The sequence below is a fragment of the Nycticebus coucang genome, chromosome 17 (genome assembly GCF_027406575.1).
Source record: "Nycticebus coucang isolate mNycCou1 chromosome 17, mNycCou1.pri, whole genome shotgun sequence".
NCBI lineage: Eukaryota > Metazoa > Chordata > Mammalia > Primates > Lorisidae > Nycticebus > Nycticebus coucang.
This window is the reverse complement of record NC_069796.1, coordinates 59,471,555-59,543,643: the sequence shown is the minus strand read 5'-3', so window position 1 is coordinate 59,543,643 and position 72,089 is coordinate 59,471,555. Positions and strand designations below refer to the sequence as shown.

General features: G+C 38.5%; 1 protein-coding gene across 2 annotated transcripts; it reads left to right on the top strand.

Annotated features, from left to right (window-relative positions):
• The first annotated feature begins 13,399 nt into the window (after window positions 1-13,399).
• On the top strand, window positions 13,400-55,390 carry SOX30 (SRY-box transcription factor 30). Of its 2 annotated transcripts, XM_053566776.1 has the most exons (5): window positions 13,400-14,703; window positions 16,390-16,629; window positions 17,993-18,172; window positions 26,112-26,604; window positions 54,852-55,390. In XM_053566776.1, exons 1-5 carry the CDS (start codon window positions 13,692-13,694, stop codon window positions 55,231-55,233), a joined length of 2,307 nt encoding a protein of 768 aa, XP_053422751.1. In that variant the 5' UTR covers window positions 13,400-13,691; the 3' UTR covers window positions 55,234-55,390. The 2 variants fall into 2 exon arrangements, with proteins under 2 accessions (XP_053422751.1, XP_053422752.1); XM_053566777.1 differs by lacking the exon at window positions 26,112-26,604 and having other exon boundaries at window positions 13,692-14,703; window positions 54,852-55,384.
• Window positions 55,391-72,089: the final 16,699 nt, after the last annotated feature.

The following is a 72,089-nucleotide window of genomic DNA, read 5'->3' as shown; positions in this document are numbered from 1 at the left end:
ACTTAGTCTTCTTAGTAAAGTATCTCAAGAATGGAAGAAAAAGTATCCAATGTACTCAGCCCTACTATGAAACTAATTTATAGCTTTCATATGAAAGCTATAACCCAATTATAACCTAAGAATATGGGGAAAGGGAGGTGAGGGGATGGGGGAGAATGGGCAGAGGGAGGGTAATTGGTGGGACCACACCTATGATGTATCTTACAAGGGTACATGTGAAACTTACTAAATGTAGAATATAAATATCTTAGCACAAAAACTTAGAAAATGCCAGGAAGGCTATGTTAACCAGTGTGATGAAAATACGTCAAATGATATATAAAGCCAGTGTATGGTGTCCCATGATTGCATTAATGTACCCATCTATAATTGAATAATAAATAAATTTTTTAAAAAAGAACTCAATGCTATTGAGAACAAAAGAACCATATAGAAGATTTTAAAGCAAAAAGTTGTTTGAAAAGATAAACAAAATGGATAAGTATTTGGCTAGATTTATCAGAAACAAAAAAGTAAGGTATCTAATAAACACAATCAAAAATTGAAAAGGTGAAATAACCACAGATACAAAATTCCATGATAATTCATGAAATACTGTAAAAATCTCTATGCCCATAAATTGAAAATCTGGAAGAAATGGACAAACTCCTGGAATCTCACTACTTCCCTACACTAACCTAGAAATAAATAGAATTCCTGAACAGTCCAATATCAAGCATTGAAATTGAAGCAACAATTAAAAAAATCCCAGAATTCACCAAAAAATTCCCAGAATTCTACCAAATTTTCAAAGAACTCAAACCTATATTCCAGAAACTATTCCACAATATTGAGAAGGAAGCCTTCCCAACTCACCAGGAAAGGAAATAACAGGAAAACAAAACAAAACAAAAGAAAAAACAAACTAAAGACCAGTTTCTGTAATGAATAGAGATGCAAAAATTCTTTTTTGTTTATTCATTCATTTGTTTGTATGTTTGTTTGTTTGTTTTGAGATGGAGTGTCACTCTGTTACCTTGGATAGAGTGCCCTTGTGCCATAGCTCATAGCAACCTCAATCTCCTAGACTCAAGAGGTCCTCTTATCTCAGTCTTCCAAGAATCTGGGACTACAGGTCCTTGCCATGATGCCCAGCTAATTTTTCTACTTTTTTTAGTAGAGACAGCATCTTGCTCTTGCTCAGTCTGATCTCAAACTCCTGAGCTCAAGAAATAGACCTTCTTCAGCTTCTCATAGAGCTAGGATTACAGGTGTGGGCCACAGTGTCCCTCCCAAAAATTCTCAATAAAATATTAGCAAACAGAATTCAGCTGCACATCAAAAAAGTAATTCATCATGACCAAGTAGGCTTCATTCCAGAGACGCAAGGTTGGCTCAACATATGCAAATCTATAAATGTAATTCACCACATAATAGAAGTAAAAACAAAGATCATATGGTCCTTTCAATAGATGCAGAAAAAGCATTTAACAGCATTCAAAACCCTTTTTGTGATAAGAACATTTATGAAAATTGGCAAAGATGGGATCTGCTTCAAAATAATATAAGCCATCTATGACAAACTTACAGCTAATATCATATTGAATGAAGAAAAACTGAAAGCATTCCCACTTAGAACTGAAACCACACAAGGATGCTCACTATCACCACTACTATTCAACATAGTACTTGAAGCCCTATCCAGAGCAGTTAGACAAGAGAAGGAAATCAAGGGTATTCAAATGGGGAAAGAAGAGGTTAAACTATTATTCTTTGTTGGCGATAAAATCTTTTACCTAGAAAACCTCAAGGACTCACCCAAGAGACTAGGGTTGATAAATAATTACAGCAATGTCTCAGGTTATGAAATCAATGTACACAAATAAGTAGCTTTCACATATGCCAACAACAGTCAAGCTGAAAATCAAATCAAAGACTCAATACCCTCCAGAGCAGTGGCAAAGAAAATGAAATGCCTTGGAATATATTTAAAAAGAGAGGTCGAGGATCTCCATGGGGAGGATGTCAAAACACTGAGAAAAGAAATTGCAGAGGAAAAAAAAAAAAAAGAAATTGCAGAGGATATAAACAGATGGAAAAATACATCAGGCTTATGGATTGGTAGAATCAACATTGTTAAAATGTCTATATTACCCAAAGTGATCTACAGATTTAATCTAATTCCCACTAAAATACAAATACTAGTGTCATATTTTGCAGATCTCAAAGAAATAGTTCTATGCTTTTAGGAAAAATAGAGATGTACAAGGCTGGATACTTTCCTGACAGCCTCCCATGTCATGTTTATAAAATAAGGAAAGAATGTTACAACTCCCCACCTTGAGAAAAAGAATAACTAAACCTATGTGCCCTGCTGGCCCACATTTGACTTCATTTCCCTTCTGAGGTAATCACTCCCTTGAATTTGGTTTTCACTCCTTGCTTTTCCTTTATGTTGTTAACAATGATATCTCTAGACTCAATATTGCTTAGTTTTTATTGGTTTTGAGCTTTGAGAAAGAAATCAGACTGTAGTGTATTCTTTGAGCTTTTTTAAGATTCATCCTTTTTTTTTTGTCTGAATAAATCATGATATAATATGCAAAAAAAAGAAATAGTTCTATGCTTCACATGAAATCAGACCCCAGACAGCTGATGCAATCCTACAAAATAAGAACAAATCTGGAGTCCTCATGTTACTTGACTTCAGGATATTACTACAAGGCTATAGTTAACCAAAACAGCACAGTATTGGCATAAAAATGAGACATAGACCTTTGGATCAAAACAGAGAATCCAGATACAAAACCATTCTTAAATTTCCATCTGATCTTTTTTCTTTTGTTTTGAAACAGAGTCTCACTCTGTTGCCCTGGGTAGAGTGTGGTGGCATCATATTAGCTCACTGCAAGCTCAAACTTCTGGACTCAAGCAATCCTCCTGCCTCAGACTCCCCAGTATCTGGGACAAGAGCCTGCCACAATGCTCAGCTAATTTTTCTGTATTTAGTAGAGACAGATAATTTTCTATTTTTAGTAGAGACGGTGTCTTACTCTTGCTCTGGTTGACCTTGAATTCCTAGCCTTAAGCAATCTTCTGCCTCACCCTTCCTGAGTGCTAGGATTACCAGCATGAGCCACTGTACCAGGCCATGCCATTTAATCTTTGACAAAGCAAATAAAAACATACACTGGGTAAAACAAACAAAGCAACAGACAACCAGCGAAGCAAATAGACAACCTACTGAATGGGAAAATATATTTCCATGCTACACATCTGATAAAGTACTGATAACCAAAATCTACAACAAATTCAAGTGAATCAACAAGAAAAGATCAAATAACCCCATTAAAAGTTGGGCAAGAAACATTAACAAAAATTCTTTTCTAACGAAGATAGTTTGATGGCCAAGAAACACACGAAAAAATGTTTAACATCTCTAATCATCAGAGAAATGCAAATCAAAACCACATTGAGACATCACCGAACCCCAATGAGAATGGCTTACATCATAAAGTCCTAAAGCAACATATGCTGCAATGGATGAGGAGCGATACGAACACTCACACACTGTTGGGTTGGTGGGACTGCAAACTAGTTCAACCTCTATAGAAAGTAGTTTGGTGATTCCTGAAGGAACTTAAAGTATACCCACCATTTGGTCCTACATTCACTGTACTAGGGATTTACCCAAGGGGAAAAAAAAGAAATTATAATTAATACACTTGATTTCAAATATTCACAGAAGCACAATTCACAATTGCAAAGATATGGAAACAAACCAAGTGCACATCAATATATGAGCAGATTAACAAAATGTGGTGTATATGCCATGGAATATTACACAACCATAAAATGACGGTAACCTAATACCTTTTGTAACAACCTGGATGGACTAGGAGACCATTCTCCTAAGTAAAGTATTGTCAGAATGGGAAAACACCACATGTACTCTGTACTAAATTGGAACTAGTTGACCAACACCTGTGTTCTCATATGGAAGCAAAACTCAACAAAATTCAAATAGAGTAGAGGGGATGTAAGGAAAGGGTAAATTCCCACCTTGTGGGTACATTGCATATTTTCCGTAACTTTGACTTAAAATCTGCAAAACCAAACTATGCAACCAAATCATATATTCTCCCATAATATACCGAAATAAACTTTCTTGAAGAAAAAAATTGTGTGATTTTAAGCCACTACATTTGTAGTAATTTGCTATGATATAAATAAGGAACTAATGCAGGCACTTGCACAGACCAAAGATAATGCTCTGTTGAAACCATGGAGTATGATTAACTCAATTCTCTAAATTGAAATCCAAATAGAAAAAAATACTCTTCCTCCATAAACAATAAGCACTGGGGAAATTACCATTTCCCCCATTAAAGATTACAATTAATTAATTCCTTTTTGTCCCAGCTACTCGGGAGGCTGAGGCAGGAGAATCGCCTAAGCCCAGGAGTTGGAGGTTGCTGTGAGCTGTGTGACGCCACGGCACTCTACCGAGGGCAATAAAGTGAAACTCTGTCTCTACAAAAAAAAAAAAAGAATTAGCATGTAGTGACAATTATAAACTAAATTTTTATAAATATAAGTTTAATTAAACTCATTTCATAATATTTTAAGGGTAAAAAGTACCCCTTTTCTACCAATTATTTTGAATATTTATTATTATTATTTTTTTTTGTAGAGACAGAGTCTCACTTTGTCCTCCTTGGTAGAGTGCTGTGGCGCCACAGCTCACAGCAACCTCCAACTCCTGGGCTTAGGCGATTCTCTTACCTCAGCCTCCCAAGTAGCTGGGACTACAGGTGCCTGCCACAATGCCCGGCTATTTTTTTGTTGCAGTTTGGCCGGGCTAGGTTTGAACCCACCACCCTCGGTATATGGGGCCGGCGCCCTGCTCACTGAGCCACAGGCACCACCCCAAATTACTCTGAATTTTTGGTTCCTATTTGTATTAATCTGCTTGAGCTGCCATGACAAAATACCACAGGCTGAGTGGCTTAAACAATATAAATTTATTTTTTCATTCTTCACTCTCAGATCAAGGTCTGGCAGGGTCATTTTGTAGTGAGGGCACCCCTCCTGGTTTGAGGATAGTTACCTTCTCACTATGTCCTCACATGTCCTTTCCTTGGTGCATAGGCAGGTGGGGAGGTATCTGGCATCTTTTCTTAGAGATGCTAATCCTATCAGATCAGGGCTTCACATTTATGACTTCATTTTAATGTTATTTATTTGAAGGTCCTATCTCCAAATATAGCCACACTGGACGTTAGGAATTCAGCATGTGAATTTTGGGAGTATACAAACATTTAGCCCATAATTGGACTAAATTTAATTGGATCACATTAAGTAACTTTCTTTGGGGACATTTTTGTGGCTTTGGACAGTTTTGGTATGCATTTAACACTTCTTTGTAAAAACGTAAATTGTATAAGGGAAAAGGACTCACTTGCCTTAGTCCCTGTTATATTCCTAAGCCTAGTACAGGGCTGGTACATTCTGGCGGTTTAATTATGGAATAAATAAATGAATCAATCAGTGAATGAAAACTCTCCTCTAGACATTAATCAATGAGATTGTAGGAATCATAGAAAAGAACTAATTCCAGAACGCTTTGCTGCTTTGCTGTTGTTGTTGTTATTGTTGTTAAGAAAAGAGAGGGGGCTGGGTATGGTGGCTCAGGCCTTAATCCTAGAACTCTGGGAGGCTGAGGTGGGTGGATTGCTTGAGCTCAGGAGTTCAAGATCAGCCTGACCTAGAGTGAGACCCTGTCTCTACTAAAAATGAAAAACCGAGGCAAGAAGATTGCTTCAGCCCAAGAGTGAGGTTGCTGTGAGCTATGAAGCCATGGCACTATACCAAGGGTGACAAAATGAGACTCTGTACCGAGAGAGAGGTGGGGTGGGGAGAGAGAGAATGGAAGGGAAGAAAGGAAAGCAAGGAAAGAAAGAAGAGAGGGAAGAAAAGGGAATAATAAATTAGTTTCCTAGGGCTGCTATAACAAAGTACTACAAACTGGGTGGCTTAAAACAACAAAAATTATTCTCCCTTAGTTCTGGAGACCAGCAGTTTGAAATCAAGGTATAGGCAGATTGTTTCTTTTTAAAGGCTCTGAGGGAAAATCAATTCAATGCTTCTTTCCTAACTTCTGGTGGTTCCTAGCAATTCTTGGGATTTCTTGGCTTATAGATGTGTCACTCCAGTCTCTGCCAGTGTCCTTAGGTTGTCTTCTCTGTATCCTCTTCTGTTATGAAAACACCAGACATTAGATTTAGGGTCCACCAAATCCAGTATGATCTCATTTGAATTCTTAACCTATTACATCTACAGGGACCCTATTTGTTCACATTCTGAGGTTCTGGTCAAGAATTTTGGAGGATACTACTCGACCCACTACAAAGAATCTGAAGAAAATAAAGCCTGAAGGTAGGTTTTCATCATTAAATAAAGAAATAAATAACACCTCCTGCTATACTTTATATCTTTAAATCATTAAGTAACAAATTACTAAAATTTACATCTTATGTTATCTGATGATTATTATTGATGTCCTTCCATTTAGGGATGAGAGAAGAGAGTGAAAATTTATCAGATCCACTGTAAAATCAAAAGATGACTTTCTGTGAATAGAAGTGTTCTGATTGGTGCTCATATGTTCATTTTAGAAGACAAAAACTTTAAGACATTACAAATATATTCAAAGAATTAAAAATAAATAGTAAATCTTAATAGAAATATGAAAAGTTAAGTCTACAGCTGAAAAGTACAATTGAAATGAAAATCCATCAAGACAGATAAACTTAGTAGCAGAATTGAGACAAGAAAAGAATCAGCAAGCTTGAAGATAAATCATTATAAATGATCCAATCTAAACAACAAAGGTAAAAAGGATAGAATAAAAGTGAACAGAGCATTAGAGAATTGCAAAGTTAAGGCAAGGACTCAAACACATGTTAATGGGAGTCCCATTAGCAGAGAAAGAAAACTGACAGAAAAAAATATTTGAGTAAATAATGGCCGTTAACTTTACAAGTTTGATCTTAAAAACACAAAGCAAACCAAGCAAGCAAAGAAAAGAACAATTTGCAAACCCAAGAACCTTAAAAAAACCCTGGTAGGATAAATGTACATAGAACCACGCCTAAACATACCATAATTAAACTGCTGAAAGACAAAAAAGAAAGGGAAAATTTGGAAGGCTGCAAGAGAAAATGATTCATCCTGGATGGGGGTAACAAAAGTACAATTACTGACTTCTCAGAAACAAATTGCATAATGAAATGACATATTCAAGGTGCTGAAAGAAGAAAGAAAAACAGGCAAACCATGAATTCTATATCCAACAAAACTAATCTTTTAAAGATGACAGTGAAATAGATATTTACAAATAACAAAAACTGAGAAAGTTTGTTACTAGTAAACATATCTTTCAAAAAATATTAAAGAACAATGCTGGACAGTGATTTGGATATGCAGGAAGGAAAAAAGAGTATGAGAAACAGTAAATATGTGGCTAAATATATATAACTTTGTAATTTTTCTCTCTTAATTGTCTAAACAATATCACATTGTTTAAATCAATGAATGTATTATTGTGTTATTTGGTTTATTTTATATATATATATATATATGTAGGCATAATATATAGATGAAAATAATAGCTTAAAGGCAGGAAGAAAATATGGAGTCTTATTGATGAAATACAGCTATAGTTGACCAGAATTAAGTCAGTATTAACCTGAAGAGGACCATGGTAATTTAAGGACATACGCACACATACAAACACACACACTAAATCTCAAAAATTTGCTTTAAAAAATCAACAGAGTAATTTAAATGGTACACTAAAAAACATTTGTATAACTAAAGAACAGTAGTATAGGAGAAACAAAGAAACAAAAAAGCATAGAAAAGACAAATTTCAAAATGACATAAATGTAACTATATCAATAATTACATTAAATTTTACTGGACTAAAAATTCCAATCAATAGTCAGATGTGATTAAAAGTATATTAGTCTATAGGAAAAATACCTTATATTTATTTATTTAATATTTATGTATGTATTTATTTACTCTTACAGAGACAGGGTCTTGCTATGTTACCTAGGCTTGTCTCGAACTCCTGGACTCAAGTGATCCTCACACCTTACGCTCTTGAGTAGTTGGGATTACAGGTGCATGCTGCTGCACCTAGATTAGCATGTTATATTAAAAATTCAAAAGACAGAAAAAAACAGAATAGGAAAATATATGTGAACTATAAGAGCAACTTATAAGAGATCTGGAGAGACTATATTAAAATATACTTTAATGCAAGAAACATCACTAGAAATTAAACAGAATAGTTCATAATGATAAAGGGATTAATTCATCAAAAAGATATGACAATAAAAAATATACTTGCACCTAACCAGAGAGAGCCCTAAAATACACAAAGGAAAAATAGAAATCAAAAGGATTATTTAGTAATTATATACAGTATTTAGATATTTCAGTATTTCTTTCTCACCAATTGGTAACATGACTAGACAGCAAATCAGAAAGGATAGAGAATACTTGATCAACACTACCAATCAGCTAGAACACTCCACCGAACAACAGTAGAATATACATTCTTTTGAAGTATACACGAAACATTCTCCAGAATAGACAAAAAGTCATAAAATAAGGCATGGTTCTCTGACCGCACTGGGATTAAATTAGAAGTCAATATCAGAAGGAAATCTGGATGATCATCAGATAGTTTGAAATGAAACAACATACTTTTAAATAACTAATAGGTCAAAAAATAAATCACAAGGGAAATTAGTATCTTTTACTGAATTAACATAAAATTTCAACATATCAAAATTAATGGAATATAGGTAAAGAAGTACATAGAGGGCAATAAATAGCTTTTATTATTATTATTATTTTTTGAGACAGAATCTTACCCTGTGCCCTGGGTAGAGTGCTGTGGCATCATAGTTCACAGAAACCTCAAACTCCTGGAGTCCAGCAATTCTCTTGCCTCAGCCTCTATAGTAGCTGGGGCTACAGGTGCCCACCACTATATGCCTGGCTAGTTTTTCTATTTTTAGCAGAGACAGGGTCTTGCTCTTGCTTAGGCTGGTCTTGAACTCCTGAGCTCAAGCAATCCTCCTGCCTCAGCCTCCCAAAGTGCTATGATTACAGGTGTGAACCACCACACTTCACCAATTAATAGCTTTAAAAAATTTTTTTTTCTGTTTTGGCCAGGGGCCAGGCTTGAACCTGCCATCCCTGGTATATGGGGCCAGTGCCCTACTCCTTGAGCCACAGGTGCCACCCGGCTTTAAAAATTTTTTAAAGAAGAAAGATTTAAAAATCAATAATCTATAAAAATAATTAACTAAGCTTCCACCTTAAGAAAGTAGAAAAAGAAGAGCCAAAGTAAGCAGAATGAAACAATAATGATCATAGCAGAAATCAATAAAAACAAATTAATAGAGAAAAATCAGTGCAAGTTATGTAGATTCCTTGACAAGATTTACGAGATTGATAAAATTTTGGCAAAATGACCAAGACAAAAGAAAGAAAACAAATTACTCAAAATTAGAAATGAAAGCAGAAACATTTAGAACCCTACAGAAATTAAAAGAAATATAAAGGAATATTATGAACAACCTTATGGCAAGAATTTGTCAACTTAGATGAGATGGGCAAATTTGTAGACAGAAATGATCAAAGTTGACTCAAGAAGAAAAATAAAACTTAATAGATCTGTATCAAGTAAAGAAATTAAATTACTAAATTAAAAAATTTTCCTAAAATTTAATTTAGAAATTAAATTACTAAAAAATCATTCTATAAACAAAAGTCTAGGACTAAATGGCTTTACCAGTGAAATAATACCAAAAATTATATAATACTAATTCAAACACAAAACATTTCAAAAACAGAAGATACCAAATCCCTAATACCAAAGCCACAAAGATAATTCAAGAAAACTATAGACCAACACTCATGAGTATAAATTCTTTTTATTTTATTTTATTTGCAATTTTTGGCCAGGGCTGAGTTTGAACCTGCCACCTCCAGTGTACAGGGCCGGCGCCCTACTCCTTTGGGTCACAGGTGCTGCCCATATAAATTCTTAAAATAATAGCAAATTATATCCACTAATGTATAAAAAGTATTATACACTTATGACCAAGTGGAATTTATTCCAGGAATGCATGTTAGCTAGACATCTGAATATGAATTAATATGATACACATATTAATAAAATAAAGCAAGAGTCAGCAAATTATGGCCCATAGGCCAAACTGGCATGCATTTTGTTTTTGTAAATAAAACTTTTTTTTGAGGGAAACATAGCCAAGCACATTCATTTACGTTTTGTCTATAATTGTTTTCATGCTGCAAAAGTAGATGTGATTAGTTACAATAGAGCTCATGTGGATCACAAAGTCAAAAATATTTACTATGTAGCCTTTTCTGGAAACTTTTTCTGACCCTTTGAATAAAGAAGAAAGCCATCTAGTCATGTCTTAGAGACAAAGAAAAAGCATTGATAAAAGTGAACTATTATTAATGATAAAATTCTCAATAAATGAGGAATAGAAAACAAACATCCTTAATTTGATAAAAGGCAACTACATAAACCTACACCTAACAAAACACTTTTTCCCTAAGACTGGGTTTAAAGGAAGGATATCTACTCTCACGACTTCTATTCAACATTGGATTGGAAGTTCTAGCCCAAGTAATAAGGCAACAAAGTAAGAATATAAAAATCACCATACAACCAACTAGAAAAGAAATTAAGAAAACAATTATATTTAAAATAGCTCCAAAAAAGAATAAAGTATTCAGGAACAAATGTAATGAAAGAAATGCAGAACTTTCTCACTGAAAATTATAAATCAATGTCCAAAAAAAGACCTAAATAAATGGATGCATGTTCTATACTCGCAAATTGGAAGAGTCAATATTGTTAAGATGACAGTTTTCCCAAAATCAATCTGCAGATTTCAATGCAAGTACTATTTAAATACCACCAGGGTTCCTTTTTTAAAAAAATTGGTAAGATAATCTTAAAATTTGTATTTTAAATCCAAAGGACCAAGACTAGTCAATATTATTTTGAAAAATAACAAAATTCAATGACTTAAATACCTAATTTCAAAATATACCATAAAGCTACAATAATTAAGACTGTGATAAAGATACATAGATTGAAAGAACAGAATAGAGTTTAGAAATAAACCCATACATATATATTGTCAATTAATTTAGGACAATTCAGATCAGAATATGAACTAAAATCTTACATAAAACCAACACCAACTTGATTTGTCTGCCTTTTTCATCAGCTTTTGCTTATGCACACATGTGGCTCTTTCATTTAAACCTTAGTTCAAGTAGTTCCCAAAATGTGATACAGGAACCGATTCTTTCAGAGAGTGTGCTAGGCTAAAACAATTTTTACAATAATTTTAAGATAATATTTGCTCTTTTTACATCATTCTCTTGTGAGTGTACAAGAAGTTTCCCAGAACCTACATGCCATGCGAATCACAAGAGAAGAGATACAGAAGCTGACATGGCAATCCAATTGTTTTTAATTAAGCCAGACGTTAGATTCATAATGCTGGTCTTGTAATTTGGGGGAACACATATTCTTCATGAAAATATGTTAACATGTAATAGGTTTATAATCGATATCTTAAATGAGTTGATAACTATTTTTTACATTTAAGTCTTTATTTTTTTTGTTTTTTTGGTTGAAATGGAGTTTGAGAACCACTGCCCTTGTCTACCTGCCAGGTGCAAGAACACCTGTTTACCACATTTAATAGAACATTAGTATTAAATTAAATTGATCTTGTTTTAGATAACTTGTCTTGGTTGCAAATATCATTTACTTCAAGATAAGTCCACAGTTTTTGATCGGGATGTCATTGAGAAATGCATCAAATTTTAATATAAGATTTTTAAAATTTTCTTGGTGATGTTTAATGGAAATAGACAACATTCCTAGTAAAAGTAGAGGTATAAACATGGGCAGAAATTTGGAGCAGTGTCTACCATAAGAGTAAGCCCTTAATATAGGTAGTGATTATTACTGTTTTATCAGACTATGGTAGTCCTTATTCATTTATTTATTCAACAAGTGAGTTATTGAATGCTTACTTTATATCAGGCTCCATGGTTGGCACTGGGGATCAATGATTAACAAAACATAAGCAGTTCTGCCTTCAAAGACTTTTTTAGTCAAGTAGGAGACCTGGTAGAATAATCATATAAATAAATACATAATTGCAAATCGTGGTAAGTACTAAATGAAGTGATAGAGGTATGAGTAAAGGAAATTTGATTTGATTCAGAGATAGAGTCTCTGAAGAAGTACAAGTTGAGCAACAGTTTTAAAAATGAACAGGAGGAAGGGGCGGCGCCTGTGGCTCAGTGGGTAGGGCGCCGGCCCCATATGCCGAGGGTGGCGGGTTCAAACCCAGCCCCGGCCAAACTGCAACAAAAAAATAGCCGGGCGTTGTGGCGGGCGCCTGTAGTCCCAGCTGCCCGGGAGGCTGAGGCAAGAGAATCGCGTAAGCCCAAGAGTTAGAGGTTGCTGTGAGCCGTGTGACGCCACGGCACTCTATCCAAGGGCGGTACAGTGAGACTCTGTCTCTACAAAAAAAAAAAAAAAAAAAAAAAAAAAAAAAAATGAACAGGAGGGCTTAAAGAGACACCAAGGAAGAAACAGCATTCTGGGCACGTTCAAAGGGTAAGACCAGTGAGGCTGCAGCCCAAAGAGCCAGGGTTAGAGTGGTAAGGAGAAGTACTAGATAGAACCCAAGGCATTCATGGATTTATATGCTTTGCCAAGGATTTCAGACTTTTGTCCTGAGATTGGTGTGGAACCATGGAGATGTAGGAAAATGGGGTATAACAATACTAGATTTGTATTTTTGAAATATCACTGGCAGCTGGAGTGTAGTAGGACAAGGGTGAAAATTAGAGAGACTATTTATAGGGCTAAGGCAATGGAGACCAAAAGAACTGGATGAATTTGGAGGTTATTACCTGGGGATTAACGGCAAGTTTAACTAGCACAGTAAAAGCAAAGAGTCAAAGACCTTTCCCAGCAAGATCAACTAACTGGGTTATCGAGATGTTACAAAAATTTCCCCGTACCCCCTCAGGAAACATTCAACGCCTCTGGTGATGCTCAGGGCTGATCGCGTATTCAGGCTGTGCAAAGAGGGAGCACAAAGTTCCCCAGACGGAGAAGGAGACTCACAACTTTGTCCCCGGGAGGTCTTTGGCATGGAACCACACCGTTTCCTGGGCAACGCCATTGTCAGGAGCTCCGGGCGGGGGAGGGGTAACTAAGGACAACGGCCGGAAGAGAACTCCGGAAGAGAGGGAGCGTCAGAGGGGTAAAATGGCCAACATGCACCACAGCCCCTGCCACCGCGAGTGATTCGAAGGCTCAGCACGAGGCGAGAGAGGTGGGCGGGCCGGAGAACACGCTTGTGATTGGCAGGCCATTCCGGGGACGATTGTGATTGGGCAAGGCCGAGACTGGAGGGCTGCCCTTTGAACCGCGTAGGGTTCTGGGTAGCAAAAGCCTTAGAAGGGTCTTAACTGAAAGGGGGAGGGGGAAGGCCGCCAACAAACGGCTGAGCTCACAATCCCGGCTGGGACACAAGCCGGGGCGTCCCCCTCCCCCCATGGAGAGAGCCAGGCCAGAGCCGCCGCCTCTGCCGCGCCAACTGCCACGGGTGACCCCGCCGCGTCCACTGCGTCCCGCTCCGCCTCCGCTGCCGGTCGAGGGCACCTCCTTTCGGGCCACGGCCGGCGAGCCACCTCCGTCGCCACCGGCCCTGTGTGCGGCCGCCATTGCGACCGTGGCCTCGGCGTGCCCGGAGGCCCCGGCGTCGGGAGTACAGCCCGTGGCTCGGCGGCTGCTGCAGGTGAAGCCAGAGCAGGTGCTGCTGCTGCCGCCAGGGCCACCACTGTCTCAGGCCAAAGACGACTTGGTCACTGCCTCACCCGCGCAGGCGCGGCTACTGTCGCTGAGGCCTGAGCTGCTGCTGCTGCCACCACCGCCCACGTCCGAGGGCGCCCCCTGCAGGGCGGAGTTGCTCCCCGTGCAACCCCGGGCACTGCACGTTAAGGCGGAAAAGCAGGAGCCTGGGCTCAGCTCCGAACTGTCAATAGGGCCTGGGAGGGCCTTCGAGGTAGGCCCCAGAGCCTCCGGGGCGGCCAAGGTGGAAGGCCCCGGGCCGGCCCTCCTCGACAGCCGCCGTGGGGACGCGAAGAAGGGAAAGCTGGAGCCGGAGGAGGTCATGAGGGACGTGGCGAAAGGCAGCGAAGGTAAAAGCCTGGCAGCCGTGCGAGAAGGAATTGTCAAAACCGAGGAGCTCGAGAGACTCCCCGAGGACTGCAGGCTCAGCACAGAATCAGCGTCCAATGGCCTGGTTCATGGTAGCAAGGAGGTCATTTTGGCACAGCCGTCCAGCGCCTTTGGGCCACACCAGCAAGACCTCAGGATCCCTTTGACTCTCCACACAGTCCCCACTGGAGCCCGGATCCAATTTCAGGGACCTCCACCTTCAGAGCTGATAAGATTGACCAAGGTCCCCCTGACACCAGTGCCTATTAAAATGCAATCCTTATTGGAGCCTTCTGTAAAAATTGAAACCAAAGATGTCCCACTCACCGTCCTTCCCTCAGACGCAGGTATTAGACAGCAGGGGAGTCTGGTTTTCAAAACGTCGTCTGTGTTGCCCCATAGCTGACATGTCAGCAGTTCAGAAGCCTAAACTAGAAAAATAAAATCATGGAACTGATTCTTTTCAGGGCAAAGTCTGCACAGGTATCACTTCTGATTGACTTGTACATACATATACCAGTAAAATACACTAACATGTTCAAAATTACCCAATATTTTTTTTTTAAGTCTGTTTTAAGGCCCAGTAAATGATGAGATTTAGGTATGACTAATTTTTATATCCCCAAATAGAAATGTTCTTGCTAGACAACACAAAGCCATCCATTTATATGCTGCAAATAATCAGGATTAAAAAAAATCAGTAGCTCATTGCTTTTATGTATATCAAAAAATAGAAGAAATAATCATGTTTAATGAAAAAAGTTAAACAGGAAAGTTTATACCAATTATAGAGGTTATCTTCTTTAAAAATAAGCAGTAAACTTTTCTAGGATAGAGTTATATGATTAAATGTAACACTGTAGTTATTCTAAAAAGCTAAGGATTCATGAAAATATTGTAGAATAAGCTAGAAAACTGTTCTTAAAGAAGTAACTTTTTTTTTAAAGAAGTAACTTTTAAAAAACAAGTAACTATGGCTATAGCAGTAACAACTACAAATAGATATTTCTATACAGTATTTCCAAATATACAGTTAGCAAATTCTTATTTTAAGATTTAGTTCAGACTGAAAACAGTTTGCCAATGAATGTCTTGGAAAGTCATATTAATCTTTGGTTTATGTATTTCATTAACTTTCATGTTTATTGTTTTTGTTTTTATTTTCTTTACTGATTCATCCTTTCACTCTATCCCCTTGCTTTTATCTTTGCTAGTGTTTGGACTCTGTTTCCATTTTATAAAAGAAAGAAAAAGGAAGCTTTCTTTATACTGCATATTTCATCCTTACATTTAAAACAATTTTACATACCAAGTAATGCTAAAAGTGAAACAATATAAGAACTTTATAGACAGTTATTTTTGATGAACCATGTAAAAGAGATGTGAATTTAGACATAACTTCCTTTATTGTAATTTCAGCTGGCTCTGTGGCTTTGAAAAAGTTACTTTTATTATTTTTCTTTTATTTTTTTCCCTGAACATGGAACTAGCATTGATGACTCACCTTGGTAGGAACTTCACCTTCACAGTGAAATACAACCAATATAGTATTCTAATATTATAAATATTTTCCCTTGAAAGAACACTATGTCAGCATGTAAATGAGTTCCTTTAAACATTTAAGGAACACCTACCTAGTGCTAGGATTATTGTCATGAGTTAGTCATAGTTTCTGTCCCCTAATGATAGAATATTTTTGGTAGGAAATAAACTAAATGTTAATTATTGTTAGAGGTAATAATAAATCTCAAAGAAGCAATAAACCAATAATTTACTGTGTCTTCAATGTTATAATTTCCATGTCTTCAACAATATTATTCTGTTTGAAGAAAAGAAGTCATTCTAAACTACAGTTTAGAATGCTGAATTGAGGGGTTATAAGGAATTCTGGAATACTGGCAGTTCTTTGGCTATAGTGAAGTGTATGTTTTCTCCAGATATTTAAAAAATAAGTATAGGTGGAGGTGCACTTCATTTTAAAACTGTGTGTGTGTGTGGCACATTAATTTAGTCTCTTAATTTTTGTCATGTAGGAATACCAGATACTCCCTTCAGTAAGGACAGAAATGGTCATGTGAAGCGACCCATGAATGCATTTATGGTTTGGGCAAGGATCCACCGGCCTGCACTAGCCAAAGCTAATCCAGCAGCCAACAATGCAGAAATCAGTGTCCAGCTCGGGTTAGAGTGGAACAAACTTAGTGAAGAACAAAAGAAACCCTATTATGATGAAGCACAAAAGATTAAAGAAAAGCACAGAGAGGAATTTCCTGGTAATCAAATAAAATGAACAAAGCTTTTTAAAATTTTTTAAAAATTAATTTATTTAGATAAAGATCAGGTTAGGTTGAGATTGAAAGACAAAAGTGTGTAAATTTTTTTTCTAATCTGATATGTACAATAAACAGAATAATGACTAATAGTAATAATTGAAATGATATTGGGCATAAGTTTCCTTAAGTAGAACCAAGTAAGGGGATATCTGGTCTCATATTTACCAATTAATACAAACTAGGGGACATACAATTTTATTGTGATTTTGTTTAAATATAGAGAGATATGAATTTAATGTAGGTAAATCTTTAGATTTCTAGGCTATAATTTTACAAATATACTAGAAATGTTAAAAACACAGCAACAGAAAAAGATATGACGTACATATGAGAATCAAACATTAACACCATGTTCCATTTTAATAGTATATGGTCTGAGGCAAGAGAATCACCTCAGCCCAGGAGCTGGAGGTTGCTGTGAGCTGTGTGATGCCACAGCACTCTACTGTGGGCAATAAAGTGAGACTCTGTCTCTAAAAAAAAAAAAAATAGTATATGGTGGTCAGAACACAGTTCTACCTTAGGATGGATAGATTTATCCCCATTGCAATATAGTATAAGTCTGTTTCCAGCAGTGAGGGCATCGAGATTAAGCTTGGGGAAATGCACAGCATTTGGCCAGTAGGATTGTGCATGGTGGAAAAAATTTTTTTTTCCTTCAACATGGGAAGAAAAGTTGTAGAAGGGAAGATCAGGAGCAGCATGTACAGGGAAACAGTGAATCTTCTAGTTATGCAGTGGGCTACCATTGCCCTAACTCCTAACTTTGGAAGGAAATGGAGTTATTTTGGACTTGACATTGCCAAGTCTAGGAGAGTGACTGTTCCTGAACTAGGCATAAAAATAGTGACTGGTCATTAGTGACTATTGCATTGTAAGATAGAAACATTTGTATCTTATAGAAAGCCAGAAAACAGGAAGAGATGAATAATGTCATAGTGGGAAATTGTTTTATAGGTAGAAGAAAGGCTTTGGAATTTAAGATTAATGACTTTGATGTTAATTTTACAACAGATTCAATTATATGTCATTGAATGTAGGGCATTTGACCTTCCTTTTCCTTTCAATGATGAGTTACAATACTGGCCACAAGTTAGGAGCCATGTGGGTTTGTATGTTAAAATAACACAGTGGACAAGTCATTCACAGAAATAGCATTATAGTCCTGGAAAAGATACTTTAGACAATAAATTATTTTCTAAAAAACTTTGAAGTGCTTTGCATTTTAAGTATGAAAAGAACTATTTAAAAGCTAAATAGGGTCTATACATTTATATTAAAAATAGTTTATCTTCTTCTATAGGTTGGGTTTATCAGCCTCGTCCAGGGAAGCGAAAACGCTTCCCTCTAAGTGTTTCCAATGTATTTGCTGGTACTACACAGAATATCATCTCTACAAATCCTACAACAATTTATCCTTACCGCTCACCTACCTATTCTGTGGTAATTCCCAGCCTTCAGAACACCATCACTCATCCAGTTGGTGAGTTGGTTTTATTGTAGATTATTATTTTTTTCTGATAGATGCATGAAATTTAACCTTTTAAGTTTAAATTTTCTTTCTGTTAGGCTTAAGAATCTGGAACAATAATATCAAGAAAAAAATCAAGATGAGAGGTAGTAAGAACATTAAATAAGAAAAGGAAGAATTTCAGTAGACATCCTTGGTTTGCCAGAGTAGCAAATAATCATGTCTGAAACTTCAGACCTTTTAAGCAAATCAGGTTGAGCCCATAGATCAGACAAATAATGCAGGAAATGACTAAGGTAATTCAATAGGAAATAGGAGTGTCTTTTCACTATCAGCATAAAAGAATGCCTGGCTAATGGGGTATGAGGCATCCTGTCCTGGAACTTAGTAATGATACCGATCTGTTAAGACCATTCTCAGACTGCTGTAGAAAAGCAATGGAAGTAATGTATTTTCTACCAAATATTTGTTTGATTTGTTATTTTGTCTTTCCCTAAATTTCTCTCCCTTTATCTGTTCATTACAACATTCCTGTTTGTCAGTTTTAAGAACCAAAAATTGAGAAACAAGTATCTTAAAAACTCGTTAAAGGGCCATCCATCATTAGTTTGTTTTACTAGAAACTATTTTAACAATCTTTCAGGAAGACTTTCAGGAAGAACTTTATACATTCACTACCTGCTATCCCTTGTCTTAAACTACTTAGGACAAAACTATTGTTTTTTCCAATTTATACTGAATCAAATCCTTGTGGTTATAAAGCCACTCCAATGAGATGAGAGGTTTAGATATTTTGGAAATTGACTTAGTAGAAGCTTATGCATTTTCAGTATTTTTTGTGTCTCATTTTAGCAATCAATAGAGATAAAGCCATATATGTTATTTATGATTTATGTTTACATAATATGTTCTTTTTTAAAATCATTTTTCCAAGACCTCATTTATATCTTCCTCTATCCGCTGTATGTTTTCTCTTCCCAGAAACAGATAAATCAATGTTCTTATTTAAAGCAGCTGACATTTTATATAATATATCAATTTTAATCCATTCTCAGAAAAGATATGTTGTGGGTAGAAACTGCAATATTTTTCTTCTAATGTTGGTAGGGTTCTTACATCCATTCTGTTGTAATAAAATATGGTGTGCAGGCCAGGAAAGGTGGCTCACATTTGTAATCCTAGCAATCTGGGAGGCCAAAGTGGGTAGATTGCTTGAGCTCAGGAGTTTGAGACCAGCCTGAGCAAGAATGGGACCTGTCTCTACTAAAATTAGAAAAATCAGCTGGGCATGGTGGTGGGCACCTGTAAGTCCCAGCTATTTGGGAGGCTGAGGCAAGAGAATTGCTCAAGCCCAAAAGTTTGAGATTATTGTGAGCTAAGATGATGCCAAGGCCCTCTACCCAGGGCAACAGAGACTCTATCTCAAATAAATAAATAATTAACAAATAAATATGACATGCAGAATTATAGGAAGCATTTCAGACTACACACAACAGTAATCAAATCTAAGATAAGGTAATGATTTTTTGTTTATTTTTAAAGTAATATCCATTATTTCTGGTGATATCTAATGTCAATAAAGATTTCTTTCTTGAATCTCAAATGATAGACAGAGAACATTATAGGCACAATTTGGAAATCATTTTCTATATATATATGTGTGTGTACATATATATATAATTTTTTTTTTTTTTTGAGACGGAGTCTTACTTTGTCATCCTCGGTAGAGTACTGTAGCATCATAGCTCATAGCAACTTCAAACTCTTGGGCTCAAGTGATCTTTTTGCCTCAGCCTCCAGAGACTATAGGTGTCCACCACAATGCCCAGCTGACTTTAGAGACAGCGGTCTTGCTGTTACTCAGGCTGGTCTTAAACTCATGACTTCAAGCCATCTGCCTGCCTTGACCTCTCAGAGTGCTAAGATTACAGATGTGAGCCACCACACCTAGCCTAGATATGTATCTTAATAATAAATGATGGAACTTAACTGCTACTATGCTGCCCTATCACACAACTTTGAAATATGTTCTTTTAGTTTGTTCTCATCAGCTTGACATTATATTACAAAGAGGAGTTAGTATCAGTTAGAAATTTCACTGTGTATTTCATATTCTCAGTCATTTAGAATATGAAAATTATTAAATAAGAATTATTTATAATAATTATTAAATAATTCCCTTGGGAAATAATGGTTTTAATGTCTTATCATCTTTAATTATTAAATAAGAATTATTTATAATAATTATTAAATAATTCCCTTGGGAAATCATGGTTTTAATCTCTTATCATCTGCAGATATTATTTTTTATAACTTACTTTGCTATTTCTCTCAACTAATTTTATATTCTAAATAAAAATTTATAGTAATTTTGTTTTTAAACATATTCACTTTATTCCCATGGAAGAAAAGTATAAAGGTAGAAAGGTATGATTTTCTCTTATTAAAAGAATTTGTTAACTTTTTTCTAAAAAGCTTTCTGCATCAATATATATGATACTGTATCTATTTTGCTATCTTTTCAGATATAGAAAATATACTCACCAAGCTAGAGTTTGCTGTAGTTGATCTAATTCTTAACCTTTGAAAATTAATTAGGGTTCAGAAATCTTAAGCTCTTCTTCAGTGCGAAGGTGTTTATTGAGTCTGTTCTTTTTAATTGCCTTTTTTACTGTAAGGACTAAATAATTCCACTGATTCACTTCTTTCTGTTGAAGTATTTAGTGTCTGTATTGGCTGTAAGGCCTCTCAGATATGGCTCTTTCAATTGTCCTTTGGACTTCCTAATTTTTATCTGTGTCTGACTTACCATACTTGGGCTAATTTATGACATTTGGGACAAATTTTAGATGGATTTTCTTTGATTTGGCCAGTTGGTGATAGCAACTTTCCAATTTTCTGATTTTAAGGTACATTTTTTTTTAAATCAAACTTAATTTCATTTTACTTTGTATTCCATTAAACCTGTTTGTTCTAATAAGCAGTCATTTGTCCTGTACCAGATCTTCTTTTTGAAATCTGGCAATGTAATTTGGTATTCTCCCATTTCAGTTGAATATTTCTATGTGAGAAACACTCCGGGGCTATATTTTCATGCCTGCCTACCTGCCGCCTCTACCACCTAATGTTTATTAAGTACATACTATGAGCCAAACTCTACTAGGAACAAAATGTAAAATTTTTTTTTATTGTTTCTGCCATCTAAAAGTTCAGAAGTTAGTTGTAGAAATGATAGTTACAAATACAGCTGTTTTTACTATTTCTTTGATAAAATCTATAGTACGTTTTTTGGCTGGTATTATTTTTATGTCCAATGCATTATATTTACTGTTTCTCTCACATTTAATAGCATATCCCAAGCTTTTCTCCTATTTCTAGTTTCTAAAAGTGCTTATCAGATGTTAGTCCACAATTCCCTTTAGATATCTTTGACCACATGTCTTTGATGCCAGTTATGCCAGTATTCCCGTTTTATATTAGTATTCAAATTCATTTAAAGGCTTTTGGACCTTTTGTAAAAGCTACATTTATTTCAAATGTCACTTTGTACATATATGAATTTTCTTCTTTTTTTTTTTTTGAGACAGTCTCACTATGTCGCCCTCTGTAAAGTGCTATACCATCACAGCTCACGCAACCTCAAACTCTTGGGCTTGAGTGATTCTCTTGCCCTCAGCCTTCCGAGTAACTGGGACTACAGGTGCCCACCATAATGCCTGGCTATTTTTTGTTGTAGTTGTCGTTGTTGTTTAGCAGGCCAGGGCTGGGTTTGAATCTGCCAGCTCCAGTGTGTGATTGGCACTGTAACCAGTATGCCACAGGTGCTGAGCCCATATATGAATTTTCTAGTTCAATTATTTTGTTCTACATTTCATCTCTCAAGCCTGACATTGGTTTTCCTTATTGTATCTTAATTCAGTTGATTTCTTTCACTCTTCTATAAATTTTTAGTTAAAAAATGTTCTCTACTATTTTTTTGGTAGAAGACATGCCATTTTATTTTACCCACCTCTTCTTACTCAAAACAAAAGAAAACAAAGACTTCCATGATTCAGATACTGTTATAATCCCCCCAAAAGCTGGTATTCTTGTTTTAGCCTTAGCATTATGTCCATAGAAACTTAAATGTGGATTAAAAATTCCTCAAGAAGGAATGTCTCTTTATTATAAATTTTCTTGAGGAGGCACGGAAGGGGCAATTACATGGTTCAACACACAGAGTAAGTCTTCTTGAGGCACCTCATTACTGTTGTTTCTTCCCAGAGCCCTACTTTTCTTAGTGATTGCCTAACCATCCTTCCCAATTCTCAGTTCCCCATGTGGCTGTTCCTTGCTCCTTTCTCTTTCCTTTCTTTCTCTGTCCCCAGCCACATACTGGGCTCCCTCTCTTTATTACCTCTGTAAAGTTTTTTCGTGTAGAAAAATTTTGTCTGTCCTCAGTTTCTGCCATTCCCCGCTCCTTCACTATTTATCCTAGTCACACAACAAAAGCCCGGTTGCACCCTTCATCCACTCAGCACATGTAATGGATTCTTCCTCTTTGGAAGTGGGTGGTGAGAGATATGCAGGAGTTTTATAAACTGTATTTTTATTTTTTATCTTGTCTTTGTTTTTTATATATGTAAATAATATATAATATATTAATATAAATATAGAGCTAAAATTCTGCTCTTCATGTAATGATTAGATAATGCTAGCTACTTTAACAAGTTCTAATCTAAAGTATAATGGTTTAAACACGATTAAAGCATATTTTTGCCCAGGTGAAGTTAATGGCTCTCTTCCAAAAGGTGATTTATGGATCCAGGCTTCTTCTACCTATAGCTTTGCTGTCTTTAATATGTGGCATCCAAGGCCGTTGTACTGGTTGCAGAAATCTGCAAAAGGGGAAAGAATATGGAGGGTCATGTGTGTCTTTCATGTATCAGTCTCAGTTCCAGAAGTGATGCATATTGCTTCTACTTAGATTTTACTGGGTGGCTCTTCCCCACGTGGTCACTCCTAACTGCAAGGAAAACTGGGAAATGCAATCTATCTATGTGCTAGAAGAAAACAAGTGTTTGGCTAGTTTTACCATACTTTATCTACGGTTGGATACATTAGAGCTCTGCTTTTTTCATAAGTCTTCCTTTATTTTTAATTTATTTATTTTTTCATAAGTCTTCCTTATTAAGTGACAGTTTATCAGAGGTAGCTGGATGTTGCAGAGTTTAACCACATGCTTAGCAACCTGAATTTTGACATTTAGGATTCAACTCAACAGTAACGAGGAGCCCCTCATTCCTTATACTTCCATATGACTCACTATGTATCTATTTTTTCTTTCTTTTTTTTTTTTTTGTAGAGACAGAGTCTCACTTTATGGCCCTTGGTAGAGTTCTGTGGCATCACACAGCTCACAGCAACGTCCAACTCCTGGGGCTTAAGCGATCCTCTTGCCTCAGCCTCCCCAGTAGCTGGGACTACAGGCGCCCGCCACAACGCCCGGCTATTTTTTGGTTGCAGTTTGGCCGGGGCCGGGTTTGAACCCGCCACCCTCGGTATATGGGGCCGGCGCCTTACCGACTGAGCCACAGGCGCCGCCCCGTATCTATTTTTTCTTGCAAGATAAATGCTGTAGATAGAAGATCCAAGATAAATGCTGTAGATAGAAGATCTATATATCTATTTTTTTTATCTCAGACAAAAACAGTGCCAGGCATATGTTAGTTGCTCAATGAATATTTGCTGAATTATATGAATGTATGCTTACCGCCATGTGCCTAATTGCCACCTCTTCCTTTATAGGAATATAGAAAAGACCATTTGGTAAAAGATGCATCCCTTCCTTCTTCAGTAACTGAAGCTTTATCAGTGGATCTGTATGGCTCTTGTAATTTGTTTTTCCTTTGCCTAGGAAAATTGTATTTCTTTACTGAGGATTAATAGTTTATTTTACTGGGTATGAGAAAAAGAAATCTGCAAAAAGAAGTAGATTTTTGCAGCAAATGCCTTCAGTATAGTGACAATCGAGTAATAAAATTTTGACAGATTTTATGAATTAGCCTGGCTTCCTAGTTGTTAAAGGAGGTTTAGATCTTATACCAGGTCAGTAGTAGAAATATTATCAGCTCTAGGCTCATTTGTTTATCCTTTCATCCATTCATACTTTTCTTAACTATTTTTATTAACCAGATTCTGTGCTGATTGTGGTGGTGATGGCTTACATGCAAATAATTAACAAAGACTTACACAATTTCATAAGTGACAGATTTAAAGGGTTTGGAGAGAACATGGAAAAGGGAAATTACCTTGTGCTTGACGAATCAGGAAAGGCCAGATGACAGCCTGTGCCTTACAGGTGGGAGGGCTTGTCCTGTAACCTTATCAACTGAGAATCAGGACAGCTTCATTTACACTCTATTTCTCTACTTTACTGGGTCCGAGGCCATTTTGAAACAGCTGGATATGGCTCTTAATTCCCTACTTCCAGCTTTAAGATGGGCATTATCTGCCTTCTCTGGAGAGATGAAAGGAAAGGGAGGTCTTACCTGGATAAGGCTGAAAAAAGATGCACATTTCTTTTATCCTCCGACAGAGACATTTGTAATCACAGATTCTGTTTGTGGACTACATGTTTTGTTTTGTTTTTTTAAGACAGGGTATTGCCCTTATCACCCAGGCTAGAGTTTAGTGGCATGAACATAACTCACTGCAACTTTGAACTCCTGGGTTCAAGTGATCCTCCCACCTCAGCCTCCCCATTAGCTGTGATTACAGGTGTGCACCATCACACCTGGCTAATTTTTCTGATTCTTTATAGAGATGGGGGTCTCACTGTGTTTGCCCAAGCTAGTCTTAAACTCCTGGCCTCAAGTGATTATCTCACCTCAGGCTCCCAGAAGTGCTGGGATTATAGGCATGAGCCACCATACCCACCTGCATCTTTTTTTATTAACAAACAGCTAACTATATCAGAGTAAACTGGATCATTACTCTATTGCTATGGCATCTATTAGTATTTCTTCAGGGAAGTTAAGTTTAGGCTAGGTGTGTCATTTGGGTAACTCAGTAATTCAATTAGCAGTCCTGTATTCCTCAGGAATGGAAAAATAAAACTCTAATTGTCTCCCTGCCTTTAAAAATTCTGCTCTGTCGTGCAGTACTATTGCTGCAATGGTTGACCTGTGACAAGTCCTAATGTCATTTGGAAATTTCCTTCTGTATTCATATTCAGCCCACTAGAGTGAAACAATTTTAATTGTTTCCTTAAGTTTTGTTTAACTAAAAATTAAATGTCTTTTATAATTTAGTTTAATGTAGAAAGGTTTACAAAATACAAGAAAAATGATCCACACTACTATTCTGGAACCCCTATTAATAATATACAGGGTTTAATAATTTACTATTTTAAATTGCACACAAACTTTATGGGCACCCTGTATATAAAATTAATATGTTTAGATAAATAGAAAATTAAAATAGTAGGTATTAAATGAAAGTCTAGCTTTTCTTACTGCCCCACTGTCCTATCTCCTCTCCTAGATGATGGCTCCTTAAAGGTAATTACTGTCAGTAGTTTCATATTATATTTTTAGAAACACATACCTGTGCATACCAGCATTCATGTATATTCCATTCTTTCAGTTTATTAATCAATAATTTTATTCATTTATTTGTCCAAAATACATTTGTTGAGAGCCTGTTACAGGCCAGGCAGAATGTTCTATTCCCTGGGGATACAGCACTTAGAGTCTAGCTGGGAAAGAGAAACAAAAAATATAAATAAATAAGGAAACAAGATGACTTCAGTTTATTCAAAATGTTGTAAAGGAAATAGAGTGGTTTGATATGATAATGATATTAGGTAACATGGTTAATGAAGCTGCTTGTACAGCTTATTAAATTTTACTAAAAGAAGAAAAACGGAGTGACTCACTTAATTCTTGACTTGTTATTTTTATTTCTAAAGGTGATGCCCCACCTGCCATCCAGCTGCCCACACCTGCAGTCCAGCGCCCAAGCCCCATCACGCTTTTCCAGCCCAGTGTCTCCAGTACCGCCCAGGTGGCCGTCCAGGCTCCAAGTCTGCCCATCCGTCCAGCACTCCCACCACAGCGTTTTGCTGGGCCTTCCCAAACGGACACTCATCGGTTGCATTCTGGAGCCAGTCACTCTGTGAAGAGACCAACCCCTGTCTCTTTGGAGAGCACCAACAGGATTCCAACTAGTGCAAGTACTGCCCATGCCAGATTTGCAACCTCAACCATCCAGCCTCCCAAGGAGTACTCCAGTGTTTCCACTTGTCCCAGAAGTGCTCCAATCCCTCAGGCCCCGCCCATTCCACACTCACATATCTACCAACCTCCTCCCCTTGGCCATCCAGCTACTCTGTTTGGAACACCACCGAGATTTTCTTTTCATCATCCTTACTTCCTACCTGGACCTCACTACTTCCCATCAAGGTAAATGAACAGTATTTTTCTTTTCACCTAATAATATAGCTAATACATTTTTACTTCCGAAGCCATCTCTTTTTTACCAAAAAGGGGACTTCCTCAATTCTGCTTGGATTTGTAATTTAGAGGCCAAATTCCTATAACTCTGTATTATCTAACCTAATAGTTGAAGGGGACCAGATGGGGAGGGTGGGAAGCTAGAAAGAGTACATGCTCTACCTAATTCAGCTCTAGGGTGACTCTTGCCTCAGGAGAATATAGGCTGTGATGTCAGATATTATTTTTCATGCAAAACAACTATAAGGGACCTAAGATCATTTAGTTGAATCCCCTTATTGTGTAGAGTTGTGCTTCTCAAACTTTAATGTGTATATAAATCATGTGATATTTTGTTAAAAATGCAGATCTTGGCCAGGCAGGTGACGCCTGCCTATAATTCTAGCACTCTGAGAGGCTGAGGTAGGAGGATTGTTTGAGCTTAGGAGTTCAAGACCAGCCTGAGCAAGAGCAAGACCTCATCTCTGCAAAAAAACTAGAACAATTAGTTGGACGTTGTGGCTGTAGTCCCAGCTACTGGGGAGGCGGAGTCAGGAAAATTGCCTGAACCCAGGGGTCTGAAGCTGCTGTGAGCTAAGCTGATGCCATGGCACTCTAGCCTGGGCAACAGAGTGAGGTTCTGCCTCAAAAGAAAAAAAAATGTGACTGGGCACAGTGGCTCACACCTGTAATCCTAACACTCTGGGAGACCGGGGAGGGAGGGTCAGGGGGGTTGCCTGAGCTCACGTGTTGTGTTCGAGACCAGCCTGAGCCAGAGCGAGACCTCGTTTCTAAAAAAAAAAACAGGGTATTGTGACAGGCATCTGTAGTCCCAGCTACTTGGGAGGCTGAGGCAAAAGAATCACTTACACCCAAGAGTTTGAGGTTGCTGTGAACTGTGACAGTACTCTACCAAGGGTGACAAGAGTTTGAGGTTGCTGTGAGCTGTCACAGTACTCTACCAAAGGTGACAAAGTGAGACTCTCAAAAAAAAAATGCAGATTCTGATTTCTTCAGTCTGGAGTATAGTAGTTTATAGTGGGGTGTAGTGTACCTGATATTCTGCATTTCTAACAAACTCTGAAATGATTGCCAGTTCTGCCGGTTTATGGACCATACTTTAAGTAGCAACAGTATGGTGGAGGACACTTGGTCTAAGAAAGGTTAAATGGGGTGGCGCCTGTTGCTCAGTGAGTAGGGCACCAGCCCCAATATACAGAGGGTGGCAGGTTCAAACCCGGCCCGGGCCAAACTGCAACAAAAAATAGCCAGTCGTTGTGGCGGGCGCCTATAGTCCCAGCTACTTAAGGAGGCTAAGGCAAGAGAATCGCCTAAGCTCAAGAGCTGGAGGTTGCTGTGAGCTGTGACACCACAGCACTCTACCGAGGGCAACGGAATAACACTCTGTCTCTAAAAAAAAAAAGAAGAGGAAGAAAGAAAGGTTAAATGACTACTTCAAAGTTACACACTCTCTTCATGCTCTTTTTACCAAACCAGAAAATTTCTCAAATTACCAAATGTCTTAGGAAAACAAATTTGTAACTTTTCATTTTTGGAATGATAGAATTAGCCTCTACTTTTCAATTACTCTTAAATGTTTAGAGAAAGATGGTTCCTATTGTGATTGAAATGTTAAGTGTCTAACACCAGTCTTCTATTGTTACATACTTCGGAAGTAAATATATTCTCCACTAGGGCATACCTACTCATTAAATGAAACAACTTTTGAGGCATGCATTTGTGTTGCTTCTTCCTTTCAAGTCCTTAGCTCTAGATTGGAATCAGGTGGAACTAGGGGATTAAATCAGGTGAAGGGAAGATTTTGCTATCTAGGGTTTATTTGTTTTGTTTTTTCCTGTTGACTTTACTCATTTTATCTTTTGCAGCTTTCAAAATTATTTTTAGTTCAAGGGATCAAACTTCAAGAGACTCCTAAACCCAGGGGTTGATAATCTCTTCTCACTGCTATCTGCCAGGATCTAGGACAGTGGTTCTCAACCTCCCTAATGCCTGGTAATGCTGCGACCCTTTAATACAGTTCCTCACGTTGTGGTGACCCCCAACCATAAAATTATTTTCGTTGCTACTTCATAACTGTAATTTTACTACTGTTATGAATTGTAATGTAAATATCTGATATGCAGTATGTATTTTCATTGTTACAAAGGGGTCGCGACCCACAGGTTAAGAACCACTGATCTAGGATTTAATAGGAGTTTTGAAGAATTTTACAAAATGTTTCCTAGCTATAAGGGGAGTATTAAGAATATAGATGATATGTAATAGATGAGTAGATTTGGGAACACTTGACCTTAGAATCTTGAGGCCTGTAACCAAATTTATAGAAATTTAACCTGTTACATAATTAATTTTATGATACAGGAATGTCTTGGGCAGTATTTTCTCAAGAAAGGACAAAAAGAGTCTAGAATGGGCTGTCTCCCACAGTCTTACTCTGTTACTGTTTTTTTGAGACAGAGTCTTATTTTGTCACTCTTGGTAGAGTGCTGTGAGACACAGTAACCTCAAACTCTTGGGCTCAAGTGATCCTTTTGCCTCAGCCTCCTGAGTAGCTGGGACTACAGGCACCTGCCACAATGTCTGGCTATTTTTAGAGACGGGGTCCACTCTTGCTCAGGTTGGTCTCAAACTCCTGAGCATAGGCAATCCACCTGCCTCAGACTGACTCCCAGGGTACTAGGATTACAGGTGAGCTACCATGCCTGCCCCTAGCTGTTACTTTTTTTTATTTGCTGTATTTTCTTCTTTTTAGCGGTTGGAGAGTTAGACATTTTTATATTTAAAATCCTTCAACAATTTTAGGACTTGGGTATATTGTTTCTTACATTTTCAGATAAATTGATCAGATGTTAAATAGCTTTGGCAAGGTTACACAATGGCAGAGCCAATATCAAATCTTTGTTTGATTTTGAATTTTGTATTTGTTTTTGTTGTTTTTTACTACATGAGTAAGACTTCTTAAAGCTCTTCTTGACTGGCAGCTATTAAGCTGTTAGTTGCTACCAGAAAATCATATTAAAAATATGTACTTTTGAATGCAAAACTCCTATAGTCAAATGGACTTTGGAGTAGGTAATACTTCCTTATATTTGAAGTAGAAAGGCTATCTTTCTTACTCATGGCAAGGCTTCTAGGACTTAGCTGTTAAAGTACAAATCATCTGACATCCTAAGGAACATTTTCAAAGGAGTATCTTAGAAGTAGGTTCTTAAAAGACAGAAATTTTACCTTTTTAATACTGCTATTGCAAATGAAGAGAGTAAGTATTATACTGAATTTTAATTCTTTTAAGAATGGCAAAGCAGTACATTAGCTATAAACACTAAGCTATTTTGTTTCCCATAATAGGAGAGCAATTTTATAAATTATAGTAAGTTTATAATTTTAAGTGTATAAGTTTGTATAAATTTAAGTGTATAATTTTAAGTGTATAAATTACGTACGTATAACTTATATGTACGTAATTTATAAGTATGTGTAAGTATACAAAATAATATAAATTATAAATTAGTCTTTCATTTGTTTTTCTGATTTTCTATGGGTCTGATAATTTTCCTAAGGAAATGGATAATATAGTTACTTATGCTCATCTAGATAGTATATTTTAGTAAAATTTGGCATAGCTAAATGACAAAATTGATTCTGAGTTTTTCTATCCTCCCTGCTGATAATCTCATATAAAGAGTATTTCTTCCCTATTTTAATCCATATATATAAGTATGTTGAATTATCTATTTCAATACCATAATGTAATGGACATTTGTGATATATATAGTGTATATGTATATATTTATGTTTATTATTTTTTTAAAGGTTTTTACAAAATAGTCCATTTTACTTTGTGTATCTAGAGTAAAAATCAAGTAGTTTAGGTGATTTAGTCAAGGTGTCCTTTTTTTTCAGTTAGTCTTTTATTTTTTAATCAAGGAGTCATTTTATAAAAAGAAGGAAATTCAAAAGTGCTGATCCTTATCTCTATATAGATTTATAGGAAAAAGGCTAACATCTTATTCCTGCCTTCAAGTCTTATCCATCTTCATAATGTATTTATTGAAACACTCTGTGTACTACAAAGAAGACTAATAATTTCTTCTTTTCTGCCCACCCCCCTTCTTTCTTCTTCTTGAAATGTATTTTTGCTTTCACATTCAAGGAAGATATGTTATGATCTTCATTTTTTTGACCATTAAGTAAAGAAAAAAGTTTTTAAAAATCTATTGCAATTAAGAATTTTGAGAGGATATGAAAAATAAATGAGGATTTATTAACTTAAAATATATAGAAAATACACTTAGATATATGTAAGGTAGGGAAAGTAAGTCCAAAGAATTCCTGGACAGAAGAGATTTGGTTATTAGTCTAGTAATAAGAGAGATTAAAAGAGAGAAAAGAACATAAATGACAATGAGAACAAATAAGTAGAAAAGAATAGATATGAACACATTTTTCTACACACTATTAAACCTGTCTCCCATTCTTGGAAATAGGTCTTCATTAATCTGATGGAGAATGTTTATCTTGTCTTTTAATAAGTACAGATTACAGTTTTTATTTGTTTTGAGTGGCAGACATTTTCATTAATAATCACACAAGCTCTTCCCTGTTGGGCTGCTAATGGCATACAGGAGGCAGCAGTTTTTAAATATAACTGAGACTGGGCTGCTGCTGACTTCTAACTGAAGCGTTCTTAATTCCTGCCTGGTGATATGGAACTTTTGTTCTATTACTATGAAGAGATTAAAAACTGTCTTCTTAATCTCTTGAGTTCAAAAATGGCAGACAAAAAGTACTGAGCATTAAAATAACTTAGAATTATTACATTTAGTATATTTGCTTGGTACAACTTTATGAACAAAAGTCCAAGTTTGTAATTTAGTTGGCATTTAAAGTATATCTGGTAATCAAAAATGTCAGATAATTAAGTCTATAACATTTTGAATATCTACATGGGAACCACTTGTATTCACTACACTTAATAAAAAGACCAGTATAATTTACACATAAGGTCACCTTTCAGTCTGGAGTTTGCTGTGTCTCTTTTCATTGGTACTTTTATATCTCCAGTGTCCATGTGTCCCTATCATTTTATGATAACAGGTTACAAAACACTCGATATTAAAGGCGTTTAGTCTAGTTCTAGAACTCATAGGGCTTCGTTTTGTCACTTAGATAAGTTGGTCTAGACTTTTTCTTCTGTCCATAGACAATTTTTAATGTCTGGCAACTTAATAAGAGGAGTATCTGAGGTATCCTAAGTTGTACAGGTCTGGCTGTGAACCAGTTACGTCTTGTGATTTGACAACCATGGGGGTTAGTGTCAGTACTATTTTAAGAGATATAAGAATGTCATCTGTGGACAAACCATAGTGTTTGCAAATAATATTACTCCAGTATGTCACTCAGAAATCATCTAGCTTCACTTCTGTTTTTAATGCAAAGGGAAAAATTTCTTTCTAGTGACTTTACCTGGGCAAAAGATAGTTTTTGAGCTTCTCAAAGGTTTTTTCTGTATCCAGTTGACTTACCAATAGAAGAAGCAGTGTGGTGTGTTTCTTCTCTGGTTGTGGACATCACATATTTCTTCTGGACCAGTTTCACCAGGCACTTACATTGGCAGAAACAAAAATGAGTTCAGTTTATTTGGTATGATTTAGATGCTAGCATAGCCAACAATTAGATTGATTAGTTAGTGTGACCAGGTTTGAAAGACTGGAATAAAGGGATGCCAGGTCTGTGTCTGATCTGCTGGAAAAAAACAATAAGGGTTAGTGAGAAAAAGGCATAGTTAGAAAAAAGAGCTATAGTGAAAGATAAACAGGAGAATGAGGTAGGTTAGGGCAGTTTCCACTCAGCTTCCAATGTGCAACTTTTAAAGGTGGAGGCTTAAAGAAGTATCCAAAAGAACCAGTTGAGGAAGTTTTAGAAGACCAAAAGGAATTTATAGACGAAAGAATGAGGTTTCTTGATCTTTGTTCTTGGGAAAAGCTGTCTATTTCAAGAAGTCGTCTGCTTCAGGGGACTGGGAACTGGTCCTAGAAATTTTTACTTTCAGTTCATTTGTAGGGGTCATCTTCTAATTGTTAGTGTAGTTTGGCATGACTCACAGAAATCTAGGATTTCTTTTTCGTTGAGTGACATATATAGGTGGTTAACAGTTCTTTATAAGGATGTCTCCAGCAAAGTGACAGCACATGTCTTCTAAGATCCTTGGTGTACATGTGATCTCTTGGTCAAACAGGATGACAAGGCCTGTCGGTTGGTGGAAGCCATGCTCTTTTCACCTGTCGATGATATTAGTTAGCATCTCTGTGTAACTAGCCATGTATATAGCATTGTTCACTTAAATCCCCATGGTGTTCAGTCAGTACAAAAATAGGTTTATAGATGCCATAGGCAAGGGATGATAGAACACTATTTCAAAGGGGTTAAACCATGTCTTCTAATTGGAGTATTCCAGATTTTATAAGGGCCAAAGGTAATTTTTCTGGCTTCTGGATATTAAAGTCCACTGTTTTGACAGACTTTACTAAAATCATTTTTATTTTTAGATGTTTACATTTTTCTTGCCCTGAGTGAGGAATGGGAATGCAATGGGATATGAATTAAAATAAGTGTCCTAGACTCTTTGTAAGCAAATGGCTTAAAATGAGTCTCCTATGGCTGGCTCACGCCTGTAATCCCAGCACTCTGGGAGGCCGAGGCAAGCAGATCACCTGAGTTCACAAGTTCGAGACCAGCCTGAGCTAGAGCGAGACCCCAGCTGGGTGTTGTGGCGCAAGGGTGCCTGTAGACCCAGCTACTTTGGGAGGCTGGGGCAAGAGAATTGGCTTGAGCACAAGAGTTTGAGGTTGCTGTGAGCTATGACGCCATGGCACTCTACCAAGGGTGACAAAGTGAGACTCTGTCTCAAAATAAATAAATAAATAAACAGACGAGTCCACTGATTTGACCCAATCTATAAAGGGAGGTTAGAACATGAGATAATCTCAGTTACTATTTTTTTTTTTTTTTTTACTGCTGTTGTAGTATCAGCATATCTAGTTAAATAACATTTACTCTATTCACTAAACAGTAAACAACAGTGAGAAAAGCTTAAATTTGGAGGTAAATCTGTAAAATCAATTTGGAGTGTCAAAAAGGGGTAGTCTGAGCTTTGGGGGGCCAGTTTCCTCCAGAGATTTAATGAGATTTACAAACAGTGCACTGGGAAATAATTTAATCAGAGATATTATAGATCCCAGGGTAATACCAACTATATGTTTTTTCTTGATTATCCCCCAAAATGCACATATCTCTATATGATGGGAGACAAGTACAAATCAAAAAGTTGAAAGAAAAGAAGACTAGGGAGTCCATTTAACCCAATATGCAATCTATTTGAATTATAGACTTACTGGCAATAGGAGTGTCAGTAGAAATTAAGAAATAAGATTTTTAAATTGTGTCAACTGTCTGGCAGACTTTAAAGGCACATTTGGAGTCTTTGTAAATAGTCTTTGTAAATAGTTTTTCCTCATGTCAATATTCATGTCAAGTTATACTAAGGGCGAAGTTCAGAAGCTTGTGCTGACTTTATAGCAGGCAGGGAGTAGTATAGCCAGTTATTATGCTACTTTTGAAATCACATTTACAAGAGCTGTCACAAAAAAAAAAGTAATTCTGTGTTGTTTAAAGGAATATCTGAGAGATTTTCTCATGGTTTTGAAATTATATCAACAGCTGTAAGGCAATCATGTGAGATGGAGTGGGGGTTCTCTATTGTCAGGGAGCGGTAGGAGTGTAGCTGGATTTAAAGTGTTGCAAGGATGTGAAATAATGGAGGGACTGGTTCATTAAGGCTTGTTCATGGAGGGGTCTATTGTCCAGTAGAGACACGCTGTGTTTTGTGGGCTTGTATGAGAGTAGACAAAGCATGGGAACATGGAAATGAATAGGGGAACCTAATGTAAGGGTGCTGGCTTTGTTAATTAGGGTAGCAGCTGCTGCCACTGCAAGTAGGTATGGGGGCATGCCTGCAGCCACAGGATCTAATTGGCATAGAAAATACATTATAGAACAGATCTGAGAGGAAAGGGGCTTGCTTTAAAATACTAGCAGAAGTTGCGTTGTTATCATGGCAATATAGATGGAAAGGTTTATTAAAATTAGGTAAGTAGACTCAGCGCCCTTAGCACTGTGGTTTTAGTATCAGCCACATACACCGAGGCTGGCGGGTTCAAACATGGCCTGGGCCAGCTAAACAACAATGACAACTGCAACAAAAAATAGCTGTGCAATGTGATAGGCGCCTGTTGTCCCAGCTACTTGGGAGGCTGAGGCAAGAGAATCTTTTAAGCCCAAGAGTTTGAGGTTGCTGTGAGCTGTGATACGATAGTACTCTACCAAGGGTGACATAGTAAGACTCTGTCTCTAAAATAAAATAAGGTTAAGTACAGAGCAGGAGGTGTGGTTAATGTTAATTTAAGAGTTTCAAAGGAGTTTAATGTTTCTCTGGGCCAGAGAATAGACTTTTGGATACCATGAGGAAGGAGGGAATATGATAATTTAGTGAAGACAACAAAATTAGAAATCCATTGTGTATAGTAACCAGTTGCTACTAGAAATTTACATAGTTGTTTTTTAGTTTGGGGAAGAGGGATGGACAAAATTGACTTAAGGGATTTTGGGGACAGTTTTTCAGTGCCTTGAGATATTTCATGTCTTAAGTAACAGTTGTCGGTACTTACTAGAGTTTAGAATTAGAGGCTTTATGGCCTTTTAAAAAGTTTTTTAAAAGAATGAGAATCTTAAGAGGGTACTTTGCTTAGTTTGATTACAGAGTAAAAGATTAATATACTGAACATAAGTGGATCTCTGGGTAAAGGTAATAGTGTTAGTTTAGATATTGAGAGAATATTGAAAGAGTTGTATTTTTTAGGTGTTCAGATATAAATTAACTAATAATTAAAGAGAAATTATGAATCAGAGTGTAACAGAATAAAAAAGAAAATTGAGTAGAAGTTAATTGTATTCTTAAAGTTATCTGAATTAAATTTATGAGTTGGGTTTTAGCTTCTTTTCTTTTTCTTTCTTTTTTTTTTTTTTTTTTTGAGACAGAGTCTCAAGCTATCACCCTGGTAGAGAGCCATGGCATCACAGCTCACAGCAACCTCCAACTCTCGGGCTTAAGCAATTCTCTTGTCTCAGCCTCCCAAGTAGCTGGGACTACAGGCGCCCACCACAACACCCAGCTATTTTTAGTTGGAATTGTCATTGTTGCTTAGCAGACCCAGGATGGGTTCGAACCCAACACCCTACGTGTATGTGGCGAGCACCCTTGCCAACTGAGTTACAGGTGCCACCACAGCTTCTTGATAAAATATATGATTTAAGTACTTATTATTTTAGGCCAACTGATTAGAGCTTTTTAAATATTAAATATTACTTGGTAGTAAAATATCATATGCAAGTGACATATATAGATATAGACATGCAGACAGAAGTAGTTTTAATAGTATTTTATTTTATTTTATTTCATTTTATTTTATTTTATTTCATTTTTGAGACAGAGTTTCATTTTGTCATCCCAGTAGAGTGCTGTGACTGTCTAGCTCACAGCAACTTCATACTCCTGAGCTCAAGTGATCCACCCAGCTTGGCTTCGGAGAGTGCTGGGATTACAGGCGTGAGCCACTGCATCCGGCAGTTTTACAAAGACTTTTTACTTGTTGGTTTTTAAATATTATTTTTAATTTAGACTATTAATCTTTGAATTACTTATTTTATTGTTTTAAGTAATTACTAACTAGGCAACAACTTTGCCTTTTTGTAAGGTCTTGTCATTTTTATGAGCATTTGTTGCTTTTAGGAATTCAATACTTACATGTGTACAGGTAGGCATTGCCAGAAAGTAGAATACTCCGTTATTTTAGAAATAAAAGATTCTGTTTTACTATAAATCTTGTCTCTAGCTTTCAGATTTTCGTGATTAATTTAAGTGATGATTTTTTTTCTTTACATAACCGTATGTAAAGGAACATATGGAGCAAATATAGAAATCTTTGCAAACTTCTGAAACTTGGAGTTTGCATCTTTCGAAGTATAGTTAACTATTGTTTATTTTTGCCTGATATAGACATTTGAGGCTTTTAACTAAATTTAAGGTAATTTAATTCTTAAATTTAGTTTTATTCTAGACTTATTTTAGTTTGTCACAATGTTTGAAGACAAGATCAAAAATTTTGCTTAAAAACTTATTTAAAAACATAAATCTGTGTTATATTAGAATCTGAGAACTTATCCAAAGTCCTCAGTTGCAGTGAGAGAGTAAACAGGTCCAGCAGGTGCCTCACTTGGACTCTCAGTGCTTGAGCTCTCTGTGTTCCTGGGAGTCTCTGGGAGTTTTGTCTCGGAATTGACGTTTGATAAAAATTAAATTTAACAGAGTTTAATTGAGCAAAGAATATTTCACAGACCGGTCAGTTGAATTAGAATTGTCTTAAAGAGATTCTAATGTTGAGAAGATTCATGGACAGAAAAGAGAAAGTGAGGTATAAAAAATAGCTATTGGTTGCAGCTCAGTATTTACTTTACTTAAATATAGTTTGCATAGCTGGCCACTGTTGATTGGCCAAAATTGAGTAGAAAGAAGTGAAGATGAATGAAGCAAACTTTACTGAGGACGAACAGCTGATTTCTTTTTTTTACTTTGTAAGTAAAATCAGTAAGCATTAACTAAGGTTATGTAATTAAAGATGCAAGAAGTATTTGAAGAGGTGGAGAACAGTGTTCACAAGATCCATAAAAGAAAGGTATTACTGGTCATGAACAAGATGTAATTTATAATTTTTTCCAGTCACATTGTCTAGGGTCCCAGCTTTTCAGCTGACTATTCATACATAAATATCTAAAAGTCTCATATATCTGTATAGAATATAGGAAAGCAAAAGTTGTGCACAGAAGGGAAAAGAACTAATGAACAGTTTAAATTATAAATATCAAACCAGAATAGATTCATTCTTTGCCCGAGAATCGAACCTAGGGCTGCTGAGATGAAAATATAGAACTTCAACCTTTAGGCTATGAAGCAAACTGGGCTGTCATTTATTCTTACAGTGGCAGTATTCAAAAGATTTTTTTTCCTTTGTTTTAAATCAGATATTTGCTTTTTAATTTTGTCAAGAGAATTTTTAGGATTAGTCATAACATTGTGTCTTTTTAAATCTAATTTTTATATTAACATAAAGTAATTATTCCACATAAGAGATCTCTGAAAGCTTTTTGTTTGTTTGCTTGTTTGTTTATTGTTGGGGATTTGTTGAGGGTACAATAAGGCAGATTACACTGATTGCATTTGTTAGGTAAAGTCCCTCTTGCAATCATGTCTTGCCCCAAGAAGGTGTGGCACGCACCAAGGCCCCACCCCCTCCCTCCTTCCCTCTCTCTGCTTTTCCTCCCCCCCCATGACCTTAACTGTCATTAGTTGTCCTCATATCAAAATTGAGTACATAGGATTCATGCTTCTCCATTCTTGTGATGCTTTATTAAGAATAATGTCTTCCACTTCCATCCAGGTTAATAGGAAGGATGTAAAGTCTCCATTTTTTTTAATAGCTGAATAGTATTCCATTGTATACATATATACCACAGCTTGTTAATCCATTCCTGGGTTGGTGGGCATTTAGGCTGTTTCCACATTTTGGCGATTGTAAACTGAGCTGCAATAAACAGTCTAGTACAAGTGTCCTTATGATAAAAGGATGTTTTTTTCCTTCTGGGTAGATTCCCAGTAATGGGATTGCAGGATCAAATGGGAGGTCTAGGTTGAGTGCTTTGAGGTTTCTCCATACTTCCTTCCAGAAAGGTTGTACTAGTTTGCAGTCCCACCAGCAGTGTAAAAGTGTTCCCTTCTCTCCACATCTACGCCAGTTTTGAGATTTTGTGATGTGGGCCATCTCACTGGGGTTAGATGGTATCTCAGGGTTGTTTTGATTTGCATTTCTCTAATATATAGGGATGATGAACACTTTTTCATATGTTAGCCATTCGTCTGTCTTCTTTAGAGAAAGTTCTATTCATGTCTCTTGCCCATTGATATATGGGATTGTTGGCTTTTTTCATGTGGATTAATTTGAGTTCTCTATGGATCCTAGTTATCAAGCTTTTGTCTGATTGAAAATATGCAAATATCCTTTCCCATTGTGTAGGTTGTCTCTTTGCTTTAGTTGTTGTCTCCTTAGCTGTACAGAAGCTTTTCAGTTTAATGAAGTCCCATTTGTTTATTTTTGTTGTTGTTGCAATTGCCATGGCAGTCTTCTTCATGAAGTCTTTCCCCAGGCCAATATCTTCCAGTGTTTTTCCTATGCTTTCTTTGAGGATTTTTATTGTTTCATGCCTTAAATTTAAGTCTTTAATCAATTTTTGTGAGTGGGGAAAGGTGTGGGTCCAGTTTCAGTCTTTTACATGTGGATATCCAGTTCTCCCAACACCATTTATTGAATAGGGAGTCTTTCCCCCAAGGTATGTTCTTGCTTGGTTTATCAAAGATTAGGTGGTTGTAAGATAGATCTCTGAAAGTTTTTAATAACATTTAGAAATCTTTTAATTTAAAGGATCTATTTAAGGCCATTAATTACAATGGTATGTATATTCTAAAAGCAACTCAATCCAACGTCTCTTTATAAAGCCCAGGTGAAAATTTTCCAGAGTTGACCTTGAGAGAGTACAAAGAAGGCTCAATGCCTCTTCATAGAAAATGCCATTTCCAAGATTCCCAAAAATTCACTCTCAGAAATAGACTTATGATAGAATAGACAATGACAAAAACTCACTTCCCAGAGTTTGACACATTCAGTACATACAGTGTGCTGCTTAGAATCTGAACGTGTTTCAGACTCCGTCTTTCCAGACTGGCCCCCTGATATGATCCTGATAAAACACACAACCTGGATGGCGGAGACAGAGGAGAGAATAACCACTCAGTCACAAGTCAAGCTCAGAGACATAAAACAGGATGAGAGGGAAATATCATGCATTTTTTGTTTCAGAGACCTACAACAAAATTTGTCTTAAAAGATAACTGGACTAGTCAGAACCATGTAACTGGGTAGTATGTCAGGCCGGTTTGGACGCTGCGCCTGTGGGGAGCTAGGCCTGAGTTCAGCTCTATGGTAACCCTATTTAGACAAAACAAGACTGAAAGACAAGGGACAAAACTAGAACATGCAATAACAACAACAAAAATAAAAGCTATTTCTGAGAGGAGATGGAATCAAACAATATGAATATTTATATCCCACAAATTACCAAAAAATATATTAATACCAGAGTAGCTTATAAGACTAGTCATCAACAAAAACGTTTTCCTCATTAATCTTAACTTTGGAAAGGACAATGATCTTTTATCATCTGTTCAATCGGAGCCCACAGAGAGGGAGTCAGACTGGTAAGTAAAGTGTCTTACCACATGCCGGCTGGACAGAGTTCCAATCTTCCTGCTTTTAGGAGAGCATTGTGACTTTGAGATCCTGCCAAATACCTCAAACTGTAGGGATCATGGTGAAACGCTCCACTTTTCCCTTGGTTGGTTTGCTGAAAGATCTACTCACAGTTATAGCTGATTAATAAGAGAAAGGATTATTTCCAAATACCATGCCCATGGAGGGAACCACAAGAATGATTATCCAATGTCTCAATGATAGTCAGATACCTTTCTAGGTATCTTTTTGAAGGGAGGGGAGAGAATGTGGAGTGTGGGTGCAACATACAGATTGACTCATAAATTAACATGAGAGACAAGTATTATGCTTTAAATGTTTGGGCCAGGTCTCCTAGCATTCAGGATGAGGAAAGGAAGTCAGTTGTCCCCTTTGATCTCCTGATCAGGTCAGTCTGGTTTTAGGCAGATAGAGGGAAAACCCTTCCTAATGCTTTCTGATTGTGAGTGGCCTTTAATTCAAAATATTCTTTATGTTAAGTAGTCATATTTTGGGGTAAAATTTCCTTAGTTCCTTCAAGGTCTTGACTGTGTTCAAGGTAGAAAATGAAACTAAAACTTGTCCATAAAGCCAGAACCTAGAGCTAGAAACTTTTGTCACTGACCCATATAAAACACAAAGAGAAATTTGTTACCTAGGGCTCTATATGATTTCCATTAGAAATCAAAACTCTAAGGTGTATTACACACTGTTTCAGAATATTAAATCATCCTGTCCACTTGATGGAGACATTTCTAAGCTGAGAAATTAATGTACAACATTAATTACATTGGTACGTGGTCTAGAGGAACATTTGCACCAACCAAGAGGCCACTTAGGATATCCAAAGTTGGGAGAAAGGGAAATGATCATTAAAGCTTTAAAAAATTGCAGAACACAAGGAAAGGATTCATTAACAAGAGTCTGTAGATTCTACAAATGAGGATTAACATCTCAAGAATTGGATGTAATTGAATATCGGGAAGACACTAAAAATCAATATTTCTTTTTTTTTATTAAATCATAGCTATGTACATTGATATGATCATGGGCAATATTTCAAATAATTAAAGAGGACTTCTTTTCCAACCCAAAGGAGGTAATAGTGACTAGACTTACCTCTCATCTGAAACAATCAAAAACCCAGACAATATATATGAAAATATTATTTTCAAGAAACAGGGCATCAGGCAATGAAGAACAGAGATCCCCAAGAGATGGGAAGCTAATGAGGTATGCCCTACAATTTCTCAGTTTACTGGCCTAGAAACCACTGTGCAGGGAGGAGAAATGCAGCCATATTCTGACAGAATCTCTGAGACAGAGATAAAAGTCAGCGAGATCAAATTTGATAGATTGCTCAGGATAGAGTAACAGAAGACAGGTACACACAGAAGGAACTCCAGGTATCTGTGCAGAGTTTCTTGAAGTACTGATTATTGCTTATTTTTAGAGGAAACTACCCAACTCTAGTGAAATAACCACCTGGATAGGTTAGAGAAAACAGTACCCAGCACTCACACAGTGCCTGGAGTAGGCCCCCCAACCCATTTGGAAACCATTTCATGGGGTATTGAGTCTTCAATAGGGTCTTACTTTAGATAGCCCTAGATAAAATAATGTTGCTATGTTCTCATCTAAAAATTCTTCCTAAAAGGATCCAACTGTTTCCAAATAAGTTTCCAGAACAAAACTTTATGAATATAATAGAATCGAATGACTAAAACAATAAGTGAGGGGAAGTTCCATTTCCCAGATGGCAGCATAAGGAGCTCCATGGATCCACTCTCTAGCAAACAAGTGTAAGTGATGAAAACCATTTTATAAAACCAATCACTTAAAGTCTCTCGAAATTAGCATATAATAAAGAAACATTTATGTAGGAGAACCTCCTAAAAATTAAGAATATTTCAAAACAAGAATCTTTGACACTTGAGCCATTATACACTTCACCCACTACCCCCACCCCCAGTGCAGATTGATAGAAGCCCCATGCTGAGAGGTGTGGCCAAGAAGATAGGGCTGTCTCCCCTTAGCTTAGTGATTTTCAACCAGTGTGCCCTGGTATGCTATGAAAGGATTTTAGGTGTGCCACAGAGATTTTTAAAAGATCATTAATTAAATTATTTTCAGAAGAAATTCAAAGTACCATAAGTATATTCTTTTTTTAACATTTTTTTGATCAACACAATTTAAGTGTGCTGCAGAAGTTTAACTATAGGTTCAAGTGTGCTGTGAAATAAAAAGGGTTGAAAAACACTGCCTTAGCTTCTAATCAAAGGGTGTATTAATAGTATCTCATAGGGAGGACCAGCATTTCTCATCTCCTTCAGTTTAAAAGATTAAGTTGATGGTGAATATGACTAAGAGGTTGGGGGATTTTTTTTTCCACTGGGCCCCTGATTCTAGGATAATAACTCCAAAGATGACAGGGAGAGATTTTTGAGACTCCTATCACCTTTGCCCAAGATTACTTGTAGGACAGACGTTCTATGCAGAGAGAGGCAGGCTGAGAAGGCTGGAGGTTTTGCCAAGGAGAGAGTTCTTCCCAAATGAACTTGACTTTATTTGAAACAGAATGTGGGGGAGTTCAAGCCTAAAGGCTCTCTTGAAAACAATAGAGATATTTTGGTGGTAAGCAAATGAAAGGAGTCCCGTGGCTCCTCCTAATTAAGAGCAACAGGCTAACCATTGGCCCCCTAGTTCACCAAAGAAACTAGGGAAACAACCAAGAAGAGCCACTTGGGGTCAGAAAAACCCCTACCCTTGCCTGAATTTAATTGGATCAGGCTACAAAACAGTTTGTGCCCCAGGGCATTGTGGAAAGCAATAAAGCAATTACCTAGGAATTAGTGGGGCTTAAAGGTTTGATCTGACGTTAAATGATGAAGATGGCTTACCAGAAAGATCAGATAAAAAAAAAAAAATCAAAAAGAGTCCTGCTAGAACCAAAATCATCCCATGAAGACTATGTTAATGTCCATATCTATGCCCTCTAAAGAGTGATACTTAGTCTATCCTGGCCTGGCATGGTGGCTCACACATGTACTCCTAGCCTCTGGGAGGCTGAGGTGGGTGGCTTTTTGAGCTCAGGAGTTCAAGACCAGCCTGAGCAAGAGCAAGACCCCATCCCTAAAAATAACAGGGTATTGCAGTGGGGGCCTGTATTCCCAGCTACTTGGGAGGCTGAGGCAGGAAAATCACTTGAGCCCAAGAGTTTGAGGTTGCTGTGAACTGTGATGGCATGACATTCTACCGAAGGTGACAGAGTGAGACTCTATCAAAAAAAAAAAAGTGTATTATGGGCCAGGCAAGGTAGCTCATGTATTGCACTCTGGGAGGCCAAGGAAGGAGGATCCTTTGAGCTCAGAAGTTGAAGACCAGCCTGAGCCAGAGCCAGAGCTAGACCCTGTCTTTACTAAAAATAGAAAAATTATCCAGGTGTTATGGCAGGCACCTGTAGTCCCAGCTACACAGGAGGCTAATGCAAGAGGATCACTTGAGCCCAAAAATTTGAGGTTGCTGTGAGCTAACATAATGCCACAGTATTCTACCCAGGGCAACAGAGTGAGACTATCTCTCTCTCTCTCTCACACACACACACACACACACACACACACACACACACACACACACACAGAAAAAGAGAGAGAGAAATAGTCTATCCTAGTCAGTAAAGAAATAAGAGAACAACAATAAAGGCAAGCCTTAGAGAGAGAGGGAATCATCCATATTTGTCACAATATATTACCCAAAATGTTTGGTTTTCAACAAAAAATTATGAGACAAGCAAAGAAACAGGGAAGTATGATTCGTATACAGAAAAAAAGGGAGGGCAACAGAAACTGCTTGTGAGAGAGCCCAGATATTGTATTTGACAGAGATTTCAAAGCTTTTTAAAATATTATCAGACAGCTAAAGGAAATCATGCTCAAAGAAGTAAGGGAAAGTCTAATGATGAAAGTTTCATCATATAGAGAATGTTAATAAAGTTAAAAAAAATTATAAAAAGAACCAAATAGAAATTCTGAACTTGAACGGAATAACCAAAATGAAAAATTCACTTGGGAGGCCCCTGTGGCTCAGTCGGTAAGGCGCCAGCCCCAACCCGAGGGTGGCGGGTTCAAACCGGGCCCTGGCCGAACTGCAACAAAAAAATAGCCGGGTGTTGTGGGCGCCTGTAGTCCCAGCTACTCGAGAGGCTGAGGCAAGAGAATTGCTTAAGCCCAGGAGTTGGAGGTTGCTGTGAGCTGTGTGATGCCACGGCACTCTACCGAGGGCCATAAAGTGAAACTCTGTCTCTACAAAAAAAAAAAACAAATAAAAAAAAAAAAAAGAAAAATTCACTAGACGGGCTCAGTAGAATTCCACTATTAGAAGAAAATATCAGTAAGCTTGAAGATACATATAATAGGTTTTATGCAATCTGAGGAACAGAGAGAAAAAAGAATGAAGAAAATTAGAGCCTCAGAACCATTTCAAAACAGAGCCACCATTAAGCACACCAATGTATGCATAAAATGAGTACCAGAGGAGAGAAGAGAGAGAAAGGACCATAAAAAATATTTGAAGAAATAATAGCTGTAAAATCCCCAAATTTGTTGAAAAACATAAATCTGCACATCCAAAAAGTTCAATGAATTCCAGTACAAAGAGATATGCACATAGACACATCATAGTAAAATGCTAAAAAGATAAATAAAGCAACAAGAGAAAAAGGAATCATTATATGCAGTGGAATCCCAATAAAATTAACAACTGCCTTCTCATCTGAAATGATGGAAGCTAGAATACATATACAAAATGCTGAAAGAATCCATCCACCAAGATCATCTTATATCCACTGAAGCTATCTTTTAAAAATGAAGGCAAAACAAAGACATTCTCAGATTATCAAAAACTGAAACTATTTGTGGCTAGCACTGCATTATAAGAACTATTAAAGGAAGTTATTTAGGCTAAAAGTAAGTTGACCCCTAATGGTAATTGGCACTCAAAGAAAGAGCACCAGTAAAAATAAATGTGTAATCATAAAGGACAGTATAAATCTACATTTCTTCTCAACAGAAGCACAAGATGCTATTTCAAAAAACACGACAACTAAAAGAATAAAGGAAATTAGGAGGAATATCTCACCAAATAGAATATACTAATAAGGAGATAAAAATAAAAAAAGAATCACATACAAATCCTCAAGCTGCAAATTTCAATAACTTCTTGTACAATTTACCAATGGCACATTGAAATAGTGTTACCAGTTTCCAACGTACTTACACACATCCTCACTGTCCCTCTTGATAGACCTTACAGGTTGGCAGAACAAGCAATATTGTACTTATTTTATATAAGAAAGATCCAAGGATCAGAATTATTTCACTTTGCCAGGTTTGTATGTGGTACAGTAGAACTAGTGTCAAGTAGTGTGGCACAGTAGTCAGGACAGTAAGTTCTAGAGTCAGATCGCCTGATTATTTTCTACCACTTACTATTATATCACTTTGAACAAGTTACTTAACCTCTTCAAGACTCTGTTGCCTCACCTATAAAAGTGGACATATTAATATTTATATTATCTATCTCATAGGGTTCTTCTGAGGAATAATTGAGATACCAGATATACTCTGTAGCTGATAACTAGAAAATATAGTAAATGTTTATTTCATGTTGTCTTAAATTATTGTTCTGATTGTTCTAATTGATGCCTTTCCCACTATACTTTGATGCATTTATAGTTACTCATTTTCAACCATGTAACCTTCTAGGATTACTTTCATCTTTTTTTTTTTTTAAGTATAAATTTGCATTTTCTTTTTTTTTTTTTTTTTTTTATTGTTGGTGATTCATTGAGGGTACAATAAGCCAGTTACACTGATTGCAATTGTTAGGTAAAGTCCCTCTTGCAATCATGTCTTCCCCCATAAAATGTGACACACACTAAGGCCCCACCCTCCTCCCTCCATCCCTCTTTCTGCTTCCCCCCCCATAAACTTAATTGTCATTAATTGTCCTCATATCAAGATTGAGTACATAGGATTCATGCTTCTCCATTTTTGTGATGCTTTACTAAGAATAATGTCTTCCACTTCCATCCAGGTTAATACGAAGGATGTAAAGTCTCCATTTTTTTTAATGGCTGGATAGTATTCCATGGTATACATATACCACAGCTTGTTAATCCATTCCTGGGTTGGTGGGCATTTAGGCTGTTTCCACATTTTGGCAATGGTAAATTGAGCTGCCATAAACAGTCTAGTACAAGTGTCTTTATGATAAAAGGATTTTTTTCCTTCTGGGTAGATGCCCAGTAATGGGATTGCAGGATCGAATGGGAGGTCTAGGTTGAGTGCTTTGAGGTTTCTCCATACTTCCTTCCAGAAAGGTTGTACTAGTTTGCAGTCCCACCAGCAGTGTAAAAGTGTTCCCTTCTCTCCACATCCACGCCAGCATCTGCAGTTTTGAGATTTTGTGATGTGGGCCATTCTCACTGGGGTTAGATGATATCTCAGGGTTGTTTTGATTTGCATTTCTCTAATATATAGAGATAATGAACATTTTTTCATGTGTTTGTTAGCCATTCCTCTGTCGTCTTTAGAGAAAGTTCTATTCATGTCTCTTGCCCATTGATATAAGGGATTGTTGGCTTTTTTCATGTGGATTAATTTGAGTTCTCTATAGATCCTGGTTATCAAGCTTTTGTCTGATTGAAAATATGCAAATATCCTTTCCCATTGTGTAGGTTGTCTCTTTGCTTTGGTTATTGTCTCCTTAGCTGTGCAGAAGCTTTTCAGTTTAATGAAGTCCCATTTGTTTATTTTTGTTGTTGTTGCCATTGTCATGGCAGTCTTCTTCATGAAGTCTTCCCCCAGGCCAATATCTTCCAGTGTTTTTCCTATGCTTTCTTTGAGGATTTTTATTGTTTCATGCCTTAAATTTAAGTCCTTTATCCATCTTGAATCAATTTTTGTGAGTGGGGAAAGGTGTGGGTCCAGTTTCAGTCTTTTACATGTAGACATCCAGTTCTCCCAACACCATTTATTGAATAGGGAGTCTTTCCCCCAAGGTAAGTTCTTGTTTGGTTTATCAAAGATTAGGTGGTTGTAAGATGTTAGTTTCATTTCTTGGTGTTCAATTCGATTCCAAGTGTCTATGTCTCTGTTTTTGTGCCAGTACCATGCTGTCTTGAGCACTATGGCTTTGTAGTACAGACTAAAATCTGGTATGCTGATGCCCCCAGCTTTATTTTTGTTACTAAGAACTGCCTTAGCTATACGGGGTTTTTTCCGGTTCCATACAAAACGCAGAATCATTTTTTCCAAATCTTGAAAGTACGATGTAGGTACTTTGATAGGAATGGCATTGAATAGGTAGATTGCTTTGGGAAGTATAGACATTTTAACAATGTTGATTCTTCCCATCCATGAGCATGGTATGTTCTTCCATTTGCTAATATCCTCTGCTATTTCCTTTCTGAGGATTTCATAGTTTTCTTTATACAGGTCCTTCACCTCCTTTACTAGGTATATTCCTAGGTATTTCATTTTCTTTGAAACTATGGTGAAGGGAGTTGTGTCCTTAATTAGCTTCTCATCTTGACTGTTATTGGTGTATACAAAGGCTACTGACTTGTGGACATTGATTTTATATCCTAAAACATTACTGTATTTTCTGATGACTTCTAGGAGTCTTGTGGTTGACTCTTTGGGGTTCTCTAAGTATAAGATCATGTCGTCAGCAAAGAGGGAGAGTTTGACCTCCTCTGCTCCCATTTGGATTCCCTTTATTTCCTTGTCTTGCCTAATTGTATTGGCTAGAACTTCCAGCACTACGTTGAGTAGTAAAGGTGACAGAGGACAACCTTGTCTGGTTCCAGTTCTAAGAGGAAAAGCTTTCAGTTTTACTCCATTCAGTAAAATATTGGCTGTGGGTTTGTCATAGATAGCTTCAATCAGTTTTAGAAATGTGCCACCTATGCCTATACTCTTCAGTGTTCTAATTAGAAAAGGATGCTGGATTTTATCAAATGCTTTTTCTGCATCTATTGAGAGGATCATGTGATCTTTATTTTTGCCTCTGTTAATATGGTGGATAACGTTTATGGACTTGCGTATGTTAAACCAGCCTTGCATCCCTGGGATGAAGCCTACTTGATCATGATGAATGACTTTTTTGATGATAAGCTGTAATCTATTGGCTAGGATTTTGTTGAGAATTTTTCCATCTATATTCATGAGTGAGATTGGTCTGAAATTCTCCTTTTTGCTTGGGTCTTTTCCTGGTTTTGGTATCAGGGTGATGTTTGCTTCATAGAATGTGTTGGGGAAGATTCCTTCTTCCTCAATTTTTTGGAATAATTTCTGCAGTACAGGAATAAGCTCTTCCTTGAAGGTTTGATAGAATTCTGGAGTGAAGCCATCTGGACCAGGGCATTTTTTGGTTGGAAGCTTTTTTATTGTTTCTTTCATCTCAGTGCTTGAAATTGGTCTGTTCAGGAGGTCTATTTCTTCCTGGCTAAGTCTAGGTAGAGGGTGTGATTCCAAATATTGATCCATTTCCTTCACATTGTCAAATTTCTGGGCATAGAGTTTCTGGTAGTATTCAGAGATGATCTCTTGTATCTCTGTGGGATCAGTTGTTATTTCCCCTTTATCGTTTCTGATTGAGGTTATTAGAGATTTTACTTTTCTATTTCTAGTTAGTCTGGCCAATGGTTTATCTATTTTATTTATTTTTTCAAAAAACCAACTCCTTGTTTCATTAATTTTCTGAATGATCCTTTTGTTTTCAATTTCATTGATCTCTGATTTGATTTTGGATATTTCTTTTCTTCTACTGGGTTTAGGCTTAGATTGTTCTTCTTTTTCCAATTCCATAAGATCTCTTGTGAGATTGTTGATGTGCTCTCTTTCTGTTTTTTGAATGTAGGCATCTAAAGCGATGAATTTTCCTCTCAAAACTGCTTTTGCAGTATCCCACAGGTTTTGGTAGCTTGTGTCTTCATTGTTGTTATGCTCAAGGAAGTTAATGATTTCCTGTTTTATTTCTTCCTTCACCCATCTGTTATTCAACAGAAGATTGTTTAATTTCCATGCCTTTGGGTGGGGTTGAGCATTTTTGTTAGAGTTGAGTTCCATCTTTAGTGCCTTATGGTCTGAAAAGATACAAGGTAAAATTTCAATTCTTTTGATTCTGTTGATATTTGTTTTGTGTCCCAGGATATGATCAATTTTGGAGAATGTTCCATGGGGTGATGAGAAGAATGTATATTCTTTATCTTTGGGGTGGAGTGTTCTATATACGTCTATCAAGCATAGTTGGTCTAGGGTCTCATTTAAATCTCTTACATCTTTGTTTAATTTCTGTTTAGAGGATCTGTCCAGCTCTGTAAGAGGTGTGTTAAAGTCCCCTGTTATGATGGTATTATCAGATATCATATTGCTCAGACTGAGTAAGGTCTGCTTCAAGAATCTGGGAGCATTTAAATTGGGTGCATAAATATTTAGAATGGAAATGTCTTCTTGTTGTAGTTTTCCCTTGACCAATATAAAGTGACCATCTTTGTCTTTTTTGACTTTAGTTGCTTTAAATCCACATGTATCTGAAAATAAGATTGCAACTCCTCTTTTCTTCTGAATTCCATTTGCCTGAAAAATTGTCTTCCAACCCTTGACTCGGAGCTTTAATTTGTCTTTTGAAGCCAGGTGTGTTTCATGCAGACAGCAAATGGATGGCTTGTGTTTTTTAATCCAGTCAGCCAATCTATGTCTCTTCAGTGGGGAATTCAAGCCATTAACATTTATTGAGATAATGGATAAGTGTGGTAGTATTCTATTCGTCTTATTTGGTGAGAGTCCATTGCTTAGTTTTATCTTTTGCATCAGTGTGGAGGTTAGGTTCTGTCCTTTGATTTCTGAGTTCTTACTTTGCTGCTGATCCATTGTGGTGGTCAGTGTGCAGAACAGGTTGAAGTATTTCCTGTAGAGCTGGTCTTGTTGTGGCGAATTTCCTCAATGTTTGTATATCCGTAAATGATTTGATTTCTCCATCAATTTTGAAGCTTAGCTTAGCAGGGTACAGAATTCTGGGCTGAAAATTGTTCTGTTTAAGTAGATTAAAGGTAGATGACCATTGTCTTCTTGCTTGGAAAGTTTCATTAGAGAAGTCTGTGGTAACTCTGATGGATTTGCCCCTGTAGGTCAACTGGCGCTTACTCCTGGCAGCTTGCAGAATCTTTTCTTTTGTCTTGACTTTGGACAGGTTCATCACAATGTGTCTTGGAGAAGCTCGGTTAGAGTTGAGGCGACCCGGGGTCCGATATCCCTCTGAAAGCAGTGTGTCAGAATCTTTGGTGATGTTTGGGAAATTTTCTTTTATAATATTCTCTAGTATGGCTTCCATTCCTCTGGGGCATTCTTCTTCCCCTTCTGGAATTCCTATAACTCGAATGTTGGAACGCTTCATAAAGTCCCATAATTCTGACAGTGAACGTTCTGCTTTCTCTCTCTTCTTTTCTGCCTCTTTTACTGTCTGAGTTATCTCAAGAACTTTGTCTTCTACCTCTGAAATTCTTTCTTCTGCATGGTCTAACCTGTTGCTGATACTTTCCATTGCATCTTTAAGTTCCCTAATTGACTGTTTCAGTTCCTTCAGGTCTGCTATATCCTTTTTATATTCTTCATATCGTTCATCTCTTATTTGATTCTGTTTTTGGATTTCCTTTTGGTTATTTTCCACTTTATTAGCAATTTCCTTCATTGTTTCCATCATTTCTTTCATTGTTTTCAACATGTGTATTCTAAATTCCCTTTCTGTCATTCCTAACATTTCTATACTGGTGGAATCATCTGCAGTAGCTACCTCATGGTCCCTTGGTGGCGTTGTTCTAGACTGGTTCTTCATGTTGCCTGGAGTTTTCTGCTGATTCTTCCTCATGAGTGATTTCTTTTATCTGTTTGCTTGCCCTAATTTTCCTTTCACTTCCTCTTGCTCTTTAAGTTCTTGTGCCTGTGGACTAAAGGTTACAGGACCAGAAGGGTGAGAAGGTTGAAGAGCAAAAAAAAAGGGGATGAAAGAAAGGAGGACCGAGTGATAAGAAAAAAAGAAAGATAGAGAAAGGAGAGGGGGTGGGTATAAGGAATATTGACAAAAAGAAGAGAGGCACAGAAAGAGGGAGACAGGGCAATATAGGTGTACAGTAGGGTACTTTGACACAACCTTAAAAAACCCCACCTTCTGGGGGTGCCCAGTTGCGTGGTTCCCTTGAGGTCAGCAGCTCTTTGCTAACCTGATCAGACACAGTACCCCACCTCCCCCAAGTAGAGAGGAACGACAAAAATGCTATAAATCAAACCAAAAGAAGCAAACAGAAAACTTTACAGGGATAAAATTGGGTGAAAAACCAAATTATATCGGTAGAAACACTAGCAAAAATGAAGTTGAAGTTATTAAAAAAAGCAGCAATGGGAAATTATAATTAAACTAGGAAAATTGAGAAAGAAAAAGGGATCTGTGTGGAAAAGATTGAAATTAAAAAAACAAAAGAATATCAGCAACGTCAAAATAAACAAACAAAAAAAACAACCAAGCAAAAAAAAGAAAGAAAAAAATACACAACCAAAAACAAAGCAGTTTGTATATGTTATTGAATATTGTCTGGGCAACACGTGGTCTTCTGGGGTATGAGATGTTAGTCACAGTTCAGATACGACTGGAGGCTGCTGATTACTCAAACCCCAGCAGGTAGACACCCTGAATCTCTCTTCAGCCTACTTAAAAGGCACTTCGAACTTGTAAACTTGTTGAGCAGAAGCTTTCCCAGCTTTCTTGCTGGAATTGCTGCTGAAGTGGCTATCCACTTACTCAGTGTGCCAAAACCGGTCTCACTCTGCCCCTGAGGGTTAGGGCTGCAAGGCGTCTCAGACCCCACCCTTAGGCTACTTGGTTGCTGGGTTACCAGCTCCCACCCGTTTCTAGCTCTGCGACCCTGAGGGCGGAGCTTGCCGGGGCAGATCGCTGGCAATGGATCCGTGTGACCCACCGCCAAACACTATTAGCTCCGTCTGGCTCAGCGGCTCAGACTGGGGCCCTAGACAACGGCCAAAGTTCTCGCACTCCCGCTCAGGCCTTCCCCAAGGCAGTTCAACTCAGTGCCAAGTCCAAGGACATCAAAACAGTTCACAGGTAAGGCCTTTCTGGTTTGCAGTCTTGCTGCTACTGAACTTACAGTTGTGGGCGGGTTTAGACGGATTGAACACACGCGACCACTTGCCGGTTTTCCACGGATTTAGTCCTCCTCTTGGGGTCCAGAAGACTCTCGCTGACTCCCTGTATCCTCATAGGAGTGATGATAGGCAGTTCTCACCAGCCAGAGACGCCTGGAGTCCTATCTCCCCAGACTCACGGTGCCCAGATGCAAGGAAGCTGTTACTCGGCTGCCATCTTGCTCCGCCTTCCAGGATTACTTTCATCTTAATCTTTTTGTTCTCTGAATATTAACACTAACTTGTCTTTACCATACAATAAAGTCATGCTGATGCTGGTATTATAGAATTTAGTACATGTCTAGTATGTGCCTAGATTTTATATCCTTTTAAAAAAATTCTCTACCAAGCCTTGCATGGTATGTCACCCTTGAAAAAGATAGCTTCTAGGTGAATTATTTCTAGCTGAAGTGAACTTTGTGGAGAGGGTAAATTTGATATCTCTTTTGAAGTATGTGCTGAATTCAATGGATGAAGAGACCTGGAGGTGGAGAAGCTATATTAGCAAAGTCATGGTAACTAAAAACATAGCATACTCAGGACGCATGTATTAAATTTAAAAAGCCTTAGGCCTGGCATGGTGGCTCATGCCTGTAATGCTAGCATTTTGGGAACTTGAGGAGAGAAGATCACTTAAGCCCAGAAATTTGAGAATTTGAGACCAGCCCAGGCAACACAGTAAGATCTATCTCAAAAAAAAAAAAGGGGGGGGGGCATGAAATGAAATGAAAGATGTCAAGTTGTCATGAGTTGTTGGTGAGTGTGGGCAATATGCTTATGTCATCTGTCACTAGATGGAGTCCATGAGCCTAGGGAACTCTTGGTTGGACTTCAACCATACCTCTGTGCCTTTTGTTTGTTTGTTTGTTTGTTTGTTTGTTTGTTTGTGTGTTTTATGAGAAAGAGTCTCACTCTGTTGCCCTGAGTAGTAGAGTGTCTTGGCATCATAGCTCACAGCAACCTCAAACTCTGGGACCTTTGAAAGGAAGAATAATACTTTAAAAAAAAATTGGTAAGTAGGTTTCAGTAGCAGTATTTTTGAGGTTTCAGTTTTTTTAAGTTGTAATATTATTATTTTATTTATTTAATTTTTTTGAGAATCTCATTCTGTTGCCTAGGCTAGAGTGCTGTGGTGTCAGCCTAGCTCACAGCAACGTCAAACTCCTGGGTTCAAGCAATCCTCCTGCCTCAGCCTCCCAAGTAGCTGGGACTGTAGATGCCTGCCACAGCGCCTGGCTAATTTTTTTTTTCTTATTTTTAGTAGAGACAGAGTCTTGCTCTTGATCATGCTGGTCTCAAATTCTAGGCTCAAGCAATCCTCCTGTCTCTGCCTCCCAGAAGGCTAGGAGTATAGGCGTGAGCTACCATACTCTGCTTTATTTTTATTTTATTTTATTTATTTATTTATGTAAAGACAAAGTCTAACTCTGTCACCTTGGTAGAGTGTTGTGGCATCATAGGTCACAGCAACCTCAAACTCGTGGGCTCAACGATCCTCTTGTCTCACCCTCCCAAGTAACTGGGACTACAGGTGCCCACTACAACACCAGCTAGTATTTCTGTTTTTAGTAGAAGCAGGGTCTCGCTCTTGCTCAGGCTTGTCTCCAACTCCTGAACTCATGTAATCCATCCGCTTCAGCCTCCTAGAGTGGCAGGACTATGGGTGTGAGCCACTATGCCCAGCCATTTATTTTTCAAGTAATGGTCTTACTATGTGGCCTTGAATTCCTAGGCTCAAGTCATCTTCCTACCTGAGCCACCCAAGCTGGGATCACAGGCCCAAAGCACTGCACTCTGCAAATGGCAAACTTTTTGGATTTGCCTTTTTAAAAACTATCAGTTTGTAAAACTGCAAAATTCTTTTTAACTCTTCCTGTACCCCCAAAATAATTTTAAAACCACATTTTAATCAATCCTAAATCTTTCTGGTAGTAAGAATGTTTTAAATTTAATTTACTTTATTATTGAATGTCAATTAAAAAATTAAGTTGTTATCCTCTGATCCAAAGCCCCAATATCCAGAAAATCTTGATTTCAACCCACTTATACATTTTCTCCCCATGAACTTCCTTTCAAATACCAGTAAGAACAGGCATTGCATTGTTTACTAAGTGTCGATTCTTAGCATAAGATAACACAATACGTGCATTTCTAAAACCTTACATGGTATGAGGTATCATGAGGAAAAGGCTGGGATAAGCAATTTTTCTTCATCAACGTTGTCAAAAGGTACGAACCTTGAGGCTAATAACAGATAATAATAGTGCTGGTGAGTATTTCAGTCGCAAGCTTCCTTTGCTTTTTATTTTGGGTGGAGATGGGCAGTGAGAAAACAGCAAATGAATACATGAAGTGGTTGCATAAAGGATCTTGGGAACTTCCCAGGCCTCAAGGAGGATGCAGTTAACTTGCTCAATTAGTCTGTATGCAAGGCAATATGTGAACAAGGTATGATCTAATTCCTTTTTTGTGTCTTTCTATGCAGCACATGCCCCTATAGTCGGCCTCCCTTTGGCTATGGAAATTTTCCAAGTTCAATGCCAGAATGTCTTGGTTATTATGAAGACAGGTACCAAAAACATGAGGCTATGTTTTCAGCTTTAAATAGAGACTATCCTTTTAGAGACTACCCAGATGAACGTACACACAGCGAAGACTCTCGGAGTTGTGAGAGCATGGATGGGACCTCTTATTATAACAGTCATGGCCACAGTGGGGAAGAATACCTAAACCCCATGCCTCAGCTGGACATTGGAGCCTTGGAGAATGTCTTCACAGCCCCAACATCAACTCCCTCTAGTATCCAGCAAGTCAATGTCACTGACAGTGATGAGGAGGAAGAAGAAAAAGTGCTCAGGAATTTATAATTTTAAACAAATATGCACAGAAAATAAACATTTCTTAAAATATATTCTGGGTCAGTTGGTGTGAGAGAAAAGCCTAGAATACTTTGCTGAGAGTTTTCAGCCTTGATTTGAGCAGTCAAAACCAAATGCAATTTATGTCTTCATAAAGTTTTGATTAAAGTCCTGAGTTTCATCATAGGAATATTTAAGATATGAAGTAGTTTATTTTTATTGCCGAGATTTGCATCAAAATGTATTATCATTACTTTATCTTGGAAAATATTGAAGGCTCAATTGTAGGTGAAGGGAAAGAGAGTATATATCTGGATAAGTGTGGTTTGTATTTTATCTCAAGATACGTTTATTTCTCTTAAATGAATTTTTGGCATTTATGTAATATGGATGTTGTCAGTTTTTATGTAACATTTTGAAAATATTTTGGTAGCATTTGTAGTACTGTGACTCAGTGACTAAATTTAGTTCACACTAACAATCAATTATAAGTTGCAAATGTGTTTTAATGGCACCTGGGTAATTCCTTCAGATAAATTTAGTCATTTCTGTTTCTAAACATTTTTATCATCATTTTTGAATTTTTTCCCATTTGGTATGCATTTGTTCTATTTTTGTTATAATTAAATAAACATAGATAAAATTGTTCTTGTTGGATGTTTTCTGTTTGGGAGATAGAAATAAGCAAAATGAATATTATTGATGGTGTTTTCCACTACATATATATATATATATATATATATATATATATATATATATAAAATATATATGCATATTTTACCTAATAGCCTCTGGAATTGTGCATATCCTTTTAGCTTACACGAAACTTAAAAATGTGTTAAATAGATGAGCATGAACTCTAATGCCATTTCCAATTTTTTATATACATGTACATGTAACTTCGTTCTTCCAGAGTTGGTTCAAGCAGAGGTCTTGAAAACCAGGGATTTGTTTAAGACCATGTGGAATTTATTTAATTCACAATGAACAGAAGAACCCTACTTGTGATGTAACCTCTTGGTAAGTGCCCATTTACAGATAGAGAAGACCTTTTTATAATAGTATCAGCACCACCAGTGTTAGTTTGGATCATGGTAAAAGACAGATCTACAAGGAACAACAAACTCCAATATACTTTTCCCTTGATCTGTATAATTTATGCAAATTGAGATCCTGCTATTTAAAACTGTGTGGAAATTGTGTATGGAAATCTGTTCTAAAGCTTCCAGTTTCTTCCTTTACTAAACCTGTATTTGTTTCTTAAAGGTTGTTAATGTGATAACATTTCATCATCCCTCTACTTACTGTAAGCAGCATTTCCTCTCCCATATCCTCTCCCAATAAAAATTTTGTTTTCCTATTTTATATTTTTTATTATTATACACAGTACCATTGGATGTAGTTAAGGAGAAAACTTGAATTTCTTGGTGATAGTAAGCAAATACTATTTCACTTCACCTCTGAACTAAAGAAACATTTGGTTGTCCACGCATTTACATGAAAGAGGAATGTATACAAATTTGACCCATTTTACCCCATCTCATTTTAATAGCACCTTTGTGACTAAACTGGGTTTTGATTGTAGACCACGTCTTTTTTTTTTTTTTATTTTTTGAGATAGAGTCTCACTTGGTCATCCTTGGTAGAGTGCCATGGTGTCTTTAGCTCACAGCAAATTCAAATTCTTGGGCTCAGGTGCTTCTCTTGCCTTGGCCTCCCAAGTAGCTGGGACTACAGGTGCCTGCCATAATGTCTGGCTATTTTTAGAGACAGGGTCTCCCTCTAGCTCAGATTGGTCTTGAACTTGGTTGTTCAGGCAATCTACCCGCCTTGGCCTCCCAGAGCCACCATGCCTGGCCTCCATAGGCCTTATTTTTACAGACAAACTAGTTGAGGGAACCACTGTGTTAAAAGCAGTGGGATGATACAGGGCATAGTTTAGCATTTTCTAGCTACCTATCTTCAGAGTTTCCCTTCATCTCTAGTTCATTCCCCAATCTTTTCTTTGGATAGCTAAAACTTCTTCCTCTTCTTCCTCCTTTTCCTCAGTGCTGACATAAGAAGCTAGAGTTTAGGGCTGGGTGTCGTGGCTCACACCTGTAATCCCAGCACTGTGGGAAGCCAAGGTGGGTGCATTGCTTGAGCTCATGCCTTCAAGACTAGCCTAAGCAAGAGTGAGACCCTGTCTCAAAAAAAAAAAACAAAAAAAGCTGGTGTTGTAGTGAGCACCTATAGTCTCAGCTACTTGGAAGGGTGAGACAAATGAATCACTTGAGCCCAGGGGTTTGAAGTTGCTGCGAGCTATGATGCCACAACATTCTACCCAGGGGGACAAAGTGAAACTCAAAAAAGAAAAAAAAAAGAGTTTAGATTGTTGACAAATCCACAGAACAGCCAATTTGAACTGGGAAATATGGGTATCTTATTTAGAAAACTACCCATTGCAGATAAGCATACCTGCTCATTTATAACTCTTTAAACTACTGATGATACCTACAGACTAAATAAAGCCCTGTCCCGTTGGCAGTAATTCACTTACCTCTTCAAGTCATCAAAGTGAAATTCTCCATGTTCAAAGCCACAAGTATTTTCTTTTCTTTGTTTTTCTTTTTTTGAGACAAAGTCTCACTTGTCACCCTCAGTAGAGTCCCTTGGTATCACAACTCACAGCAACCTCAAACTCTTGGACTCAAGAAATTCTCTTGTCTCAGCCTCCCAGGTAGCTGAGCCTACAGGTGTCTGCCATAATCCCCACTATTTTTAGAGATGGAGTTTCACTTTTGTTCAGGCTGGTCTCAAAGCCGTGAGCCGTGAGCTCAAAGCCGTGAGCTCAGGCAATCCACCTGCCTTGGCCTCCTGGAGTGCTAGGATTACAGGCGTGGGCCCCTGTGCCCAGTCCACAAGTAGTTTCTAATAGGTCTCATTGTCTTCTTTTCTTACTATGAATTGAAGGTAATGACATTTGTTATAAGAATAGTCACTTTTTGGAAATTTGGAAGGTGGGGAAGTGCCCTGTGAAACCTTTGGAAAAGGCTATGAGACTCACTAGACTTAGAGGATAATCACTTCTGCTCTTAAAAATATTGATGAACTGGGCCTGTCTACTCATTTGCCAAAAACATGAGAGAAAGCTCTGAAAGATTCCATAAGAAGAAATTACAGAACAGAAGCTGAAGGAGCAGGATATTGGCAGAGATCAACCCTTAAAAGGCTTGGAGTCCAATAGGTGGAGCAGTTTATTTCTCTCTGACACATCTGGCTCCTGAACTGCTGGAGACCTCTTCTACTCTCACAAGTCCAAAAGCTGCTGATGATGCCAGTGAACCGAGAGCTTCATGAGGACGAAGCACCAGGCATCTGTTGCCATTGGGGTCACTTTGCCACACCACAGACCTGAGCTGAGATGGCAACACCCCTATGGCTTCTCCACCATGATACACCCTTGTCCTCCCCTGGAGGCTTCAGCCCCTCAGTTTTCATCTTGTTCATTCCCACACAAATATTTCCCAACTCCAACCCAGACTGTGGGAGCCACAGAGGGCCAGTAGGTCTTGGTCATCCTGGGTGGCTGTCTTCTGGAGAAGGGGACAAACACAACTAAAATGCTAGTTTTCTCCCATTCATACCCTTTTTCTCCATCTCCTCTGGCTTGCCCAAACTTTCTGAGAGACAGTTAAGCAGGGGGTTCGCAAGAACTGTTTTTCCTTTGGATTGGTGCATTGCCACAACAGGGCTTCCGCAGAGAGTCCAGCTCACACCTTTCCAGACTCTTTGTCTCCCTTTCCTCACCCCAATCTGAAGACAAGAAAGAGAATTGAGTCATCCTACTGAAGCTTCCACATAGAGTGGGGCTCAGGCCTTTCCTCTGAGGGATCCTGCGGTGGATTGAGGGATATGAAAACTCCTTGGCAACCTGTGGGCAACTCAGGACCAGTGCACTTCTTCCTGACAAGGTCAAGAATTGATCTTTGGGGACATAAGGACAGGTCAGCAGGCCAAATAACATATGCTCAGGTCTCAGTTGCAATACTTGGGGGGAAGAGAGGGGAGACTTGTAATTGGGTGAGGCCACTACTGGCAAGGTTACTGAGAGGCTGAGTGCAGACCTTTGATCCCTGCTGAAACAGATACATTGCCACCTTTGGGGAAGCTTAAGGACAATTTAACCCAACCCAGTCCTGCCCTGCCACATTCCCCTATTCACCAGAAAATGAATACTCACCTGAAGTTCCAGAGCCCTATCCACCACCTGGAGCCTTCAAGTGCTGCTTCCAAGGGACTAGAGCAGGTTCAAAAACAAACAACATTGCAGCTTGGTCCACCTATGTACAGAGAGGTGAATTTGCATGCACTTTTTAGCATTTACTGACTCAATAATAGAAGGTCTTATTGAATCTCACCCACAAGCGACACCTATTGTCTCTGAGATTACACTGGGTGTGCCATTATCTAAGCTGCTCCTGAAGAGAAGAAATCAGTGAAAGATTATCAGATACATGAAAAATCAGAGTGAAAGAACATCTATAAAATAAAATAACTGCATAGCAATGGAAATCAACTAAAATGAGAACATTGAAATGACTGATATAGAATTTATAATAGAGATTATAAAGGAGCTCAATGAAATACAAGAGAAAATAAAAACGCAAAACAAGCCACAATAACAATGCAGGAAATGAATTAAGAAATCAAATTATTTTATAAAATCAAACAGCACTTCTAGAAATGAAAAATTTATTCAAAGAAATGCAAGACATAGTGAGCAGCCTTAAGAATAGGCTAGACCAGGCAGAAGAAAGAATCTCAGTGCTAGAAGACAACACCTTTGGGTTAAACAGTCAGTCAAAGAGAAAGAACAGAGAACTAAGAAGAATGAACAAAGCCTACACATGAGATTATGCAAAGAGGCCTATCATAAGAATCATAGGTATCCCTGAGGGTGAAGAAGAAAATACACAATGACTGGAAAACCTATTTGAGGGAGTACTTGAGGAAAATTTCCCAGGTCTTGTTAGAAATCTGGATATCCAGGTACTAGAAGCACAACAGACTCTTGGGAGAATCATAACTAGAAAAAAAATCACCACAATGTATAACCATTAGGCTGGCCAAAATTAACATGAAGGGGGAACTCTTAAGAACCATAAAGCAAAGGCATCAGGTAATTTACAAAGGAAAACCCTAACTAACTACAGACTTCTCAACTGAGACCTTTCAAGCCAGAAGGGGCTGGGGCCCCATTCTCAGCCTTCTCAAACAAAATAATGGCCAACCTAGAATTTTGTATCTTAAAAAACTAAATTTGTATGTGGGCAACATAATGACATTCTCAGACAAACAAATGCTGAAGGAATTTGTCAAGACAAGACCTCCCCTGCAGGCAGTAATTAGAGTTGCATTCTATGCAGCAAAGCACAAGAGACAACCACAGTGTAAAACCCCTCAAATGCTAAAGTTCAGAGTCCAAATACCACTATGGCACAAGAGGTGAAACTAAACAATAACGTTGTACACAATAAGATGAACAGAAATCCACTTACTAATTCAACAAATTTAAATGGCTTGAACTCCCCACTCAAGAGACATAGTTTGGCTGAATGGATAAAAAAAAGTACAAGCCAAGTATCAGCCAAGAGTCAAACTCACAATGACTCATTCAGACTCAAGGTGAGGTGATTAAAAGCAATTTTTCATGCAAATGGCAACCAAAGAAAGCTGGTGTAGCCATTGTCATATCAGATAACATAGACTTCAAACCAACAAAAGTAAAGGGAGGCGGAGCATGATGGCGGACGGGACGGATGTGTAGCCCACTTCTCCCAAGTCATCAGGTGAGAGGAAAGGAGATCTGAACCTTTTCCCCACGTGGATTATTGGTATGGACAGACAGCTGGAGACGTGCAGCAAATTGGCGGATTGCTGTATATGAGGTGTAATTTAAAACCACAGACTCTGTTGTAGAGATTTTCCCTGCTTGACTGTGCTGGCCGGCAGGCCCCTCCCTCCTGGAGGACAGCAGCTTGCAATTCCTGGCAAAACTCAACTGACAAAAATTTATTCCTGAGTAGAGTTTGGCACCTGAAAGGGGAGCCACTCAGAATCACAAGGAACTAAGCAACCCAGTGGAAAATTGAAGGGAAGGGATCCCACCCGGGAAACAGACACTTTGAATTCTCCAAAATGGTGGGCACCTTCCCCCAGAACAACTGGAGTGATTAAATAGACAGGACCATTCCTGGTGGGGAATATTGGTGTGGGTTGGCAGTTCAGGCTGTGCAGCGAACTGGTGGGTGGCTGGACTCAAAACTCCAGAGCCACAAAAACTGAGTATAAGGTTTCCTTGCACTGCAGCCACGGTGGCAGTGAGACGCAGCCCACCCTGCGGGACCCCGCAGAAGCCGGGGTAGCTGGCAGCGGCGAGACCCGGCCGCTGCCAGCACCCTCCCCAACAACAATTGCAGTTGCCAGTTTGCAGGAGAATGTGGGAGCAGAGTGGAAAGATCTGTGAAGTGTGCACTCATGCACTGAGTTGGGAGGTTGGATAGGAGTGCTGTCTGGAACAGAGCAGCTGAGGTTGCACAACAATTAGTTAAAAAAAAAAAATACTTTTACAGAAACTCCAAAATGGTGATAGGCCAGGTAGGATGGTTACCGTGGTAACAGTATAAACAGTGAATCAGGTATAAGCCTGGGAACCACTCACAGTGCCACCTGGTGTCCGGAAAGTACATTGCATTATAAATATATTCTTGTGAAAGTTGATCCCTATGTCATACATACAGATGTATATTTCTACATATATACAAGAATAATATTTTTGTGGTTGGTGCCCTTTTTTTCCCCCTTTTCTCATCATTTTCTTGGAGGAACTATTGTTAATTTTTACTATATATATATTTATTTTCTATTTTTAATTTTTTCTTTCTTCTTTTCTAACTTTTTTTATGAACACCACTTTTTATTTTTCCCTTCTCTCTTCCTCTTCTTCCCTTCTTATGGTTTCTGAGAGTGCTAACATCAGATTTCTAGAGGGTTTTTTGTTTGTTTGTTTGTATGTTTTCTACCTTTTTAATCTCAATTATTTTATGATTAACATTATTTTTATGATAGTTTAGTTTTTTTCTGTTTTGCTGTTGTTGTTGTCTGTATGTCTATGTGTTTCTGACTGTTTGTGCATCTTTGAGCTTGTGTGTCTGGTAGCCTTTTTATCTGTTTATTTGCTCATTTGGTCTCAATGAGTTTGGTGTTTTGACCTGCAATTCTGAGCTCCCAGCACTCTCCTCCACTCTCACTCTGAGGCCTGGAGGCCTGTCTCCCAGGAGTCCAGATTCTTGGGTGATTTCTCAAGGGGTGTGGACAGGGCCTGGACTGCAGCTGGTCAGTGCTGACTCTGCGGAACAGGAGTGAGGAGACAACAGTTGGCTGAGAGGGAACCACAACAGAGCAGCAGTGCCCTGAGGCGCAGAGCAGCAAACATTTTTGGCAACAATAAGGCCCACCCCCGCATATTCCAAAGCCACAACCCCTGTCTCCCTGAGCAACCAGAGGAGGCCGGGCAGCAACCACCACGGAACAGATCTGGGACTAAAACACAGGCCCCGTGAGTAAAGGGTTTGCCTGTGGCAGTACTGACCTGGGTGGAGCACGGGGACTAGAAAATGCATCCATAGAGCCAGAAAATTCCCACAGCAGGGCTGACTCAGAGGACCGCTTTACTGAGCCTAAGACGTACCCTGCCCTCAGGGGATCATCAGCCCATAGACAAAGGAAGGCAGGAGGTTAGAGCTGACCATGCTATGAATACAAACCTGCAGGAGTAAAGACAGGGCCTGAGGCACAGGTTCTGAGAACTCAAAACAGCTTCTCTTCTGCAGAGGAATTTAGGAGGGACAGAAACAAATTCCCACAAAGTTGTTCTGTTCTGTCAGTAACATCAATCAGGGGCAGGGCTGGAATTGAGTGAACACACCACAGCCTCAATAAAGTGCCCAAGGTTGTCAGGCCTCACCACCTCATGCTGGATAGAGGCAGAGAGCAGTGGCCTGGCTGAGCAGATACAGATTCCCTTGTGATTTAGGCAGGTGAAAACCCCTGGAGTATCTGTTCACTGGAGGCAACTGAGTCACAGCCCTGTTTGGCTATCACTGACAGGTTGTGAAAAAGGTGCAAGGTGTGGAAGGAGGCATCAACCTTCCCAGACTACTCTATTTGTTGGGTGGGTCCTCCTGACTTCACGGAGCATGGGAGCAAGTCATATTTGAGTTGTCACCAGACCCCTGTGATCCAGTTCCCAGAGACCTTTGAAACTCTCACACCTGAGACAGGTGCTGACTGAGACAACTGATTTGGACCTTTTGAACTGAGCCAGTCACCTAAGGACTATTCAAGTCGTGCCCTGGGTGTGTGGTTGTAGGAAGGTTTGACTTTCCTTTTCAAATTGTTGTCTGTGGTGGGGGTGGGGTGACTTAATTACTGGTATTTCTCTACAGCTGAGACTTCAACCCAGAGTAACTGTTTCACTAGGGTCAAACAGAGACCAGCTGAAAACAAGACAGAACCAGTTAGCCCCACCACACCAAATAGGTCCCCAGTTTCTCAGGCTGTAGCACTGTGCGGGTCCTCAACAAAGCTCCAGGGGAAAAGTCAACCGGTGTAAAATAATCATGGGGCAGAATGAGCAGAAAAACTCTGGTACATGAATAACCAGAATAGATCAAACCCACCCCCCAAGGAAAGATATGGCAGATGTAACTAAAGATCCCATTCATAAACAGCTGGCTGAAATGTCAGAAATCGAATTCAGATTTGGATGGCAAACAAGATTAATAGAATGAAAAATTTTGGAATTAGAAATTCAAAGAGCAATTCAAAAGTCAGAATTAAAAATTCGAGGGAAAATTCAAAAGTTGTCTCAAGAATTTAATGAATTTAAAGACAAAACCACCAAAGATTTTGATGCACTGAAGCAAGAATTTGCAGCCCTCAAAGATCTGAAAAATACAGTAGAATCCCCCAGTAACAGAGTGGATCAAGCAGAAGAAAGGATTTCTGACATTGAAGACCAAGCTTTTCAATGCTACCAAACTCTCAAAGAGGAAGAGAGATGGAGGGCAAAAATGGATCATTCTCTCAGAGAGCTCTGGGATAATTCGAAGAAGGGTAATATATGCCTCATTGGAATCCCTGAAAGTGATAAAGTGGCCTCACAAGGCACAGAGGCCCATCTCCATGAAATTGTGAAAGAGAATTTTCCAGACATGCCAAGAGATTTTGAAATTCAGATAGCAGACAGTTTCAGAACCCCAGAGTTTAAGAGGTCTCTGGGAACTGGATCACAGGGGTCTGGTGACTACTCTGGTGTGGCTTGCTCCAGTGCTGCGTGGAGTCAGGAGGAGCCACTCAGCCAATAGATCAGTCTTGGAAGGTTGCTGCCTCCTTCCCCACCTTGCACCACTGTCACACCCAGTCACTGATAGCCCTGCAGTTGGCTGACCCAGTTGCCTGTTGTGAATCGGTACTCCAGGAGTTTGCACCTGCCTGAATCACAAGGAAATCTGCCAGGCCACTGCACTCTGCCTCTCTCTAGCAGGAGGAGATGAGGCCTGACAACCTCAGGTGCTTGATGAAGGTTGGGGGGTTTTCACTCAGGTCCAGTCTCGCCCCTGATTAATGTTACTGACAGAACAGAACAGAACAACTCTGCGTTTCCCCTGCAGAAGAGAAGCTGAATTGAGTTCCAAATCAGCTTGTCTTTGCTCTTGTATTGTCTATAGGCTGACGATCCCCTGAGGGCCAGGTGCATCTTAGGTTTAGTAAAGTGGACCTCTGGGTCAGCCCTGCCCTGAAAGTTTCCCCGGTTTGCAAGTTGGAGTTGCCTCAGGCAAATCCTATGCTCAGAGTCTCTGGTTGCCCAGGGAGACAGGGGGTGTGGCTTCAGAATATTTGGTAGTGAGCCGTATTGCTAGCAAAAGAGGGCTGTTGTTTTGTGGCTCAGGCAACTGCTGCTCTGGTGTAGCTCCCTTCTGGCCAACCGTCCTCTCTCCGCTCCCATACCCCAGAGTCTTCACCGACCAGCTGCAGCCCAGCACTGTCTACACCCCTCGAGCAATCACCCAAAAGTCTGGACCCCTGGGGGACAGGCCTCCAGACCTTGGAGCGAGAGCAGAGGGGAGCGTGGGGAGCGCTGGGAGCCTGAGGTTGTGGGCAGAGAACACACATAGCTTTACACAGTTTTATGCCTGGCCGTATTGTCACCAAAAGACAGCTGTCACACTGTGCCTCAGGGAACTGCCACTCTGGTGCCGTCCCCTCTCCGCTGACCGGGACTGGCCTCCAGACCTCAGTGTGAGTGAAGGGGAGCACTGGGAGCTCAGAATTCCAGGTAGATACTTTATACAGTTTATACAGTTTTATGCCTGGCAGGAGGACACCGTGGCACCCTAGTAGGGGAGGTAGGTCCAGTTTTTAGAGGGTATCTCCCGTGGAGTGTAGTGGGAGGACCTTTGAACTCTGCCCGGTTGTTTGTGGGGCACTCTGAGCCGTTCTCATGGGGGAGGGGACTCCCATCCACTTGGTGATGGATTTTGTACCTTTTGTTTGTATCCTTGTGGTTGCAGCTCGCCTCAGCAGGGTAGATGTGCGTTCTTCAACCTTCTCTCTTGAGTGCAGCTCAAATCCACCAGGTTACTTGCTGAATTTTTGTCCTTTAACTCTCCTACTGGACGGGAACCTCTGTAGAAAGCTGGCTTCAGTCAGCCATCTTGACTCCTCCCTCCTTGTTTTCAATTTCATTTAATTCTGCTCTAATTTGGGTTATTGCTTTTCTTCTACTGGGCTTGGGTTGGAATGTTCTTCCTTTCCCAGTTGCTTGAGATGTCCCATTAAGTTATTAACCTCCTCTCTTTCTGTTCTCTTGAGGAAGGCTTGCAGTGCTATAAATTTCCCTCTTAGGACTGCCTTTGGGGTATCCCAGAGGTTCTGATAATTCATGTCTTCATTGTCATTTTGTTCCAAAAATTTGCAAATTTTTTTCTTGATCTTGTCTATGACCCAGATGTCATTCAGCATAAGGTTATTTAACTTCCATGTTTTTGTATGAGTATGCAGATTTCTGTTGTTACTGAGTTCAACTTTTATTCCATGGTGGCCTGAGAAGATGCAAGGAATAATTTCTATTCCTTTAAATTTACTGAGGTTAGACTTGTGACCTAAGATGTGATCGATTTTGGAGTATGTTTTGTGGGCTGATGAGAAGAATGTGTATTCAGTTTTGTTGTGATGAAATGTTATGTAGATAATTGTTATATCCAAATGTTGGATGGTTAGGTTTAAATCTAAAATTAATTTGCTCAGCCTCTTCTTGGAGGATCTATCCAACACTGCCAAAGGAGTGTTAAAATCTCCGACTATTATGGAGCTGGAGGAAATCAAGTTGCTCGTGTCTGTTAGTTTTTCTTATAAATTTAGGTGCATTCCTGATGGGTGCATAAATATTAATGATTGAAATCTCATCATATTGAGTATTACCCTTATCAAATATGAAGTGTCCATTCTTATCCTTTTTTACTTTTGTTGTTTTAAAGCCTATTGTATCTGCAAATAGAATTGCAACACCTGCCTTTTTCTGATTTTCATTTGCCTGAAGTATAGATGACCATCTCTTCACCCTGAGTCTATATTTATCTTTTAAGGTAAGATGTGATTCTTGTATGCAGCAAATATCTGGCCTGAGTTTTTGTATCTAGTCGGTCAATCTGTGCCTCTTTAGAGGACAGTTAAGCCATTCACATTAATGGAGACTATTGATAAGCCTGGTAAAATTTCAGGTATCGAGTTTTTTGAAAGCCCAGTGGACATTTTTAATCCTTTCACCACTGTGGAAGTTGGAGTTTGATCAAAAGTTTTTGTGGTGCAGGATTGTGCTGGTCATTATGGAGGACAGGTTTGAGAATATCCTGAAGAGCTGGTTTAGTTATGGCAAATTTCTTCAACATGTGAATGTCATTAAAGTATTTAATTTCTCCATCATAAATGAAACTCTGTTTAGCTGGATACAGGATCCTGGGTTGAAAGTTATTTTGTTTTAGGAGATTAAAAGTCAATGAACACCCTCTTATGACTTAAAAGTTTTCAGCAGAGAGCTCTACAGTTATTCTAATATTCTTCCCTTAGTAGGTTATGGTTTTCTTACGTGTGGCTGCTTTCAGAATTTTTTCCTTCATATTAACTTTAGTGAAGTTAATTATGATGTGCCTGGGGGATGTCTTATTCGGGTTGAGTCATGCTTGGGTTCTGAAACTGTCTGCTATCTGAATTTCAGAATCTCTTGGCATGTCTGGAAAACTCTTTTTCATAATTTCATGGAGAAGAGCCTCTGTGCCTTGCAAAGGACTTCATTGCTTTCAGGGATTCCTATGAGGTGAATATTAGCTGTCTTCGAGTTATCCCAGAGCTCTCTGAGAGAATGATCCATTTTTGCTCTCCATTTCTCTTCCTCTTTGAGCGTTTGGGAGCGTTCGAAAGCTTGGTCTTCAATGTCAGAAATCCTGTCTTCTGCTTGTTCCACTCTGTTACTGAGGGATTCTACTGTATTTTTCAGATTTTTTAGGGCTGAAAATTATTGCCTCAATGTGTCAAAATCTTTGGTGACTTTTGTCTTTAAATTCGCTGAATCCTTGAGACAACTTTTGAATTGCTCCTGGAATTTCTAATTCCAACTTTTATTCCATTCCATTAATCTTGTTTGCAATCCAAATTCTGAATTCAATTTCTGATATCTCAGCCATCTGTTTATAAATGGTATCTTCAGGTGCGTCTGCCATATCTTTCCTTGGGGGAGGGGGTTGATCTACTCTGGTTATTCATGTTACCAGAGTTTTTCCGCTGATTCCACCCCATGATTATTTTACTCCATTGGACTAGATGACCAGATAAAGTGAAGTTGGCTTGGGGGTTCCAGGAGTAATGATTAACCAGCCCTTTGCCCAAAAGCTGGGACTGGCATCTGTACCTTTTCCCCTGGAGCTTTGCCAAGGACCCGTACAGTGCTAAAGCCTGAGAAACTGGGGACCTGCTTGGTGTGGTGGGACTAAGTGGCTCTGTCTTGTTTTCAGCTGGTCTCTGTCCTACCCTAGTTTATCTGTTACTCTGGGTTGAAGTGTCAGCTATGGAGACATACCAGCAATTAAGTCACCCAACCCCTCACAGGAAACAATTGGAAAAGGAAAATCAAACCTTCCCACAACCCATCCAGGGTACCACTTGGATAGTCTTCAGGTGATTGGCTCAGTTTAAGAGGTCCAAAGCAATTGTCTCAGTCAGCACCTGTCTCAGGTGCAAGAGTATAAAAGGTTTCTGGCAACTAGATCACAGGGGTCTTTTGACAACTCAGATATGACTCGGTCTGGTGCTGCATGAGGTCAGGAGGACCCACCCAGCAAATAGATTAGTCTGGGAAGGTTGATGCCTCCTTCCCCACCCTGCACCTCTGTCACACCCAGTCACTGAAAACCCCACAGGGCTGTGACCCAGTTGCCTCCAATGAGCAGATACTCCAGGGGTTTGCACCTGCCTGAATTACAGTGAGATCTATGCCTCCTCAGCCAGGCTGCTGCTCTCTGCTACTATCTGGCTGGGGGAGGTGAGGCCTGACCCCCTCAGGTGCTTAATGGTAGCTGGGGCTGTTCATTCAGTTCCAGCCCCACCCCTGATGTTACTGACAGAACAACTTCACAGAATTTGTTTCTGTCCCAGCTAAATTCCCCTGCAGAAGAGAAGCTGTTTTGAGTTCACAGAACTTGCACCTCTGGCCCTTTCTGTACCGCTGCCCAGTCTTGGCTGCAGTTCATATTCATGGCAGGGTTTGCTGTCAGTTCCAGCCTCTGCCTGTCCTCCTTCATCTCAGCTAATGATCCCTTCAGGGCTGGGTGCATCCCAAGCTCAGTAAAGCAGTCCTCTGGGTCAGCTCTGCCCTCGGAATCTGCTGGCTCTGCACATGCGTATCTCCGCACTCCGCCCAGGCTGGTACTGCCTCAGACAAACCCTTTACTCACAGGGCCTGCATTTCCCTCTCAGATCTGTTCCGCCAGTGGCTGCCACCAGAGAAGATGCCTGGCCTCCTCTGGTTGCCCAGAGAGACAGGAGGTGTGACTCCAAAAAATTCAGGGATGAGCCCTATTGTTGCCTCTGTGGCTGCTGCTCTGTGCCTTTGGGCACTGCCGCTCCTGTATGGTTCCCTCTTCACCGACCATCCTCTCCTCACTCCTGTGCTGCAGAATCAGCCCTGACCAGCAGCAGTCCATTCCCTGTCCACACCTTTCGAGAAAGCACCCACGAATCTGGACTCCTGGGGGACAGGCTTCCAGACATCAGAGTGAGAGTGGAGGGGAGAGCTGGGAGTTCAGAATTGCAGGTAGAGAATATATACAGTTTTGTACAGTTTTATGTCTGGCAAGAAAGTGCATGGCACTCTAGTAGGGTAAGTAGGTTCAGTTTTTAGAGGGTCTCTCCCATGGGATATAATGGGAGGACTTTTGAACTCTGCTCGTTTGTTTGTTTGGAGTACTCTGAGCTGTTCTCATGGGGGAGGGGATTCCCATCCACTTGGCGATGGATTTTGTACCTTTTGTTTGTATCCTTGGGGTTGCAGCTTGCCTCAGCAGGGTTGATGTGCCTCCTTCAACCTTCTCTCTTGGTGCAGCTCTAATACACCAGGTTACTTGCTAAATTTCTGTCCTTTAACTCTCCTTCTGGATGGAAGGCTCTGTGGAAAGCTGGCTTCAGTCAGCCATCTTGCCTCTGCCCAAGCCAGTGAAGTAGTTTTTATCATAAAGTTCCAAAACAATAAATTCTGACATGTATGCAGAGAGATAGGAACACTCATATGCTGTTGGTGGAACTGCACACTAATACAATCTCTATAGAAAATAGTATGGAGAAACCTCAAATAACTATAAGTAGACCTATAATTTGATCCAGAAATCCCACTATGGGGTATTTACTCAAAAGGAAAAAAAAAAGATATATTATATAAAAAAAAGACACCTGAACTCAAATGTTTATTGCAGCACAATTCACAATTGCAAAGATGTAGATAAAACCCAAGTGCCTATAAATACATGAGTAGATTAATAAAATGTGGCATATGTATACCATGGAGTACTACCCAGCCATAAAAAAGTGGTGAGCTAATAAATCTTATAGTAACCTGAGTGGAACTGGAGACCATTCTTGTAAGTGAATTATCCCAAGAACAGAAAGAGGAACACCACACGTGCTCACTATTAAATCAGAACTAATAAATCAATACTTATGACTATATATGGAAATAACACTCATGAGAAATTAAGCAGGTGGAAGTAGGTAGGCGGCCTGGGTAAATTCACACCTAACGGGTACACCTAACAGTCTGACTTTGACACAAACTATACAAAAGCAATTTATATAACCAAAATATTTGTACCCCCATAATCTGAAAAAAGTCTCTTTACAAAGTGTATTGGAATATCAATACATTTGGAACATCACTCAAAACTGTTCTATGCTTTGAAGAAAGCTACTCTAGTATCCTAACTATTCACAAATAGAAACCAGTTTCACCACAAACAAACTAAAAATAGATTTAGTCCCAAATTTCAACTAGCTAAGTTATAAAATTTTGGAAGACAAAAACAGTGTTTCTCTACATGTGTTAGTTATAGCACAAGCCTTTTTGTTTTGTGACAAAATTTGATCAAATAAGTTTGGGAAACACATGCCATGCCCCACCATTAGAGTGTGTCAATGTCCATTAGCAATGTAATGTCTAAAGGTGTTACAACAAAGAAACAGGTTCAATTTTCTCTCAGTGCTTCCCAATCTCATTTAGTGTGAGATCCCCCTTTTTTATTTTGACATAATGCCTACTGACATCTCACAGGATACACATTACATTAGAATTGCTAATACAATTATAGCTGGTGACTTTGGTTTTAAAAGTGTTGACTTCACATATGGTTTTCTGCATTGGATACCTTAAATCCTCTACTGAATGGAAGCCGTGGCTGAATAAACTGTTTTCTTTATTAAGTATCTCAAATACAAACTTAGAATTTTTGTAAAGTACTATTGGTTATTAAAGTGGCTTTTTAATGAAAATTGATATTGCACCCAAGAATTCAAGTAGGCAAATGTACTAAACACACACACAATTATATTTTTCACCAAGCCATACAGCTGTTGGCTGGATTATTCCTGAGCCAAAAGTATGAGCTACTTTGAAAAGTCGTAGTTTGGAACTGATTTTGGAATGAGTTTCTGGGGACTCCATGAATCATGCTTGCATGATTTTCGAGTAGTGTAATTTTGATGTGGGCAGAGTAATGCTGAACATTTTTTTGCTCTACATTTTGGAACAGATTCTGCTGAGGCACATCCTCTTTAGCTTTCTGAATCACCTTAATAACTTTTTAGAATATAAGAAAAATTTCAAAGGTATCACAATAAGAATACATGGTATTTATTTAAAAACAAATGTAGAAGGTGGTACCTTTTATCTGATTCTATGTGATGGAAATTTCTACCTCTTCTTGACAGGTTTACCCTTCCTCTCTATATGCTGCCTTGTGACATCCCGATCCAACATGACAGCTCTTCTTCGTGATGTTTAACATAACATACAAAAATCTAAGTAAAATTTTCTCTAAGTAATGAATGTTTGCAGGAAAAATGTGAAAATGGGGGAGGGCTGCTTGCTACATCCTTCCATCTCCAGCTCCTTCTCTGAAATCACTTGAGGGAAATGTCTTTTTTTTGAGATAGTCTCAAGCTGTCACCCTGGGTAGAGGGCTGTGGCGTCATAGCTCATAGTAACTTCCAACTCTTGGGCT

What these genes read in the sequence shown, in the direction of transcription:
- SOX30 (XM_053566776.1), top strand. Translation starts at nt 13,692, where the DNA reads ATGGAGAGAGCCAGGCCAGAGCCGCCGCCTCTGCCGCGCCAACTGCCA. An exon ending in CGTCCTTCCCTCAGACGCAG is followed by an intron (nt 14,704 to 16,389) that starts GTATTAGACAGC and finishes TTTGTCATGTAG; the next exon opens with GAATACCAGATACTCCCTTC. An exon ending in GCACAGAGAGGAATTTCCTG is followed by an intron (nt 16,630 to 17,992) that starts GTAATCAAATAA and finishes CTTCTTCTATAG; the next exon opens with GTTGGGTTTATCAGCCTCGT.